The sequence below is a fragment of the Coregonus clupeaformis genome, chromosome 15 (genome assembly GCF_020615455.1).
Source record: "Coregonus clupeaformis isolate EN_2021a chromosome 15, ASM2061545v1, whole genome shotgun sequence".
Lineage (NCBI taxonomy): Eukaryota > Metazoa > Chordata > Actinopteri > Salmoniformes > Salmonidae > Coregonus > Coregonus clupeaformis.
Genome location: NC_059206.1, coordinates 58,331,302 through 58,403,390, shown reverse-complemented (window position 1 = coordinate 58,403,390; position 72,089 = coordinate 58,331,302). Strand labels below are relative to the sequence as shown.

At 43.7% G+C, this 72,089-nt stretch overlaps 2 protein-coding genes across 3 annotated transcripts; one reads left to right on the top strand and one right to left on the bottom strand.

Annotated features, from left to right (window-relative positions):
- The first annotated feature begins 45,729 nt into the window (after positions 1–45,729).
- On the top strand, positions 45,730–48,149 carry LOC121583400 (28S ribosomal protein S36, mitochondrial). Of its 2 annotated transcripts, XM_041899579.2 has the most exons (4): positions 45,730–45,832; positions 46,109–46,172; positions 47,465–47,655; positions 47,811–48,149. In XM_041899579.2, exons 1-4 carry the CDS (start codon positions 45,803–45,805, stop codon positions 47,826–47,828), a joined length of 303 nt encoding a protein of 100 aa, XP_041755513.1. In that variant the 5' UTR covers positions 45,730–45,802; the 3' UTR covers positions 47,829–48,149. The 2 variants fall into 2 exon arrangements, with proteins under 2 accessions (XP_041755513.1, XP_041755512.1); XM_041899578.2 differs by lacking the exon at positions 45,730–45,832 and having other exon boundaries at positions 46,061–46,172.
- Positions 48,150–55,312: 7,163 nt separating this feature from the next.
- LOC121582751 (pyridoxal (pyridoxine, vitamin B6) phosphatase) lies at positions 55,313–61,851 on the bottom strand. Its single transcript, XM_041898831.2, has 2 exons — positions 60,795–61,851; positions 55,313–57,947 (listed from the first exon to the last, which is right to left on the bottom strand). The coding sequence occupies exons 1-2, from the start codon at positions 61,393–61,395 to the stop codon at positions 57,613–57,615; spliced, it is 936 nt and encodes a 311-aa protein (XP_041754765.1). The 5' UTR covers positions 61,396–61,851; the 3' UTR covers positions 55,313–57,612.
- Positions 61,852–72,089: the final 10,238 nt, after the last annotated feature.

Here is a 72,089-nt window from a genome sequence, read left to right as displayed (position 1 = left end):
ACAGCGGAGTCACCTGACCACCTTCCGGAGACACTTGAAACCCTACCTCTTTAAGGAATACCTGGAATAGTATAAAGTAATCCTTCTACTCCCCCATCCCCCCATAAAAAAAAGGTGGTTGTCCCACTGGCTATCATAAGTTGAATGCACCAATTTGTAAGTCGCTCTGGATAAGAGCATCTGCTAAATGATGTAAATGTAATACATGTGGGAGGCACAACCACTATGGTAAAATGTGCAGAGCTGCAAAAAAACTGGAAGATCAGTGCATGAGATACAGCCAGATGTGAATGTTGATCAGTTAGTCACCAGTAGATACACTTCATGGTACTAAGACATTAGTATTGAAAATGTGTCTGAAGTTCAAGTTGGACACAGGTGCTGAGGCCAACGTCCTACCACTGTCCACATACAGAACACTACAAGGTCAAGAGTAGGTGACACCTACAAAGACAATGCCAGTAGCATATGAAGGGATGAGACTGAAGCCAGAGGGTTATCGCCACACTGCAGTGCATCATGCCTAAAGCTAAGGTCAGTCTACCATTCTACATCACCAAGCACTCATCTACACCGATCCTAGGGAGAGAAGCATGTGAGAAAATGCAGCTAGTGAAAAGGGTTGAGTCACTGAGCGTGACGCTCCCAGCCACAAAGGAGGAACTAGTAGCTCAACACCCATCTCTGTTTGAAGGGCAGTTTCCTGGAGAACATCACATCCATGTGAACCCAGACATCCCACCTATCATACATGGCTGCAGAAAGATTCCATTGGCAGTAATGGACAGACTGAATAACTCACTGAATCAGCTACTGGACATGCTGAGTAAGCTGGCTGGAAATATATTCACCATCTTGGATGAAAAGGATGGCTACTGGCTACTGGCAAGTAAAGTTAGACAATGAGTCATCACGGTTGTGTACATTAAACACTCCATGGGGAAGATACAGGTTCAAACGCCTACCCTTCAGGATCAAATCAGCGAAGTGTTCCAGCAACTCAACTGTGACACATTCAGAGACATCAAAGGTGTTCACATCATCATGACTGTAAGTCGCTTTGGATAAAAGCGTCTGCTAAATGGCATATTATTATTATTATTATTATCGCAGATGGCATTATCATCGCTGCCGCCACAGAGCAGGAACACAACGAGATACTACAAAAGGTGATGGAAAGAGCTGAGCAGGTCAACATGAAGTTTAACATGGAGAAGATACAGTACAAGGTGAGCACTGTCAAGTTCATGGGCCACGTAATCACACCAGACAGAATAACTGAAATGCCGCCACATGCTGACAAAGCAGCACTACAACGACTGCTGGGCATGACAAAGTATCTCACACAGTACATCCCTGGTGAAGCATCACTCACAGCACCACTACGACAGCTGCTACACAAAGACATGGCCTGGAAATGGCAGCAAGAGCATGAGGCTGCTTTGAAGAATCTCAAAACCGCTCTGCTCCATGCTCCAACACTCAAGTTATTCGATCCACAGAAACAACTCATCATACAGGCCGACGCTGTCTAAAGACAGACTAGGGGGACGATCGATTGCCTATGTGTCAAGAGCACTGACAGACACAGTACAGACAATACAACTATGCCGAAATAGAGAAGAAGCTGTTAGCCATTGTGTTCTCTGCCAAAAGGTTCCACCGGTATGTGTACGGGGTGAATGTGAACTTCCAGTCTGACCACAAGCCGCTAGAGTCCATTCTCAAGACTCCACTGGGTAAAGCACCATCCAGACTCCAGAGGATGCTCCTACAGCTGCAGAGGTATGACCTGAACGTATCCTACACACCTGGGAAAGACATGCTGATCGCCGCCACACTGTCATGAGCGGTCGTGGAGAGTCAACACACAGAGACTGATGAACTCACAGGTGAGAAAATCATCTACACTCTGAGTGAAGACATGCTGAAACAGCTCAATGAGGCAACACAGAAAGACAACACCCTACAACTGCTACAAGAGGTCCACAGTGAAGGTTGGCCACAACAGCTTGGCCCAAGCAGTGGTGGAAAAAGTACCCAATTGTCATAATTAAGGAAGGAAACCTTAAAAGAAAATGACTCAAGTAAAAGTGAAAGTCACCCAGTAAAATACTACTTTAGTCTAAAAGTATTTGGTTTTAAATATACTTAAGTATCTATATAAATAATTTCAAATGACTTATTAAGCAAACCAGACAGCACAGTTTTCTTGTTTTTTATTTATTTACAGCCAGGGGCACACTCCCAACACTCAGACATCATTTACAGTGGGGGAAAAAAGTATTTAGTCAGCCACCAATTGTGCAAGTTTTCCCACTTAAAAAGATGAGAGAGGCCTGTAATTTTCATCATAGGTACACGTCAACTATGACAGACAAGTTGAGGAAAAAAAATCCAGAAAATCACATTGTAGGATGTTTAATGAATTTATTTGCAAATTATGGTGAAAAATAAGTATTTGGTCACCTACAAACAAGCAAGATTTCTGGCTCTCACAGACCTGTAACTTCTTCTTTAAGAGGCTCCTCTGTCCTCCACTCGTTACCTGTATTAATGGCACCTGTTTGAACTTGTTATCAGTATAAAAGACACCTGTCCACAACCTCAAACAGTCACACTCCAAACTCCACTATGGCCAAGACCAAAGAGCTGTCAAAGGACACCAGAAACAATATTGTAGACCTGCACCAGGCTGGGAAGACTGAATCTGTAATAGGTAAGCAGCTTGGTTTGAAGAAATCAACTGTGGGAGCAATTATTAGGATATGGAAGACATACAAGACCACTGATAATCTCCCTCGACGCAAGATCTCACCCCGTGGGGTCAAAATTATCACAAGAACGGTGAGCAAAAATCCCAGAACCACACGGGGGGACCTAGTGAATGACCTACAGAGAGCTGGGACCAAAGTAACAAAGCCTACCATCAGTAACACACTACGCCGCCAGGGACTCAAATCCTGCAGTGCCAGACGTGTCCTCCTGCTTAAGCCAGTACATGTCCAGGCCCGTCTGAAGTTTGCTAGAGTGCATTTGGATGATCCAGAAGAGGATTGGGAGAATGTCATATGGTCAGATGAAACCAAAATATAACTTTTTGGTAAAAACTCAACTCATCGTGTTTGGAGGACTAAGAATGCTGAGTTGCATCCAAAGAACACCATACCTACTGTGAAGCATGGCGGTGGAAACATCATGCTTTGGGGATGTTTTTCTGCAAAGGGACCAGGACGACTGATCCGTGTAAAGGAAAGAATGAATGGGACCATGTATTGTGAGATTTTGAGTGAAAACCTCCTTCCATCAGCAAGGGCATTGAAGATGAAACGTGGCTGGGTCTTTCAGCATGACAATGATCCCAAACACACCGCCCGGGCAACGAAGGAGTGGCTTCGTAAGAAGCATTTCAAGGTCCTGGAGTGGCCTAGCCAGTCTCCAGATCTCAACCCCATAGAAAATCTTTGGAGGGAGTTGAAAGTCCGTGTTGCCCAGCGACAGCCCCAAAACATCACTGCTATAGAGGAGATCTGCATGGAGGAATGGGCCAAAATACTAGCAACAGTGTGTGAAAACCTTGTGAAGACTTACAGAAAATGTTTGACCTGTGTCATTGCCAACAAAGGGTATATAACAAAGTATTGAGAAACTTTTGTTGTTGACCAAATACTTATTTTCCACCATAATTTGCAAATAAATTCATTAAAAATCCTACAATGTGATTTTCCTGATTTTCTTTTCTCATTTTGTCTGTCATAGTTGACGTGTACCTATGATGAAAATTACAGGCCTCTCTCATCTTTTTAAGTGGGAGAACTTGCACAATTGCTGGCTGACTAAATACTTTTTTTCCCCACTGTACAAATGAAGTATTTGTGTTTAGTGAGTCCGCCAGATCAGAGGCAGTAGAGATGACCAGGGATGTTCTCTTGATAAGTGTGTGAATTGGACCATTTTCCTGTCATGCTAAGCATTCAAAACGTAACGAGTACTTTTGGGTGTCAGGGAACATGTATGGAGTAAAAAGTACATTATTTACATCTTAGTCATTTAGCAGACGCTCTTATCCAGAGCGACTTACAGTTAGTGAATACATTTTTAGTATTTTTTTTATACTGGCCCCCCGTGGGAATCAAACCCACAACCCTGGCGTTGCAAACGCCATGCTCTATCAACTGAGCTACATCCCTGCCGGCCATTCCCTCCCCTACCCTGGACAACGCTGGGCCAATTGTGCACCGCCCATGAGTCTCCCGGTCGCGGCCGGCTGCAACAGAGCCTGGATTCGAACCAGGATCTCTAGTGGCACAGTTAGCACTGCGATGCAGTGCCTTAGACCACTGCGATGCAGTGCCTTAGACCACTGCGCCACTCAGATATTTTAAAGTACTACTTAAGTAGTTTTCTATAGGAAGTAAAAGTTGACCAAATATATATAGTAAAGTACAGATACCCCTAAAAACTACTTAAGTAGTACTTTAAAATATTTTTACTGAAGCACTTTACAGCACTGGTCCCAAGACTGCAACAATACTGGTCAATCAGATACAGTGGCCGTGCAAAATAAAGTTATGCTTGCAGGAGACAATCATCATTCCAAAAACAATGAGAACAGTCATGCTACAGAAGCTACACATCACTCATCAAGGAATGCAGCGCACAAAAGCTCATGCCAGGAAACACCTGTATTCGCCTGGGATGACAAGAGACATTGAACAAATGGTTGAAACGTGTGCCACATGCTAACATTATCAGCCCAGGAATCAGAAAGAGCCCCTACTCTCACATGTCATTCCAGAGCTCCTTTGGCTGATAGTGGCTGCAGACATCTTCAAGATCAGAGGTCAGTCTTACCTGTTGATTGTTGATTAACTGTCCAAGTATCCTGAAGTGATGAACATCAAAGACAAAACAGCACACACAGTCATTCTAGCAGAATGAAAGCAGTGTTCGCTAGAAATGGCATACCAAAAGAACTTGTGTGCGACCACGTTCCATTCAAAAGCGCTGAAATTAGAAGCTTTGCAACAGCCTGGGGTATTAAACTGACTCATTCAAGCCCTGGCTACACACAATCAAATGGGCTGGCTGAAAGAACAGTCCAAACAGTGCTGAAGAAAGCTGAACAATGTCACGATCGTCGGGAACAGAGGACCAAGGCTCAGCGTTGAAGGTGAACATACTTTTTATTAATGCTACACGAACAAAACAACAAACGATACGTGAAGTCCTACGGTACAAACACAAACCAAAAGGAACAAGATCCCACAACCACTGTGGGAAAACAGCCTGTCTAAATATGGTTCCCAATCAGAGACAACCAGCAACAGCTGACACTCGTTGCCTCTGATTGAGAACCACTCTGGCCAACATAGAAATACAACAACTAGAATACACAAAGGAAACTCACACCCTGGCTCAACATACAAGTGTCCCCAGAGCCAGGGCGTGACAGTACCCCCCCTAAAGGCGCGGACTCCGACCGCGCCAACCAAATACCACAGGGGAGGGACCAGGTGGGCACTCCGCCTTGGCGGCGGATCCGGCTCCGGGCATGATCCCCACTCCCTCTCTAACCCCCCAAAGTACCCCTGGTCCGGTCTGGCCCTGCTGACCGGAGCTGGACTGCACACTGGTGGAGCGGATTACTCTAGCTCCGGCGTGAAGCAGCTGACCCGTGCCGAACCAGGCACCGGTGGAACAGGCACGGGCTGTGCCGGACTGACGACGCACACCTGACTTGGTGCGGGGAGCAGGAGCGGGCCGGACCGGGCTGACGAAGCGCACCACTGACTTGGTGCGGGAAGCAGGAGCGGGCCGAGCTGGGCTGACGAAACGCACCACTGACTTGGTGCGGGGAGCAGGAGCGGGCCGGACCGAGCTGACGACGCGCACCATTGGCTTGGTGCGGGGAGCAGGAACAGGCTGGGCCGGGCTGGCGACGCGCACCATTGGCTTGGTGCGGGAAGCAGGAACAGGCCGGGCCGGCGACGTGCACCATTGGCTTGGTGCGGGGAGCAGGAACAGGCCGGGCCGGGCTGGCGACGCGCACCATTGGCTTGGTGCGGGGAGCAGGAACAGGCCGGACCGGGCTGACGACGCGCACCATTGGCTTGGTGCGGGGAGCAGGGACGGGCCGAACCGGGCTGGCGACGCACACCACAGGCTCGGTGCGAGGGACAGGAACAGGCCGGACCGTACTGGGGACACACACCACTGGCCCTACACGGGGATCAGGAACGGGCCGGACCGGACTGGTAACACACCCCAGTACCTCTCACCGTGCCTCTACACTTTCCTTCCCTTTTGTGACCAGTGGCCCCCGTAACCTGGCGGCCTCCTCTACTAACCGCTCCATCGCGGCCTCCTGCTGCCCCGTCGTCCACGGCGTGAGCCCCCCCCTAAAAATGTTCTGGGTGTCTCTCCTCCTCGTGGACCAGGCCTCCATAGTTCTCGCCCAACTCTCGCTCTTCTGCTTCCAACTCCAGCCTCTCTCCTCCTCACACGGCTTGACCCAGTCGAGGTGGCACAGGAGATCCGCTAGAGATTCCCCTGGCGATGGCTCCTGGACACGCTGCTTGGTCCAGTTTTGGTGGGATCTTCCGTCATGATCGTCGGGAACAGAGGACCAAGGCGCAGCGTTGAAGGTGAACATACTTTTTATTAATGCTACACGAACAAAACAACAAACGATACGTGAAGTCCTACGGTACAAACACAAACCAAAAGGAACAAGATCCCACAACCACTGTGGGAAAACAGCCTGTCTAAATATGGTTCCCAATCAGAGACAACCAGCAACAGCTGACACTCGTTGCCTCTGATTGAGAACCACTCTGGCCAACATAGAAATACAACAACTAGAATACACAAAGGAAACTCACACCCTGGCTCAACATACAAGTGTCCCCAGAGCCAGGGCGTGACAAACAAACAGGCACAGATCACCACCTTGCATTACTTGCATTGAGAAACACACCTGTGACAGGTATGGAGTTCTCCCTAGCACAGATACTCATGGGCAGAGTACTTAGGAGCACTCTTCCAAGCTCCAGCACAATACCACAATGTGTTCACACAACGCTGCAGCATCTACAAGAGCGACAAGAGCACCACTACAACAGAGGTGCAAAACCACTCCCAGAGCTGCAACCAGGTGCTACAGTGCACATGGAGACTCCACGAGGATGGCGTCCAGTTGTAGTCGTGGCACAGAGAAGTGAGCTACGATCCTACACCATCGAGTCATCATCAGGTCAGTAGTACAGACGCAACAGAAGACACCTGAGAAAAACACCAAGCAACACAAACATGTACACTGACGTACATGAAGGAGAGCCACACATCACATCCACCACAGTTCCAGAACACAAGTGTGAGAACACAGAACTCTCACCCACCACAAGCACCACACACACCAGAAGTGGCAGAGAAATCAAGCCACCGGTAAAGTATAAAGAGCTTGAACTCCACCAAAGGGTTAAATGCTAGTAACCTCTGACCCTATAGCCTTCAATTACAGTATTTTGAAAATACCAAAAACCAAATAAAATACCCAACGCGTTCCTTCACGGATTATCGGAGGTCCCGCAAACTTTCCCCCCATTTAATCGGCCCTTTCTCCATCTCCAAGATTCTTAGCCCCTCTGCTTGTCTCCACCCCCCTCCAGGTGTCACCCATCTTCCCCATTTTCCCCTGTGTATTTATACCTGTGTTTTCTGTTTGTCTGTTGCCAGTTCGTCTTGTCTTGTCAGGTCTTACCAGCGTGCATTCCCGTCTTCCTGTTTCTCAAGTTCTGTTTCCTAGTTTTCCCGGTTCTGAACATTCTGCCTGCCCTGACCCTGAACCTGCCTGCCGTCCTGTACCTGCCTGACTCTGACCTGATTACGAACCTCTGCCTGCCCTGACCCGAAGCCTGCCTGCCGTCCTGTACTTGCCTGACTCTGACCTGATCACGAACCTCTGCCTGTCCTCGACCTGCCCTTTGTCTGCCCCGTGTTTATAATAAATTATCTGAAAACTGTACTATCCGCCTCCTGTGTCTGCATCTGGGTCATATCCTGAGTCGTGATACCCCCTTTCACCCACAGAGAGGGGGAGGAGTGAACTGGGACGGTTTGACACCTCACGCCCTGTTGTAAATCAATGAGAGAAGGCCCAGGGTCTCCCTCTCCAGTATTAACCAAAGGAATGCTCTTTGTTCCACAGACTTTTCCCGCCGAAACTCTAACAAGTTCTAAAGCGAATACTGGAACAATATTTCTAACAGAGAACGTGGGGAATTGTCAGAGGCGATCTATAGAAAACTAATGTTGTTTGGTTTGTTATTTTGTAACGTCATTAAAAATGTTATAAAGGATATACTGTAACTTGGAAAGTATGTCCACTACATGTACGAAATGTCAATCCTATATGTTGTGCATGAAATATGAAAAATGATGAAAGTATTTTTGTTAAGATAGGAATGTGATTTTAGGAGCCATAAGAGATAAGGGTTTTCCATAAAACTTTGCACAGTAAGTAGCCACGCCCCGAGTGAGGTCAGAGAGCGTGTCAGCCTGACGGAACCGCCCCTTTCGACCAGAGTGCATAAAGGATTGGTAAATAAATTAACATTCAGACCAGAAAAGCGCATAGCTGCAGCTGTGCGTTTAAAGTGGTTTGAACTCTGAATTGCAACACGAGGTGGAGAAAGCTCCCCTGATTAGCTGTCCTAAGTAAAGTATCTTTGAAAGTAAATTTAAGTGGGACCATTTTGTACTATTCTATTCAAACCATCCTACCACGCTACTCTCATCACCCCACTGGGGAACCATCGACACGGCTGGCTAGCTTATCTTCAAATAAGCATCTTCCAGAACGAGTGGAAGGAAAATCCATTCTGTAGTTCTGTTTAGGACTACATGACAAGTCACCGGACAACTACAGAGGAAAACAACAGTAGAAGACTTGTTGTAACTGTCTGGACAATCAGAGCCTTACGAGCGAGCCACGAGAAGGCCCAACCAACTCCCTTTCCAGGGCGGCCCAGTTCCGAGAGAGAGCTACACGGCGGCACCTCACGTTAATACATTCATGATTTGTTACTCCAAGCAGGCGGCGGTTCGTGTGTACAGTATAGGAGAACTATAAGTGAGAGTAGTTTCTAAATGTAGCAACGTTAAGTGGCTCTGTCCCTGTCTCTCTACCTCTCCATGTCTTTTGTGACAAGTAGTCATGTTGTTGTCAGTCCGCTAGGGACTTGTTTGAATGTATTAAGTGTGTATGTTATCCTGTGTTACCATTTAGTTAGCTAGTAAATAAATAATTAAACCAATTTGTGTAGTACTGAATCATGAGTAAGGCTCTGGTTTTTGCAGATGCAAGGAGGTTACGAAGATCAGAATGATGATATGATACGAGGTTATGATTAATAAGTTGACTGTTTATCAATGTGATAGGTATAGACTTTCTAGAGTTTAATGCGGGAGATGGTAACTCTTTAAACAACTGTTCTCGTGGTGCCCCAAATCCAAATGAGTTAACTGTTACATGATTAATTTAATCGGGTAACAATTAAACATAGTTAGTTAATTAGATAAAACAGTCTTCAGATTAATGTTAAAAGTCACGGCACAACATATTGGTGCCCCGTGTGAGGCATCTAAGACAAAATTAGGCCTTACTGTTGAATTCAGTCTACAGGAATTGTGTAACTAATTTTTATTGTATTTCATTTAACCTTTATTTAACCAGGTAAGCCAGTTGAGAACAAGTTCTCATTTACAACTGCAACCTGGCCAAGATAAAGCAAAGCAGTGCGGTAAAAACAACAACAACACAGAGTTACATATGGAATAAACAAAACGTACAGTCAATAACACAATAGAAAATCTATATACAGGTGGAGGTTATTTTGTAAATGACATCGCCGATTCTAGATTTAACTTTGGATTGGAGATGCTTAATGTGAGTCTGGAAGGAGAGTTTACGGTCTAACCAGACACCTAGGTATTTGTAGTTGTCCACATATTCTAAGTCAGACCCGCCGAGAGTAGTGATTCTAGTTGGGCAGGCGGGTGCAAGCAGCGTTCGGTTGAAGAGCATACATTTCGTTTTACTAGCGTTTAAGAGCAGTTGGAGTCCACGGAAGGAGTGTTGTATGGCATTGGGCTCCCGAGTGGTGCAGTGGTCTAAGGCACTGCATCTCAGTGCTTGAGGCGTCACTACAGACCCCCTGGTTCGATTCCAGGCTGTATCACATCCGGCCGTGATTGGGAGTCCCGTAGGGTGGCGCACAATTGGCCCAGCGTTGTCCGGGTTTGGCCGGTGTAGGCCGTCATTGTAAATAAGAATTTGTTCTTAACTGACTTGCCTAGTTAAATAAAGGTACAATAAGTAAAATAAAATAAAAAATTGAAGCTCGTTTGGAGGTTTGTTAACACAGTGTCCAATGAAGGGCCAGATGTATACAAAATGGTGTTGTCTGTGTAGAGGTGGATCTGAGAGTCACCAGCAGCAAGAGCGACATCATTGATATACACAGAGAATAGAGTCGGCCCGAGAATTGAACCCTGTGGCACCCCCATAGAGACTGCCAGAGGTCCAGACAACAGGCCCTCCGATTTGACACATTGAACTCTATCTGAGAAGTAGTTGGTGAACCAGGCGAGGCAGTCATTTGAGAAACCAAGAGTCAAAAGCCTTGGCCAGGTCAATGAAGACGGCTGCACAGTACTGTCTTTTATCGATCACGGTTATTATATCGTTTAGGACCTTGAGTGTGGCTGAGGTACACCAATGACCAGCTTGGAAACCAGATTGCACAGCGGAGAAGGTACGGTGGAATTCGAAATGGTCGGTGATCTGTTTGTTAACTTGACTTTCAAATAATTTCGAAAGGCAGGGCAGGATGAATATAGGTCTGTAACAGTTTGGATCTAGAATGTCACCCCCTTTGAAGAGGGGGATGACCGCGGCAGCTTTCCAATCTCTGGGGATCTCAGACGATACGAAAGAGAGGTTGAACAGGCTGGTAATAGGGGTTGCGACAATTTCGGCGGCTAATTTTAGAAATAAAGGGTCCAGATTGTCTAGCCCAGCTGATTTGTAGGGGTCCAGATTTTGCAGCTCTTTATCGACCAAAGAGCAGTAGGAGGGATACTAGGGAGAGATTGTCTCCGGTGTTGTATACCTGACAAAGGGTCAGAGTATGTAGGGTGAATTATTAAATTTCCAGCTAGGACATAAGGGCCAGCCGATTAAGGAAATTTGACTTGCGATATTTGTGTGGCTGAAGCTAAGTATTATCTCTCTGTCTCTTGCGCTTCAACAGTGTGAGTAGACGCGGCCAGAAGTCATTTTCCAGAGCTAGGACACAAGGGCCAGCCGATTAAGGAAATGTGAGAAGATATATTCGATTGGCCGAATTGGCAAGTTTTCGTGTTCCCGTAATATTGCTAGCAAGAAACGCAGATTGGGTTGAACGTGAGACGTTGTTAGTAAACCTCCGTTCATGAATTGAAGGGGACCTTTTTGTGCTTGATGTGAACATTCTTCTACAAGAACGGCTAGCTTTGCATTAGAAGCTAAGCTAACAAACAGAGAGTAGCCATTCTCCTTTGTTTCCAGTGGAAATCCCGCCTTTGCTGAAATCCTGTGTGACCCCTTGTGGTGAGGAATCGGCAACAAATGTTTTGGAAAAACAAAAAATTCCAATATCGTTGTCTCATTCGATTTAACAAGGAAGTTAAATTGCCAAACAAACCTTTTTACCAGGTTGATCATTTGGACCAAATTAATTCGTTCCAACCAATGAGACATTTCAAACTTGTCAAGCTTAACCTAGATACAGCGACACTTTCAGGTTCATTAAAATTTAATTTCCAGGTAGCCTATACAGGTATGATTAATCATTAACATTGCTTAATCAATTAAATTTGCTCAGCAGCGATATAAACACAAACTATGCCGAAGGGCTGAGAACGTTAGATCACAAAGCCTTAAGCAAAAAACTGCGGCAGACGCCCTCCAAAATAGACCATCAGGCACAGGCCTTGTAAAGGTTCTCTCCAGTTTAGCCCTGAACTATGGCCACCAGCAGAGATTGACATTGGTCCAGTACCGCAGTTCCCAGCAGAAGCACGAGGAAGAAACGGTTGATATGAAGGGACAGCTGGTACTGCTAGCCGAGGAACTGCGTTTAAGAACGGAACAATTAAAAGACCCTGCAAAAGCTTATGACAACGAACTAGCACAAATACTTGAACAAAATTGTCTTCTACAGGAACAACTCGATTTAGCCAAAAATTAATATGACGAAGTCCACACAAAACTAGATAAAGCTGACAAGTTAGCTAAAAACAAGGGCGAGCAACTGGATACCCTGCAAGCAGTTTTGTGTGACACCACTCAAAGGAATAATGTTCTAGTCCAGAAGCTGCAGACCAAAGACGATCAGCACATGAACACAATTACCAAGTTGGATGACAAAACAGCGGAACTCATTGAAGTCGCTGACCAAATGAATGATGAGAGAACCCAGGTGAGGAAAATGAAAAAATGATCTCTAAGCAAGCAGAGGAAATCTCATCACTGAATCTTTCGCTCCGCACTCAAGACCTCTCCCTGCAAATCATGACAGATAAGTATGAGGCCGAACGGAGCAAGTGCGACACTCACGTGTCTAAAATAGTAGAATAGCAGAATACCACCCTTAGGTACCACCTGGAGGAACTCCAGAACAATTACGCGCTACAGCGTGACTACCCAAACAAGCAACCAAGCTCGCAACCAGAGCTCAGTACACAAAGGAGTGGAGACGACAAAATGTTTCAAACTTTACCTCTCTCAGGGGTCCCTCAGTCTTTTCCTCTTGGTCATTCGGCAGAGTAATATGGCGCCTCCTCGCCAACAAAGCCAAAGCTTGGCTTCTCCTCTTGGCCTTTTGGCCCATAATTCCTCACAGGATGAAGCAAAACCTCCCTGCGCACTTGGCATGGAACGTCTTGACAAAACCGTCAAAAACTTCTGCACCTTTGACCACGTTCCAGGGAAGCCAAACGACACTGATACGTTCTTAGCAGACATAGAGGACGCCTTACATGGCTACCTGAACGCTACGGATACTGACAGGCTTTACCTGTTGAAGCGAACATCGAATAGACACGTGACAAGGTTCATCCGTCTACAACAGCAACACATGCAAGACGACTACGCTAAACTTGCCACGGCTTTGAAATACATTATTACATTTCTTTCCCAAATGAGCGGCGTTGTGGCACTAACTGATGGTTGTATGGGGAACTTGTTTATGGCTGTATCACTTCCTAAGTGTCAGCGAAAAAATGAAACAAAATGAATAAAAGTATAAACAAAAGAGATACAAAGTATAGTTACCACACCTTAATCATCTAATTGGACTGTATTCTATATATGTCCACGGTCTTGGCTAAATGACTCTATCATGGCATTGTCTCTAATGTCATGTCTAAGGTTTTCCCACTTAGTGGTGTGTTGCTTAGGCACTAGCCTAAGTTGATAACTACATGATAAGTCTACAGTTTGTAAGGCACTAGCTTCGGACAGTCTACAGGGATGACCTATGGACTTCTGGGGAGAAACTGGTGAGTATGGTAGCTGTAGAATCAAAGGCCTCAGGGTACATTTTCAACTTTACCAAGGCTTGTGTTTTGCTCGGACCCTTAAGTGATCCTAGCATAAATCCTCATTAAATGTTCCATTGTACATGTGCGTTTATGCTTACACAAGCGCACATACCAAGGGAAAGAAAACCAAGTATCCTGGTAGGCTGCAACCTGTTCAGAATGAGTCTGACGTAATCAGATAATTTTCATGTCAATGCCTGGAGGTCAGTAAGAATTGGTGTCGAGGAAACCTGTATTGGTTTTACTACAGGTCACGGTGTCTTACTCCATTGTAGTGGCGATAGGTATGAAGGAGTCTATTTCATAGCTATGTTATCCACGGAGGAGCTAACCTCACAATGGAAGTACTCTATAAGCAATGAACCAGTCGTACGCGGTGTGATCATGGTTCATGACTTCTAATAACTTTCCTCCTGAATGAAGGGTTCTATTTATTGTGTGTTAACCATCAGAAGAGTGTTTTGGGAGATTCCCTTCCACGTGTTGCAATCTGAGTGACTACTAACTCCTCTGTCACTGTTGTCAAGGGCAATTTGACTTGTTAGGTCTCTAATCCTCTTACTGATTGTGGCTGGACTGACTGTTGCTGGCATTGGTACTGGTACTCAAGGGGACCAGCTATCCTACCGATTTATTCTGAAATGTTATCCTACCGGAATACATAATTAGAGCATTTTACTAGTTGCATTGTAGTTGAAACTACAAATGGCAAGGAATGATTATCATTGCCATTTGTTTTGGAGGTGGTCTTTTAAGACCAGTGTGGTACACCTCAGTGATATCTCAGCTGTGTTCTAAGGTTATCCCCGTCGAAGGCTTGTCCGCTCCTCTCTGTTCTCATGGGGAAGTTTACAACTAGATTTGTTTCCTGCTCTGGCGGTCTCGTACAGTGTTGCACGTAGTCTCGACCCCCCCACTGGCCTCGACGAGGCTCATCATGGGTCTGGGCTAGTATTCCCCCCCTTTGTGTCTTGGGACCCCCCACCAGCGGTGGATGTTGATGTCAGAGGCACAAACGAAAAGGTTGGACCTTTCGTACGAGTTGTCAGTAGCCGCATGGTTAGTAGATTGGCTGTAACCATTCAACCAAATCTCCTGGTGTTTGTTCTTGAAAACGCTCAGTGGCTGTCGTGGCCTGTTCCAGTACCTGCGAACTGAGATGAGGATATCTTCCTGCGATATGGCACAGTATTTCACCAGTGGGAATCATCGGGTCAGTTGCGGGACTGACGCCGTTAGTTTTATTGTAAGGGGTTTCAGTCCCCCTCAAAGCGGAAAATGTAACATCGGAAGCAGAGTACACTCTGCACGTCGATGCTTTTATTCCTGAGATGGCCGCAGTGCTTGCGGAAATGTCCGTAGGACAAGAGAAGTTCATCTCAGCTACAGTATCGCATGACTCCAAGGAGGAGTGAAGTGGCTCATTCACAGAGACTGCTAGCTTGAAATCATGAAAGGACTGGTCAATCAGGTTTGCTGATTGAATGTGACGAGATATCGTAATATCTCCTTGGGTCAGATGCTTCACAGAGAAGTTTCGAGACATCTTTTTCGAAAGGGGTTATTTTGATAGATGCTCTTTGTGGATGACTGTGTCACAGTCAGCGGTAGGAGATGACAGTATGGTCAGTGGAGACGACACGGTTGCCTGTGACCATACTTGGTTGGTCTTCCAATCCATCAGTGGGATCAACCGATCCATCAAGTCTACTCCGAGTAGGAGGGGTTCACTTTCGAGGCTGGTAACATAAACCAGGTGAACAAGCGATACGTCTTGGAAGTGTAGTTTTAGCATGAGTCGCATTGTGAGAGGCGAGGTAGTCTGGGTGAAACCTCGAAGTGAAGTATCACATCGTTCCATTTTCAACAAACATTTAGCTGGGTTCAAAGCCCTTTTGAGATCATTGAACAACGTTTGAGAGATGAGCGATATTGTCGAACCTGAATCAATTAGCACATGACAGGTTAAGCAGTCCTCCAGGACTGTTTCCAGGTATGGGCTGTTTGAGTCGCGTTTTGTGGTCATATTCCCCACAAAGTGGAGTGGTTTTTCGGAACGACGTGATGTGTCATTTCTGTTCATGGTGGAAACAGATTGATTTATCGGGTTTCGAGTGGAATTGGCTCTTGCGATGTGTTTGACCTTCTTCTTCGCAAAATTTGTATCAGAGACTATAGACAAAGCTTGTGGGCTTGTGTCTTCATCGAGCGGGCCCTGGATAGGGTCATCGAGTGAGAGCAGGAGTAATTTGATTGTTAATGTCCTTGCTAAGGGTGTTAATTCTGGCGGACCTGTTGTCCGGCAATTCCACGTGTAGTCATAGTGACTTGTATTTTTCGACCGTGGTGGGTATTGGTATCGTGGTTTCGTGGTAAAAGCTGTTGTCACGATCGTTCATCGACGGGACGGACCAAGGCGCAGCGTGATATGCGTACATGTTTATTAAATATCAAATACAACAACAAAATTACAAACAAAACAAAACGTGAAGTCCAAGGCAGCACAACACAACATACCTTAACACGGAACAAGATCCCACAACCCACTAGTGCCAATAGGCTGCCTAAGTATGGTCCCCAATCAGAGACAACGGAGCGACACTGCCTCTGATTGGGAACCACACCGGCCAACATAGATCTAGAAATACTAGATTCACAACATAGAACAAAACACAGCAAGGAAAATACACACCCTGACTCAACATACAAGCGTCCTCTGAGTCAGGGCGTGACAGTACCCCCCCCAAAGGTGCGGACTCCGACCGCACAACATAAACATAACAGGGTAGGGGCCGGGTGGGCATTCCGCCTCGGAGGCGGATCCGGCTCCAGGCGTGACGACCTCTTACTCTCCGCCTCCCTGTTACGCCCCTGGTCTGGTCTGGACCTCGGCGCGCTGCTTCCCCTCTCCTTCCTCCCACGATGTACCAAGCCCTGTCTGGACCCTAGTGTGGGAGACCCCGAACCTGGAGAGGGGCTGACATCTGGGTCTGGACTGGAACCGTTGACTGGAGCTGGACCCGACGACGGTGGAGCGAACTACTCTGGCTCCGGAGTGGAGCCGCTGACCGGAGCTGGATCAGGCACCGGTGGAGCGGACTGCTCTGGCTCCGGAGTGGAGCCGCTGACCGGAGCTGGACTGGACCCCGGTGGAGCGGACTGCTCTGGCTCCGGAGTGGAGCAGCTGACCGGAGCTGAACTGGGCACCGGTGGAGCGGACTGCTCTGGCTCCGGAGTGGATCCGCTGACCGGAGCTGGACTGGACCCCGGTGGAGCGGATTGCTCTGGCTCCAGAGTGGAGCAGCTAACCGGAGCTGAACTGAGCACCGGTGGAGCGGACTGCTCTGGCTCCGGAGTAAAGCGGCTGACCGGTGCCGAACCAGGCACCGGTGGAACAGGCACGGGCCGTGCCGGACTGGACACACGCACCACTGGCTTGGTGCGAGGAGCAGGAACAGGCCGGACCGGGCTGGTAACGCGCACCACTGGCTTGGTGCGAGGTACAGGAACAGGCCGGGCCGGGCTGGCGACGCGCACCACTGGCTTGGTGCAAGGGACAGGAACGGGCCGGACCGGACTGGCGACACGCACCACTTTCTTGGTGCGAGGAGCGGGACTGGGTTCCTTTATTAACCCCCGCTCCTTCTGCTGCCTAACCAGCTCCTCTCGCCGTGCCTCTACACTTTCCTTCTCCCTTATAGCCTCCTGTAGCGCCTCCCTCTGACCGAATAACTCCTGCTCCCTCTGAACCAATAGCCCCCGTAACATGGTGGCCTCCACTCCTAACCTGCAGATCCGCCCTGTCGCGGCCTTTGCTGCCTCGTCGTCCACACCGTGTGTCCCCCCCCAAAATGTTCTTGGGGTTGCCTCTCGGGTCTCCGTCGTCGGCACTCCTCTTCCCGTGAGGACTTAGGGAACGAGTTAGGGAACAGAAACTCGTCGTCGTCGTCATCCTCTGACTCCTCAGTATAATACTGTTCCCACTCCTCTTCCCAAGGTCGTAGGGACCCAAACTGAAAACCAACCGGCTGCAGTTGTCGGGGCTCTTCTCTCACGCTCCTCGACCACCCCTTTAGCCCCCCCAAAAAATGTTATTGGGGCTGCTTCTCGGGCCTCCTCCTCGGCCGGCTTCCGTGTTGCCGTTGCTCCTCTCCTGCCTGGGCATCTACCTTCGCCCATGGCCCTTTCCCCGCAAATATCTCTTCCCATGACCACCATTTGCCCACCTGTGACATCGCTATTCACTCTTCCTGGGCACGCTGCTTGGTCTTCGTTTGGTGGGATCTTCTGTCACGTTCGTTCATCGACGGGACGGACCAAGGCGCAACGTGATATGCGTACATGTTTATTAAATATCAAACACAACAACAAAATAACAAACAAAACGAAAGTCCAAGGCAGCACAACACAACATACCTTAACACGGAACAAGATCCCACAACCCACTAGTGCCAATAGGCTGCCTAAGTATGGTCCCCAATCAGAGACAACGAGCGACAGCTGCCTCTGATTGGGAACCACACCGGCCAACATAGATCTAGAAATACTAGATTCACAACATAGAACAAAACACAGCAAGGAAAATACACACCCTGACTCAACATACAAGCGTCCTCTGAGTCAGGGCGTGACAGCCGTTGTTGTGCGTCAGCTCTTGATGCTTTAATACCTGATAATGCACCCTCTAACTGGAGTGAGTGCTCCTGTTCAAACTCCAAAATCGAGATGTCAGGGCTCTTAGCGCTGCGCACTTTTGATGCCTCAAAAGCTGTGCTCGCAAGCTCTCTGAGTTCTGAGAATGGCAAACCAACATGGGCTGTAGGACCCAAGTAGGAAATGAAGATGGGATACATGTTCAACAGAAACATTTGTTTGAATGGTAATAGCTCTTCCATTCCAGTTTCAGTGAGAAGGCCAAAGTAAGCTGAACGAAGCCTATCATAGTATGCTTGTGGGTGTTCATTCCAAGCTTGTTTGAGAGTGTTAGCCAGCGAGAATTCTATTTTCAAAGCTGTGGCAAATTTAGCGTATTCGTTTTGCACGTGTTGCTGTTGTATACGAATGAACCTTGTCACGTGTCTATTCAACGTTCGTTTCAACAAGTAAAGCCTGTCAGCACCCGTAGCATTTGGGTAGCCATCCAAGGCGTCCTCTATGTCTGCTAGGAACGTCTCAGTGTCGTTTGGCTTACCTGGAACAGGGTCAAAGGTGTGGATGTTTTTGACGAGTTTGTCAAGGCATTCCGTGCCAAGTGCGCGGGGAGGGTTGGCTTCATCCAGTGGGGAATTGTGGGCCGAAAGGCCAAGAGGAGAAGTGAAGCTTTGGCTTTGTTGGCGAGGAGGCGCCATATTACGCTGTGCTGAATGGCCAAGAGGAGAAGACTGAGGGACATCTGCGAGAGGCCAAGTCTTAAACCTTCTGTCGTCTTCACTCCTTTGTGTACCGAGCTCCGGTTGCGAGCTTGGTTGCTTAACTGGGTAGTCACGCTGTTGCGTGTGACTGTTCTGGAATAACTCCAGATGGTACCTAAGGGTGGTATTCTGCTGAATAGCGGAGTCCACTTGGGCGCTTAGAGTACTTATTTCCGACACGTGTGTGTCACACTTGCTCCGTTCGACCTCATACTTATCTGACATGGTTTGCAGGTAGAGGGCTTGAGTACAAAGTGAGAGATTCAGTGATGAGATTTCCTCTGCTTGCTTAGAAATCAATATTTCCATCTTCATCACCTGAATTCTCACATCATTCATTTGGTCAGCGACTTCAATGAGTTTCGCTGATTTGTCATCCAACTTGGTCATTGTGTTCATTAACTGATCGTCTTTGGTGTGCAGCATTTGGACTAGAACATTATTGCTTTGAGTAACGTTCATCAAAACTGCATGCATGTTATCAAATTGCGCTCTCCTGTTTGTAGATAACTCGTCAGATGTATCTAGTTTGGTGTGGACTTCGTCGTATTTAGTTTTGGCTAAATCGATTTGTTCCTGTAGAAGACGATTTTGTTCCTGTAGAAGATGATTTTGTTGAAGAGTTTGTGCTCGTTCGTTGTCATACGTTTTTGCAATTACTTTCAATTGTTCCATTTTCAAACGCAGTTCCTCGGTTAACAGAATGTTCTCCTCATCTGCATTTGTCATTACTTTCCCGGTTCTCTCCACCTGTCCCTTCATATCAACAATTTCTTGCTCGTGCTTCAGATGTGCACTGCGGTATTGGACCGATGCCAATCTCTGATGGCGATACATCAGGGCTAAACTGGAGAGAACCTTTACTAAGCCTTCGCACAATGGTTGATTTTGGAGAGCGTTGTCGCAATTTCTGCTGTTTTTCCACTACTTGCAGAGTTAGGGTTGGTATCGCTGTGGAGATCAATCCTTTTATGGGTGAGGGTTCACTAATTAGTGGGGGAGTGGGGACCACCCCCTCTGATAGCTTGCACTTTTAAAAAAAAGTTTGGGTTTTGAGTTGTTGGAAGTTGCAAAACTGATTTTAATCTATTTATAGACGTTAATGAACCATCAATACTACATCAGTAATGTGGGAGTTGGACGTGAATGAATTTACAAAAGCAAATTGAGGTGATTAATCAATGATAATGATTAATCATACCTGTATATGCTATCTGGGAATTAAACTGTAATTAACCTGAAAGCGTTGCTTTATCTAGGTGTTATGATGAGTTTATCAAGTGTTCAAGTAATCAAGGATGCAAGGATTTACTTAGACACTTTGTAGACAGTTAATGCAAATTTTAATGATCGGTACCGGGTTCGTCACAACAATGACCAGAGCTTTGCCCTTGGTGTTACGAACTCCCTTGAACAAAGAAGACACTCTACCTTATATACCTTATGTTACCCTCTTCTTGGCATACATCTGGTAAGTCTCCATGGGCACTCCCTGTCTTTGATGTTCATCTCCCTTACCCCAAGTCAGTATCCTGTCCATCAATCATGCTATCCTAAACATCAGTAATCTCCTTTGACATAATGGAATGTAGACTTTCTGTCTCCTAACCACTTATCTAGTAACTCTAACCTGTTCCCGACGATACTATGACATGACATCATTACACTGTAAAAACATCATATCAATCCACTTTTTTTTTCTTATCTTGTGGTAAGTAAGATCACTTAACCCCCATAAGTTCATATATAACTTTGTGTAAAATACAATATTCTCCAATCAGTAGTACATACAGTGAGGGAAAAAAGTATTTGATCCCCTGCTGATTTTGTACGTTTGCCCACTGACAAAGAAATGATCAGTCTATAATTTTAATGGTAGGTTTATTTGAACAGTGAGAGACAGAATACCAACAAAAAATCCAGAAAAACGGATGTCAAAAATTTTATAAATTGATTTTCATTTTAATGAGGGAGACAAGTATTTGACCCACTGACAAAGAAATGATCAGTCTATAATTTTAATGGTAGGTTTATTTGAACAGTGAGAGACAGAATAACAACAAAAAAATCCAGAAAAACGCATGTCAAAAATGTTATAAATTGATTTGCATTTTAATGAGGGAAATAAGTATTTGACCCCCTCTCAATCAGAATGATTTCTGGCTCCCATGTGTCTTTTATACAGGTAACGAGCTGAGACTAGGAGCACACTCTTAAATTTGTCATTCACCATATGACAAATTATTATGTTTTAACAAGTATTCCTAATACCAATTTCTAATATACTTCCCAATTTCTATTAGATAAACCCTTTAAATACACGTAACCGAATGGAATGACAGCCAGTTGATTCCTGAAAATGTGGAAAATCTGGAAATTATTTGAGGTCTATAGCTCCGTTCCTCCACTGAGGTAATCAGCCATAACCCACATCTCATCAGTATCATTCCTCAAACATCGTCCTCCATCACCTGATAATTGTCATCAACAGTATCCTCATCTCCCTCATCTCTAGATCGTCAGTTTCCTCGTAGCAATCCGTTGCATTGGTTGACATGATACCTGTTCAATCTCCCCTCTATAGACGGTGTGATAATGCATGAACCTTCTTCCTTCACTAGTTCTATGATCATGCAGAGTCCTTCTCCATTTATCACCATCTCTCTGTGGACTGTGTCCTTCTATCAGCGTACCAATAGTCTCTGCTGCAAAAACACACAGACAAAACAAAACAATGCTCCGCCGAAGCGGTGCCATCTTCCTCCTCTGCGTTAGAAAAGTCCTACAATGGTACATATAGATCTAGGAATCTCTCTCTCTTACTTGCCCCTCCATCAAGGTAGCCATCAACACCTATTACTAACCTTCCCACTTGGGTGTTGTCCATCTCTGACTTCCTTAAACCCTTTCCATATAACGTTACCTCAACAGATGACAAATTAATTTAAAGTTATAGTCAAAACAAATAAAACATCCATTCACCGATATGCAATTTCAATTACTATGTTATCCTATCCGACATGGATTGGTAGGACAACATCTTTCCTATAATGTGATCAATGAAACCAGTAATTCATGTCAATAGCATCAATGTAAAATATTTGCTTTCTGTCCCTTCCTGGGCTCGAACCTGGGACCTTCTACACATATCGACAATATATCGACAATAAATCTGCGTTCCTTTCAAAGCAAGACCCTGTGTAGATCATTTGGTATAGCATTGCGCTTGCAACGCCAGGGCTGTGTGTTCGATTCCCACGGAGGCCATCATGAAAAAAGAATGCATGCACTCATCAACTGCAATTCGCTCTGGACAAGAGTGTCCACCAAATGACATAAATGTAAATAACCACTTCCATGTCGCATAGCAAGTGACGTCATTAGTACGCACCACTAACCAGCTAGCCCTTTCACACCAAACATTCAACCCCCTATGACTTTCTACTCCACAGCAACCACAGATCCCTGTACTCCTAATTTAACCCATAATGTCCCCTACAGCCTTCTCATGTTTCAGCGAGACCCAGTTGCTAACACCCGCAGACAAAAATTGAAATTCTTCAATTTTTACTAGCAGACCTAATAAAACACACTTTCAAACAGCGTTCTGCATTTACCTCTATCATAGGGTTTAAAAACGAACTTAACAACATTAACCATCCTAAATTGCCGTAGTAACGTCATGTTTGGTTCAGTTTATCTATTACTATATAAGACATTCACTTCTCCATGCATCGTAAACTATATCCTATTTCTCTTGTAATCAACTAAAATCATAGCCACTTCTCATCTGAAAACAACACTCCTCCATTATCATAATATAGCAGATGCAGGTAACTATCCTTTCTGCGTAGGCTACAAGTAATACCAAACACTTGCTGTAGTTTACCATCATATATTGAATATATATCCATATAATCAATATCCAATTTATTTATAAACATTACACCACCATTCTCAATCACTTATCTAGCAAACCCATTAGTCAACGCCCAAATAAATTGATACCACTCAATCGGCTCGCTATTTTTGTTAAATAAGTGAGTCTTTCTATTTAAACCACGCACCATGCTACAAATCTTCCATTCAACATCACCAAACCAAATACTTTGTAGTATCCATTCAAGCACACATACCATCATGTGAATTACACTCCAAAACCCAGATTTTAGTCAGTACCCTGGAACCGATGCATTTCGAAAAGACAATAAGTCCCACAAGTAGCCCAACTACAATGGTTTGTAGTCTTAACCTTTGTTACATAAAGACGCCACAATTACAAGAAAATAGCCTTAAAAAGTATTTCAAGTGTTTCTTTGCAAAGCTAACATGTGCTCAAAATGACTAAATTAGCAGTTAACGAGTGAAATCCACATTCATTGATTTGGAAATAGATCTGGCGATTTTAATAAAACGGATTATGTTTCCCTTGCGATGTAATGAAATTCCTTTATTACATCATATTCGCTCCATAATGAGTTTTATTTTGATGGAAACCCTAAATTGGCTTTGTACTATATTATACATTACGTCTATAACCACATTACTTATGGTCCGATTATTCATTAAACCTTATCACATGATCCAACAACGTTACAAACTTAGAAAACCCATATTAATTACTTTTTCACCCACGACGTACGTCTACGTTTGGGTGAGCAAGTTAATATATAATTATTATTCCAATTATTATTTTATGAAATCTCTAATAATAACCTAATCTCCCGAGTGGCGCAGTGGTCTAAGGCACTGCATCGCTGTGCTAGCTGTGCCACTAAAGATCCTGGTTCGAATCCAGGCTCTGTCGTAGCCGGCCGCAACCGGGAGACCAATGGGGCGGCGCACAATTGGCCCAGGGTAGGGGAGGGAATGGCCGGCAGGGAGGTAGCTCAGTTGGTAGAGCATGGTGTTTGCAACGCCAGGGTTGTGGGTTCGATTCCCACGGGGGGCCAGTATAATAAAATAATGTATGCACTAACTGTAAGTCGCTCTGGATAAGAGCGTCTGCTAAATGATGTAAAAAGGATAATATTTTCACATTTGTCACAAACTCCATATAGACCGTTAGAAACGTCTAGATACTCACATCAAATAATCCTTTAGTTAGTTTAACAAGCCTCATTCAACCCAAACTTCAATCTCTCAGCGGAACCAAAAAAACATACTGTAATTTCCAAGGACACTGCCATGCCTGTCCCAGAAAACAGACTTTTCCACTACTTTCTACAATAACATCAATCTCTATTTACCCCTCATAACTACTCTCCTGAGGATATTCATTACCACCTCTATGCTTACCTATCACTATTATTATTTCATGCAATGTTAGTAACATGCAATGTTAGTAATTAAACACTTGCATCAAATATCCACTTCTGATAATGTTTTTAAAATGTAGTTCGCCTTTAAATGTCATTTTGGTGCTATGATTCAATATGTTACATGTCATTGGCTCCATCTCCTGGTCGTTTTGAGTGATTAATGATGTTTTTACCACATCAAAAAGGTCCGTGACCTATTTCTCTCTTTACCTATTTACTCCTATGATGATACAACACATCAGAGCTTCATCTATTTTACTCCTATGATGATACAACACATCAGAGCTTCATCTATTTTACTCCTATGATGATACAACACATCAGAGCTTCATCTATTTTACTCCTATGATGATACAACACATCAGAGCTTCATAACCTAACTTACTCCTATGATGATACAACACATCAGAGCATTATAACCTAATTTACTCCCATGATGATACAACACATCAGAGTCTCTCTTTACCAATTTATGCTAATTACTGTTAACACACCTTGTTTTGAATCATAGCATCACGTCATTGTGCAATTTAATATTCCTCCTTACATCCCTTTACATAATTCAACACCACTCATCGTCCCCCTTCAAAATATTGAATTTTAAAGTTCGTTACAGCTCAGCTTTACCACAGATAAGCAGATTTTAACATAATAATATAATGAAAGTCTGCTTACCTGTTAGGTGAGCTGTAGACTGCATCCTGTTCGTGAAGACGCCAATCTGTTATGATGAGTTTCTCGGGTGTTCAAGTAATCAAGGATGCAAGGATTTACTTAGACACTTTGTAGACAGTTAATGCAAATTTTAATGATCGGAGCTTTGCCCTTGGTGTTACGAACTCCCTTGAACAAAGAAGACACTCGACCTTATATACCTTCTGTTACCCTCTTCTTGGCATACATCTGGTAAGTCTCCATGGGCACACCCTGTCTTTGATGTTCATCACCCTTACCCCAAGTCAGTATCCTGTCCATCAACCATGCTATCCTAAACATCAGTAATCTCCTTTGACATAATGGAATGTAGACTTTTCTGTCTCCACCACTTATCTAGTAACTCTAACCTGTTCCCCACGATACTATGACATGACATCATTACACTATAAAACATCATATCACTAGGTTAATATGGAAATGTTTAAAATTGCCAAATCAAATTGGATCTTATCCAAATGATCAACCTGAAAAGGTATGTTCGGCAATTTAACTTATTCAATTGAATGAGACAATGATATCCAGTCAGTTGAGATTGGCTGGATTATCATAAGTGTATCCTGTAGTTCAAATGCAAGGGTACATTTACCACCAGGGTCAGTTATCTCTAAGGCTGAAGCCACGTGGGATTCCCGTGAAGGCGGGACTTCCGTCAATACTGGTTCAGTACTGTGGGGGTTGGCTCCAATGAGATGCAAATAGTCCGGGTAGCCATGATTAGCTGTTCAGGAGTCTTATGGCTTGGGGGTAGAAGATGTTAAGAAGCCTTTTGGACCTAGATTTGGCACTACGGTACCACTTGCCGTGCGGTAGTAGAGAGAACAGTCTATGACTAGGGTGGCTAGAGTCTTTGACAATTTCTAGGGCCTTCCTCTGACACTGCCTGGTATAGAGGTCCTGGATGGCAGGAAGCTTGGCCCCAGTGATGTACTGGGCCGTACGCACTACACTCTGTAGTGCCTTGCGGTCGGAGGCCGAGCAGTTGCCATACCAGGCAGTGATGCAACCAGTCAGGATGCTCTTGATGGTGGAGCTGTAGAATTATTTGAGGATCTGAGGACCCATGCCAAATCTTTTCAATCTCCTGAGGGCTTTGACGTGCCCTCTTCACGACTGTCTTGGTGTGTTTGGACCATGATAGTTTGTTGGTGATGTGGACACCAAGGAACTTCAAGCTCTCAACCTGTTCCACTACAGCCCCGTCGATGAGAATGGGGGCGTGCTCAGTCTTCTTTTTTTTCCTTTAGTCCACAATCATCTCTTTTGTCTTGATCACGTTGTGGGAGAGGTTGTTATCCTGGCACCACACGGCCAGGTCTCTGACCTCCTCCCTATAGGCTGTCTCATTGTTGTCGGTGATCAGGTCTACCACTGTTGTGTCGTTGGCAAACTTAATGATGGTGTTGGAGTCGTGCCTGGCTATGCAGTCATGGGTGAACAGGGAGTACAGGAGGGGACTGAGCATGCACCCCTGAGGGGCCCCCGTGTTGAGGATCAGCGTGGCAGATGTGTTGTTACCTACCATTACCACCTGGGGGTGGCCCGTCAGGAAGTCCAGGATCCAGTTGCAGAGGGAGGTGTTTAGTCCCAGGGTCCTTAGCTTAGTGATGAGCTTTGAGGGCACTATGGTGTTGAACGGTGAGCTGTAGTCAATTAATAGCATTCTCACGTAGGTGTTCCTCTTGTCCAGGTGGGAAAGGGCAGTGTGGAGTGCAACAGAGATTGCATCATCTGTGGATCTGTTTGGGCAGTTGGCAAATTGGAGTGGTTTCTGGGATGATGGTGTTGATGTGAGCCATGACCAGCCTTTCAAAGCGTTTCATGGCAACAGATGTGAGTGCTATGGGGCGATAGTCATTTAGACAAGTTACCATGGCGTTCTTGGGCACAGGGACTATGGTGGGCTGCTTGAAATATGTAGGTATTACAGACTGGGTCAGGGAGAGGTTGAAAATGATACTAGCCAGCTGGCCAGCACATGCTCTGAGGACACTTCCTGGTAATCCGTCTGGTCCTGTGGCCTTGAGAATGTTAATCTGTTTAAAGGTCTTACTCACATCGGCTACGGAGAGCGAGATCACACAGTCATCCGGAACAGCTGGTGCTCTCATGCATGATTCAGTGTTGCTTGCCTCGAAGCAAGCATAGAAGGAATTTAGCTCGTCTGGTAGGCTAACATCACTGGGCAGCTCACGGCTGGCTCGCAGCAATAATATTATTTTCTGATAAGTCATACAAAATACAACATTTCATGTTGTTGTGAATGAATTCATTGATGTTATTTTGAAATAAGACTGCTTTGGTGAACAAACACACATAGGGACCACAACTGCTTCCATCTAAGTTTGGCTTTATATACATAGCTTGTCGAGTAAGGCTTAAAGTATGTATTTAGATTGTAGTTAGGTATTGTAGGTAGGTATCGTGGGTTGTTGTAGGTAGTTGTTGTATGTAATTATTGTAGGTTAGTATTGTATTCGGCGGTGCCGGATGTAGCACGAAGCTAGCTAACTCACCACCTGGACTAGCTGGCGAGTAGCTATTAGCAACGGTATAGTTGTTTCACGCCTGAGAGTGCCTGTAATTACGCCAGCTGGCTGCCTACAATGGTTACATACAATAACTGCCTACCTTTCAGCTGTTTTCTAACCTCATTGTCTGAACCGTTAACGTTAGGTAGCAAGTGGCTACTGTGCTTGAAAATTAGCAAGCTTGTTGCAACCTGGATAGCTACTTGTAAACAATAGCTGGAACGACCGAGCGAACAGACGCGAACTGGCTGAGTCAATTCAGTGGCTAGCTTTGCACTTGGCTAGCTAACAGTAGCTGCTAGGGGTAAGTCATAACCTACACTTGTGTTTTGTTTTTTACATATTGATAGCCCGAGTCGCTCAAGGAATTCGGGACATGGGTGACTAGTTAACGTTAGTTTGGCTCTCTCTGTGTGTTCGTGCCGTGAAAGGAGGGGTTCTTCTTTGTCTGAAAGCAATGGCTAGCTAGTTTGCTAACTATTCTAGCTAACTAACTGGCTGAATAAGTTGACGACGGACTCGCTCAAGCTGTCGGGACTAACCCACAACGTTAGACACGGACACGAACGATCTGCTTGTGTGTTGATACACTGGTGGTTGTTGTGGCTGAGTATTGGCGCTAAACCCTGCTGCTGGAGACCGGCATGCTAGCTGGCTGTGGCGTCTTATGACGAGGTGCCCGGACGTTTTTCACGGAATAATACTGCACCTAGTTAGCTAGCTGAATAAACTAGGTTAGTCTATTCCTAGAAAACATTGAACCGCTGTAGTTTACAACAATTATAGTTTCTGAGGTGGAAGTTGGGAGAGTTATATTTGGGAGTTGTGGTGAGGGGAGGCCCCGCTCTCTCCTTTCCCAGATGTTTAGTTCATTTTATTCCGATCTCCTCTGCATTATTGTAGCCATCTGCTGCAGCCTGTCAACTATGCCGCTGCCTATCCCTGTTCTCTCCTCTCCGCACAGGCTACACAAACGCCTCACACCGCGTGGCTGCTGCCTCTCTAACCTGGTGGTCCCTGCACGCACGACCCACGTGGAGTTCCAGGTCTCAGGCAGCCTCTGGAACTGCCGTTCTGCTGCCAACAAGGCAGACTTCATCCCAGCCTATGCTACCCTCCAGTCCCTCGACTTCTTGGCGCTGACGGAAACATGGATTACCACTGAAAACACTGCTACTCCTGCTGCTCTCTCCTCGTCTGACCATGTGTTCTCGCATACCCCGAGAGCATCTGGTCAGCGGGGTGGTGGCACAGGAATCCTCATCTCTCCCAAGTGGACATTCTCAATTTTTCCCCTGACCCATCTGTCTATCTCCTCATTTGAGTTCCATGCTGTCACAGTCACTAGCCCATTTAAGCTTAATATCCTTGTCATCTATCGCCCTCCAGGTTCCCTTGGAGAGTTCATCAATGAGCTTGACGCCTTGATAAGTTCCTTTCCTGAGGATGGCTCACCCCTCACAGTTCTGGGGATTTCAACCTCCCTACTTCTACATTTGACTCATTTCTCTCTGCCTCCTTCTTTCCACTCCTCTCCTCTTTTGACCTCACCTCTCACCGTCCCCCCTACTCACAAGGCAGGCAATACGCTTGACCTCATCTTTACTAGATGATGTTCTTCTACTAATCTCACTGCAACTCCCCTCCAAGTCTCCGACCACTACTTTGTATCCTTTTCTCTCTCCCTCTCCTCCAACACTACTCACTCTGCCCCTACACAGATGGTAATGCGCCGCCGCAACCTTCGCTCTCTCTCTCCCGCTACTCTCTCCTCTTCCATCCTATCATCTCTTCCCTCTGCTCAATCCTTCTCCCTCCAATCTCCTGATTCTGCCTCCTCAACCCTCCTCTCCTCCCTTTCTGCATCCTTTGACTCTCTATGTCCCCTATCCTCCCGGCCGGCTCGGTCCTCCCCTCCAGCTCCGTGGCTTGATGACTCATTGCGAGCTCACAGAACAGAGCTCCGGGCAGCTGAGCGGAAATGGAAGAAAACTAGACTCCCTGCAGACCTGGCATCTTTTCACTCCCTCCTCTCTACATTTTCTTCATCTGTTTCTGCTGCTAAGGCCACTTTCTACCACTCTCAAATTCCAAGCATCCGCCTCTAACCCTAGGAAGCTCTTTGCCACATTCTCCTCCCTGCTGAATCCCCCCCTCCTCCCTCTCTGTGGATGAATTCGTCAACCATTTTGAAAAGAAGGTTGACGACATCCGATCCTCGTTTGTTAAGTCAAATGACACTGCTGGTCCTGCTCACACTGCCCTACCCTATGCTTTGACTTCTTTCTCCCTCTCTCTCCAGATAAAATATCGCGACTTTGTGACGGCAGGCCGCCCAACAACCTGCCCGCTTTACCCTATCCCCTCCTCTCTTCTCCAGTCCATCTCCGGTGACCTTCTCCCTTACCTCACCTCGCTGATCAACTCATCCTTGACCGCTGGCTATGTCCCTTCCGTCTTCAAGAGAGCGAGAGTTGCACCCCCTTCTCAAAAACCCAACACTCAATCCCTCCGATGTCAACAACTACAGACCAGTATCCCTTCTTTCTTTTCTCTCCAAAACTATTGAGCGTGCCGTCTTTAGCCAACTCTCTTGCTATCTCTCTCAGAATGACCTTCTTGATCCAAACCAGTCAGGTTTCAAGACTGGTCATTCAACTGAGACTGCTCTTCTCTGTGTCACAGAGGCTCTCCTCACTGCTAAAGCTAACTCGCTCTCCTCTGCTCTTGTCCTTCTAGACCTGTCTGCTGCCTTTGATACTGTGAACCATCAGATCCTCCTCTCCACCCTCTCCGAGCTGGGCATCTCCGCGCGGCTCACTCTTGGATTGCGTCCCTACCTGACCGGTCGCTCCTACCAAGTGGCGTGGCGTGAAGCTGTCTCCCGCACCACGTGCTCTCACCACTGGTGTCCCCAGGGCTCAGTTCTAGGCCCTCTCCTATTCTCGCTATACCACCAAGTCACTTGGCTCTGTCATATCCTCACATGGCCTCTCCTATCATTGCTACGCTGACGACACACAACTAATCTTCTCCTTTCCCCCTTCTAATAACCAGGTGGCGAATCGCATCTCTGCATGTCTGGCAGACATATCAGTATGGATGACGGATCACCACCTCAAGCTGAACCTCGGCAAGACGGAGCTGCTCTTCCTCCCGGGGAAGGACTGCCCGTTCCATGATCTCGCCATCACGGTTGACAACTCCGTTGTGTCCTCCTCCCAGAGTGCGAAGAGCCTTGGCGTGACCCTGGACAACACCCTGTCGTTTCTCCGCTAACATCAAGGCGGTGACCCGATCCTGTAGGTTCATGCTCTACAACATTCGGAGAGTACGACCCTGCCTTACACAGGAAGCGGCACAGGTCCTAATCCAGGCACTTGTCATCTCCCGTCTGGATTACTGCAACTCGCTGTTGGCCGGGCTCCCTGCCTGTGCCATTAAACCCCTACAACTCATCCAGAATGCCGCAGCCCGTCTGGTGTTCAACCTTCCCAAGTTATCTCACGTCACCCCGCTCCTCCGCACACTCCACTGGCTTCCAGTTGAAGCTCGCATCTGCTACAAGACCATGGTGCTTGCCTACGGAGCTGTGAGGGGAACGGCACATCCGTACCTTCAGGCTCTGATCAGTCCCTACACCCAAACGAGGGCACTGCGTTCATCCACCTCTGGCCTGCTGGCTCCCCTACCTCTGCGGAAGCATAGTTCCCGCTCAGCTCAGTCAAAACTGTTCGCTGCTCTGGCACCCCAATGGTGGAACAAGCTCCCTCACGACGCCAGGACAGCGGAGTCACTCACCACCTTCCGGAGACATTTGAAACCCCACCTCTTTAAGGAATACCTGGGATAGGATAAAGTAATCCTTCTACCCCCCCCAAAAAAAATAAAATAAAAAAAAACATTGTAAAGTGGTTATCCCACTGGCTATAAGGTGTCGCCTATTTGTAAGTCGCTCTGGATAAGAGCGTCTGCTAAATGACGTAAATGTAAATGTAAATGTAATCTACCTGAGCTTTGAAATTCCCACAACATTGAGAGAATTCATATTTCAGAACACAATGTCCACAACCTTTCCATGTAATACTTTAACGCCAGATATTTCTGTAGTGTGTGAAGAATTCCCTCCAGTTCTTTCTCATAGTGCTTTAAGGAGTCAATTATTTTAACACTCAATGTTATACTATTGCGAGCACATACTTTGTTTTCATTGTTGTGAGGGAAATGTTATCGTGTGAAGAGACAGCCTTGAAAGTAAATAATAGTTGGTTCCTGCCTGTGCTGGGTAAAGATATGAGGGGGAATGTCATGACCCCCTCCTTAGGACCATCTGGCAGAACGCCCAGAATATGTTCTATAAGTTAAGATAGGAGACAGTGCCAGACACATGCAGGAACCAACCTATGTAACTTGTCTGTGTAAGCAGTATATAAGAGATCTAACGGGACTGCCCCGACAGAGCTCACTTCAGACCGGTACTTTATGCATCTAAGTTTGACTGTGACCTCTCCAGCTTGCTGTTTAAAAATAATTATTCATTTAAGATTGACTTCAGGTGTCCCTGGTGGTAATTTCCACGTAAATGTTTATAGCTATGGCCACCAGGAATGTCTTTATGTTGAGAGGAATCACATTCCTTGCAGTTGACATTGCATAAGGGAATTACTTATTTCAGACCAAAGTGTAGAATCTCTACACTACTTATCCGGTCATATGCAATGACAGAAAGTCTGTCTTTGTGCAGCAATTTGTTGAGTAATTCGAAACTATAGCCCACTGACGACTTTAATGTCTTTGTGCAGTTTACGTGCCAAAGTTGTTCATGACATGTACAGTGCCTTCAGAAAGTATTCATACCACTTGACTTATTCCACATTTTGTTATGTTACAGGCTGAATTCAAAATGGATTAAATTGATTTTTTTCCTCACCCATCTACCCACAATACCCCATAGTGACAAAGTGAAAACATGTTTTTAGACATTTTTGAAAATGTATTGAAAATGAAATACAGAAATAAGTTATTTACATAAGTATTTACACCCCTGAGTCAATACTTTATAGAAGCACCTTTGGCAGTGATTACAGCTGTGAGTCTTTCTGGGTAAGTCTCTAAGAGCTTTCCACACTTGGATTGTGCAACATTTGCCCATTATTCTTTTCAAAATTCTTCAAGCTCTGTCAAATTGGTTGTTGATCATTGCTAGACAACCATTTTCAGGTCTTGCCATACATTTTCAAGTAGATTAAAGTCAAACTGTAACTCGGCCACTCAGGAACATTCACTGTCTTCTTGGTAAGCAACTCCAGTGTAGATTTGGCCTTGTGTTTTAGGTTATTGTCTTGCTGAAAGGTGAATTCATCTCCCAGTGTCTGGTGGAAAGCAGACTGAACCAGGTTTCCTCTAGGATCTTGCCTGTGCTTAGTTCCATTCAGTTTCTTTTCTATCCTGAAAACTCCCCAGTCCTTAACGATTACAAGCATACCCATAACATGATGCAGCCACATGCTAGCATTGCTTGTTTACTGTTATTTGGTGATTTACAGAAACAAAACAGTGTTTTGGGTTGATTGTGCTGTGTGACCATTTCCACACCATATTTATGTTTTACTGCATTTCTCCTCCCCACTGTGGGATTTATTGGTGTTTTTGTCTCAATACATTTATTGTCTTTGACTGTGTTGCACTGACTTAAGTTTGTGTTGTCGTCCTCATCTCCTATCTCATTACATATGGGTGACGGGCTCAAAGACTTGGTCAACTCAACCTGTTCCTCAATCTGATTAACAATACCTCTGTTCTTGTCCCACATATTCCTAAGATTTTTTACACTACGTTTAGTGACAATGAGTTTTCCAATTGGCCATTCCAAAGTTTGGGCAACTTCCTCCCAAAATTGGAAATCAAATGTTTAATTATGCTGCATAATGGAATATATTGCCATTTCTTAACTTTCTGATCCTCCCCAATATCCCTGCCACCCCCATACAATTTATGTTTCAGATTTGGTGGTTCAACAGCATTATTTTCATTTATCTGTTGTGTCAAATTATTCTTATCTATGTAAGATCAGTACCTAGAATAGTTTTCTCTATAAACTAGTATGTAATTTTAGGCCTATAATGTATTGCATTGGGAGCTATGGAGTGGGTGGAGTAGAAAGTGTTGCTGGGCATATAGACTTCAGTCCCCCATGAAATAACACCATATATAGATTCTACAGACCCTAGTGAGTAATCCCAACCCCACTTTTACTTCAGCACCTACAGTAGAATAGTTTTCTCTCTATAAGCCAATATGTAATTTATTAGCCTATAGTGTATTGCATTAGGGGTATGGAGTGGGTGGAATAGAAAGGCATATAGACCTCAGTCCCACATGAAATAACACCATATATACAGTGCATAAGGAAAGTATTCAGACCCCTTCCCTTTTTCCACATTTTGTTACGTTACAGCCTTATTCTAAAATTGATTAAATACATTTTTCCCCTCATCAATCTACACACATTACCCCATAATCCTCAAGAACACAGTGGCCTCCATCATTCTTAAATGGAAGAAGTTTGGAACCACCAAGACTCTTCTTAGAGCTGGCCGCCTGGCCAAACTGAGCAATCGGGGGAGAAGGGCCTTGGTCAGGGAGGTGACCAAGAACCCGATGGTTACTCTTACAAAGCTCCAGAGTTCCTCTGTGGAGATGGAAGAACCTTCCAGAAGGACAACCATTATGGGATCCATAATAAATACAAATACAAATACAGCCTAAAGGACTCTCAGACCATGAGAAACAAGATTCTCTGGTCTGATGAAACCAAGATTGAACCCTTTGGCCTAAATGCCAAGCGTCACGTCTGGAGGAAACCTGGCACCATTCCTACGGTGAAGCATGGTGGTGGCAGCATCATACTGTGGGGATGTTTTTCAGTGGCAGGGAGACTAGTCAGGATCGAGGGAAAGATGAACGGAGCAAAGTACAGAGAGATCCTTGATGAAAACCTGCTCCAGAGCACTCAGGAACTCAGACTGGGGCGAAGGTTCACCTTCCAACAGGACAACGACCCTAAGCACACAGCCAAGACAATGCAGGAGTGGCTTTGGGACAAGTCTCTGAATGTCCTTGAGTGGCCCAGCCAGATCTTGGACTTGAACCTGATCAAACATCTCTGGAGAGACCTGAAAATAGCTGTGCAGCAAAGCTCCCCATCCAACCTGACAGAGCTTGAGAGGATCTGCAGAGAAGAATGGGAGAAACTCGCCAAATACAGGTGTGCCAAGCTTGTAGCGTCATACCCAAGAAGACTCGAGGCTGTAATCACTACCAAAGGGGCTTCAACACAGTACTGAGTAAAGTGTCTGAATACTTATGTAAATGTGATATTTCTTTATATATATATATATATATACATTTGCAAACATATCTAAAAACCTGTTTTGCTTTGTCATTGAACGGTATTGTGTCTACATTGATGAGGGAAAAAAACGATTTAATCAATTTTAGAATAAGGTTGTAACGTAACAAAATGTGGAAAAAGTAAAGGGGTCTGAATACTTTCCGAATGCACTGTAGATTTTACAGACTATTGAGTAATCCCAACCCCACTTTTACTTCGGCACCTAGAATAGTTTTCTCTCTATTTTTTGTATTTCATATACAGTGTATTGCATTGGGGGCATTTATTTGACCTTGGAACATGTTTTAAAACCCAGATTTAATGCAAATATCCTTTAAATATGGATCATTGTTCATGTTTAGACAATAATTTAGACAATAATTTTTCATATATCATGAATAAATACAGGTTAATGACCAGTGGTGTGTATTCATGGATGCCAACGGAAGCCAGGCTTCCACAAAAAAATTACCAAGAAAAACAGAAGAAAACATAGAATAATTTATCTTTCATTTCTGTTTCATAATTTTCCTTCAATTCACAAGAGGCTGAATGTATCTCACTGGAGAAGGCATCCGAGCGAGTGAAACAGCGCCCCTCTGTCTCTGTATGTGTAGCCCATTTATCTGATGCTGTCTGCTCAAAAGGAGTGTGACATTGTTGCCGCCCGTAGCATTGAATGCAAGGGAAGCCAGCGAGCATTTGGCCTCCCTTGATAATTTCTTTGATAAAATAATAGCCAATCAGCAATGAGCTAAACTGAGCAAGCTCAACTGTGAATGGTCCTGGCGCACCAAAAAAAAATGTCAAGGGAAGCCAGTTTGGATTTGGCTTTACACCAATCACATCACATCAGGCATTTCAGCCTAGCTCAGTGCTTCTGTGGTGGAGGGGCAGCTAGCGAAAGCACAGAGCGTAGGCGTTGGTAATTTTCTGTACTTGCGCCGTGATTGGCTCAGTGTTCTGTGACTCATGGGACATACGTCACTGCAGAATCTTCAGGGAGAGCTAGGCAGTTCAAGCCCCCTTGGGTGCTGCCGTAGAAGTGCCCGTCCAAAAAGGCTCAAGTTCATTGGCCACAGATAAAATGACGTCAAATCACATTATATCTACCGTAGCTTTGATTGGACTGATCATGTCAACATCATACTTTCAAAATCTTAGCTAGCTAGACAAGCAGTCATCATCATGAATCACGCTGACAATCTACTGGCAAATCCTTTTCAATCCTTGTCATATGAAGATAAATTATAGATAAAACGGTGCTCATCGGCCATTGGACATAAACATTAAACAATACGTCGGAAATCGCAAGTTCACCAATGAGTGGTTTGGAAGGAATCAGTGGATAACTGCGATGCAAAGCAATCACTATTTTGCTTCCTCTGCCTGCTATTTGGTGGAGAGGGTGTGTGGTCCAAGTCTGGGTTTAAGGATTTAAAACATCTGTCTGAAAGGGTCTCTTTTCCAAGCTTAAAAGGATAAACATTCACACGCAACACCATGGGCCAGAAAAGGTTGAATACATTGGCCATTCTGTCAATCCAGCATGACTGCTGCCAGGTTCAAAACAACTGGGAACTCAGAACTAGGAACTTGGAAATCTCTGACTTCGTTGCGTTCAAGAGAACTGGGAACTCTGAAAAAAACGAGCTCCGACTGGGAACATACGTTTTGAACGGACAGCCAACTCGGGTCTCTTTCTAGAGCTCCAACTTTCCGACCTGAAGATCCCTGACGTTACGATTCAACCTCATTTTTTTCAGAGTTCCCAGTTGTCTTGAAAGCACCATAAATCCAGAGAATGCCAGACTTTGATGACAAAGTTTGATGACAAGGTTTGCCCACAAGAAGGACCGCCGCGCCACCTTCCTGTTCAAGTGAGCACAGCACAACAACGGTGAGTCCAGGAATAGGCCTATGCTGCTTCATAAATTATGTAATATGCCAGGTATATATGTATACTGTAGCTAAGAAAGTAATACTAAGTGTATATTGTGTAGTAAGCTGTTAGTTGCCCATGTGTCTCACCCTAAGAATATGGTCCCTCTCCCCCGCAGAACTTAGCCTATACTGTTCTGACTTGGTGGTGCACATGTACCCTATAGACAGTTTTAGAGAAATGTCATCATCGAATATTGTAAAAGCTTTCATTGTCTGCTTATATGCCCCCATTAGTTATTCTACGTTTCTGACTTGGTGTACAGGGAGAATACTGTAAGAACGGCCCATGTTCTGAATTCTGTCGCTGTCCATCTCAAAAGTGCTAAACAAAATAGGCATATTATCCATCTGAGCTTGCTCATTAATGTTTTAATCAAAATTACGGCTTGCCTCTTATCTGCTCATCGTTCCCTTATGCCATATTTTGTACATCTCAATTGTTATATTGCTTATATAGGTATATCTCATTAGTATCTTATTGATCATTTTAGGCAATGTTGGAATCATGCATTTCTTTGTTTTCCTTACTTTGTGTATTATAATTAGCTCATGTGCTTTTCTCCACAAGGAGGGGATACTATAATGTTGTTGGGTCTGTAACCATGTTTGCCAGTGAAAGTTCAGTAATAGACCCATGTAATTCCAGTTGATATAGCGAGGGTTGTTTTGTTTGCGCAATTCGCTGTCTGTGCGTCGGTATAGGCCTATTGTCTATAGAAGTGGATCCTCATGATTTTATTTTCCTTCGTTTTTAGACCACCTAGGCCTAATACAATACTTCAAATTGAGGCTAACAGCGTCTCTCTCTCTCTCTCTCTCTCTCTCTCTCTGTGGTGACTTAAAGAAGAGTAAAGTTAACGCCTCAACATCTTGCTGAATTTATCTGAACTAATACCTATCTGAATTTCTGTCGGTGTCCATTTTGAAAGTGCTGAACAATGCCTACCTCGTCGCAGCTCATTTGCTTGTACTTGCTTATACTTAGAGATTATTGTTAATGATATAAGAACAAACATTATGAATCTACTGAACATAAATGTAATAATGTTTGTGTATGGTTCAAAGGTCATTTCGGCATTCGTTATTATTGAAGGAGAATACGTTTTTTTATCACGTTACACAAATCCACAAGGAGTCAGTAGAAACCATATTTATTTAAGCAAGTCAGCCATATCAACTATGGTTTTTTTAAACGCAGTAAAGGAGGCTGAATTAACTTTTTCGCTGCCAGATGAGGCTCCGCTGATAGCCAGGTGTTGTGGTGGTAAGGATTCACTCCATGGTGCTGAAAAGAGAGCTCCGCTGTTTGAACAGCTAAGGCCCTAGCAGTTTGTGGGCACCATTTGTCACCGTTATAGTGCAAGTAATGTATTGTTTAGTATTGTATTTGTATTTGCATTCATTAAGGATCCCCATCTCCATGTGTACGTGTGTGTAGAGTGCGTGTCTTATGTGTATGTGTGTCTGTGCCTGTCTGTGTCTCTTCACAGTCCCCACTAATCCATAAGGTGTATTTTTTATCAGGTTTTGAAATCTGATTCTACTGCTTGCATCAGTTACCTGATGTGGAATATAGTTCCATGTAGCCATGGCTCTATGTAGGACTGTGCGCCTCCCATAGTCTGTTCTTGACTTGGGGATTGTGAAGAGACCTTTGGTGGCATGTCTTGTGGGGTATGCATAGGTGTCCGAGCTGTGTGCTAGTAGTTTAAACAGACACCTCGGTGCATTCAGCATGTCAACACTTCTTACAAAAACAAGTAGTGATGGAAGTCAATCTCTCCTCCACTTTGAGCCATGAGAGATTTACATGCATATTATTAATGTTAGCTCTCAGTGTACATTTAAGGGCCAACCGTGCTGCCCTGTTCTGAGCCAATTGTAACTCTTTGTGGCACCTGACCACACAACTGAACAGTAGTCCAGGTGTGACAAAACTAGGGCCTTGTTGATAGTGTTGTTAAAAAGGCAGAGCAGCGCTTTATTATGGACAGACTTCTCCCCATTTTAGCTACTGTTGTATCAATTTGTTTTTACCATGACAGTTTACAATCCAGGGTTACTCCAAGCAGTTTAGTCACTTCAACTTGCTCAATTTCCACATTATTTATTACAAGATTTAGTTGAGGTTTAGGGTTTAGTGAATGATTTGTCCCAAATATAATGCTTTTAGTTTTTGAAACATTTAGGACTAACTTATTCCTTGCCACCCATTCATTAACTAACTGCAGCTCTTTGTTAAGTGTTGCAGTGATTTCACTCACTGTAGTAGCTTACTTGTATAGCTTACTCAAAGCCAGTGGCATGTCATTAGTAAAGATTGAAAAAAGTAAGGGGCCTAGACAGCTGCCCTGGGGAATTCCTGATTCTACCTGTATTACGTTGGAGAGGCTTTCATTAAACAGCCTCTGTGTTCTGTTAGACAGGTAACTCTTTATCCACAATATATCAGGGCGTGTAAAGCCATAACACATATGTTTTTCCATCAGCAGACTATGATCGATAATGTCAAAAGCTGCACTGAAGTCTAACAAAACAGCCCCAACAATCTTTTTATCATCAATTTCTCTCAGCCAATCATCAGTCATTTGTGTAAGTGCCATGCTTGTTAAAAGTTCTTCCCTATAAGTGTGCTGAAAGTCTGTTGTCAATTTGTTTACAGTAAAATAGCATTGTCAAACACAATTTCTCCAAAAGTTTACTAAGGGTTTGTAGCAGGCTGATTGGTTGGCTATTTGAGACAGTAAAGGGGGCTTTACTATTCTTGGGTAGTTACTTTTGCGTTCCTCCAGGCCTGAGGGCACACAGTTTCTAGTAGGCTTAGATTGAAGATATGGCAAATAGGAGTGGCAATATCATCCCCTATTATTGTGAAGAGGTGTGAATAAAGGAGTCAGGCACAGGAGGTAAAACACCGAAGTCCAGAGTTTATTCTGTTTACATAAATCAAACGCTCCCAGCGTGAAAACGAAACGTATCTATCTTCTTATTGTCTCTGCATTAGGCCTATATATCACGGTGGCAAGGCATATGAACTAGCAGGTTATAGAGCAAACAACGCAATTATCACTACACATAGATTGTAAATGGCTTTTTTTCCCTGGCTTGGGTTCCCCAGTGATTTTACCCATGCACCGCTACTCTTAATTACACTTTTCTACTATTACGTGGGGGAATCTCTGGTGTTGTCACGACTTCCTCTGAAGCTGCATCCCCTCCTTGTTCAGGCAGGCTTCGGCGTTCGTCGTCACCGGCCTTCTAGCCACTGCCGCTCCATATCTCATCATTCCATTTGTCTTGTCTTGTCAATTACACACACCTGGTTGTTATGTGTTTAAGTGTTCCCTCTGCCCCCTTGTCCTTGTGGGTGATTGTTTCATATGAGATGATTGTAGCTCGGTGGAGCTACCTGTACTTTGTATTTCCGGGGTATATTTTCCCCGTGTGCCTGTATTTGTTCCAGTGCGCAAAACAGGCGCACTGTTGACGCTATCCAGCGTAACTGTGTACTACGGAATAAACTATGTATTCTGTGATTTACCCTCCTGCGCCTGACTCCTTCAAATCACACTATCACAGGTGTTTCATTGGACATAAAGGCTGTGTGATTTAGGGATAACATTCCAGGAGTGGTAGACGCACGTCGATTGAATCAAATGCTTGACGGAAGAAAGGAGCAAAGCATATCGGTTTTACTGTCGTTTGGTGAAGTGGTTCTCCCAATTTATGTAAAACGTGGGTATGTGAGATATGCGGTGAGACCGATGTACAGAAGCCATTGCAGTGTTACAATCAGTGGCGGCTCCTGAAAAAATTCTCAGGGGGGGCAATTTTTCTGATGATTTAGGTGACCTACACACATTTTCAAAAAGATATGTCCAGCAACAACATGAAGACAGGGGCAGCATATAAGTCAATGCCAGAAGCATTTATTGACTGATCTCAAAAGTGTTGGCTTACAAAAGCAAAATAAGTTATCACAGTAAAAATAATCAAGGGTGTTCTTTCACATTCCTCAACACTGCATAAACAATATGCATTTCCATAAACAAATGAAATATCAGCTGAAAATACAGCATCTTGGTATTTGTTCAGATTGCAGGCTCAACAAGAGCTTTTACCACATTTTTTGCCTCATGGTTGAATTGGAAATATGTGCACCTGAGCATAATTCACAACAAGCAAGCAGGAGCTTTTGATAGAGGCTACTGAAAACATTGATGCAAGTTATTGGTAATAAGAAATTTTTATAGACTTCCATATTCTGCCCTCTTGTATATTTGTGAAATTTAACAGTGATAGACATTTTGCCTGAAAACAGAATTTGAAAATAATTTATAGAAAAGGGTAAACACAGCTATCTGTATGGCTTTGTAAAAATGAACAACCATATTCTGGCCAATTGTATAGATTTGTAAATATGAACAACCATATTCTGGGCCAATTGTATAGATTTGTAAAATGAACATGAACAGATTATTTTATTTTTTTAAAAAATTTTAATGAAAAATAACTATTTTTAAACAACATCAACTGTGAACTGATTTGGGCGTGGTGTGTGTTAAAGAGACAGACAGGGAGGGACAAAGAGAGAGAGAGGCTACATTACTTGTACTGAAACTGTTCTCTTCTCTCTCTTTCAATGCAGCAAAGCGGTCAATGACTTTCTCATTGAAATCAGGCATGCTGAGGACTAGTTCCCTCTCCATGGAAAGCATGGCCAGTGCATTCAGACGTTCCTGGCCCATTGAATTTCGCAGGAATGTCTTAACTCGTGTCAAAGTTGAGAAACATCTCTCAGCTTCAGCTGTTGTCATTGGAGTAGTTATGAGGATGTTCAACAGAGTCACAGTCTCAGAGAACGTCTCCTGGAGGTTGTAGCTCATGAGAACCTGGTACAGTGCCAGTGCACCACAGTTTGACTTTCTCCGTCCGGCAAAAATACCGTTCAGTCTCTCCAAAAGCACACTGGCGATTGAGACTGAGGTTGATTCCGAGATGGGAAGGAACTCAAAAAGCGCTCCTGCACTTTGTGGTTGCTATCTATGTACTCTCAGCACAAGCACCAGCTGTGTCTGTGTAGAAACGTCCGTGGTCTCGTCAGCTTGGATAGCTATGAAGTTCGCCGACTTCACCTCCTCCACAATATGTTCCCTCATGACCGCTAGCATACACTCCAGTAGCTCGTTTTGAATGGTCTTTGATGTGAACTTCTTTCAAAGAGACAATCGAGTTGCACTGAACGTTAGCCATCTTGATAGTAGTACGTGAATTGATTGACGCTGCTACCGCTCTTTTCTTAGTTACGTTCATGGTTATATTCACGTATGACGAAAGCGCGTGAAAGTGCAAGCCCTCAGAAACCCATAGAGATTGTATTGAAAGCTCTGATATTTGAAAAAAAAAGTTTTTACATGAGAGTCTATGAGAGACTTCTGGGGCGATTTTCAACCTGACTGAAATCGCCCCAAAAGGGGGGAATAATAATAATAATAATAATATGCCATTTAGCACGACTTTAGCCTGATTGGACATTTAGTGGCAGATCAGACGTCTAGGTTAGAACACTGATAACTACTGTTGCCGTGATATAATTGATTAGAAAAAAATCCCTTCCTTTTCCCGTTTGGCAGTGCGTCGCCCATATCGCCCTAATGAACACACCGCCCCTGGTTACAATTATAAAAAGTTTGGTCACATGGCAATTGTTTGTCGAAGGAATAAATATGTAGTAGTTGAAGAGTCAGATGAAGCATGTTGTAATTGTGATGTGAATCACGTTCCCGACATACTAATCGTGAAGAAGGTGGACTTTGTTGCGTTTATAGCGCAAGTGATAAATTGCATGAGTCAAACTAATAAAAAATTAAAGAAGCCAGACATCATTGTGAAGGCGGCAAATAGATTTCTGGATCTCCAGGACTTTACTGCCGAAATGTTACAGGGAGTACTAAATGAAGAGGTTCCCCCTCCCAGGTTCCTGAGCCTGTGTAGTGATCTGAATAGTACCGTTTTTGTTTGAAATTCAAGGTAGTAGCGTGAATTTGGTTCGTGTTTATTTTTTATATATACAAAATATATATATAGTATGAATTGTTCATCCAAACACAGGGGCGGCCTGTTCAATAGGGCGATATGGGCGACGCACTGCCAAACGGGAAAAGGAAGGGATTTTTTTTCTAATCAATTATATCACGGCAACAGTAGTTATCAGTGTTGTAATCTATACGTCTGATCTGCCACAGTGCCACACTGCCACTAAATGTCGAATCAGGCTAAAGTCGTGCTTCAAATGGCTCCCCCCTTTTGGGCGATTTCAGTCAGGTTGAAAATCGCCCAGAAGTCTCTCATAGCCTCCTAATGTAAAATCTATTTTTTTCAAATTTCCAGAGCCTTCAATACAATCTCTATGGGTGTCTGAGGGTTGCACTACGCGCTTTTCCGTCATGTAACGTAACGTAACCATGAACGTAACTGAGAAAAGAGCGGATTGTGTCTTTGAAAGAAGTTCCTTTTTGTCGCGAACAAATGAAGATAAATTGTAGCGAAACAATTAGGACCTCCCAGACCAAATTTTATAATTCAACAGGTTTCTACTTTAAAGGCGGAAAGTCCTACACCGAGATTTTCCAAAAATTGGTACGAAACGGAAAAATAACATTGCCACTCAACTTGATGAGGGATTCAGGCTAGCTGTCCGCCGCCACAACGATGAGGTTAGTGTTGATAATCACAAGTTTGACTGGAGAACTGAGACCAAGTAGAGACTTTGGACAGGGGTGGATATGGTATAATAAGGCAGTTTATTCAGAGGTAAAGATATCTGGAATCGCGTGCACGGACCCGTTCGGCTCAAACTCTTAGGGAGCTATAAATTAAGCCCCATTACTTACCATATCAGATAAGAGAAATTGCTGCAGCTACATATATTTTACATCCTGGCCCTACATAGTTCACTATTTGCATCACTTACCAAAATATTACATGTGGTCATATATGCTTGGAAAGTGGAGATGCCATAGAACGTCAAAAAAGTAAACATTGCTGGAGACACATTGCCGTTTTGGAGAAGACATCGCGTTTGCTAAGGCGAAGAGATTTGTTGTGGCAAATGAACTTGGGCTGGGAATTGCCAGGAACCTCACGATAAGATATATGCATCCAGCATTAGAGTCTCATGATTCTATACGTATTGCGATTCGATACTGTGATTTTATTGCAAGCACCATATGTCTGTTGCAGAGGATCAGAAAGCCATGAGAAACGAAGTTTTGATCAGTCATGGAAATAAAAGTGCTGAAAACAAATTGGCTCCCAATGTGAAAAGATTGAGAACAAGCTATGAAGCGAACAATAATGTGTTTGGTGCAGGTACAGCCAACTAGCGCTAAAATATTGCGATATTGTCAATACAGTATATCGTAAAGTATCACTATGTAACTCGATTTCTTTCACCCCAATCCCTCAAATTAACGGTAAATAACTGAATTGTTTGCCCCACATTTTAGCTAAGATGATTAGCTAGCCAGCTAAAATGTTTTATTTAGTTAGCAGTCGCATCTACAATAGTTTACTGTCAATAACATGTCTCCAAAAATGACGTGGTGTCTCCAATTGTGTTGACATTTTACAATTGCGAAGCGCATCCATGAAGTATCCACTTTCTGTAGCTCAGCTGGTAGAGCATGGCGCTTGTAACGCCAAGGTAGTGGGTTCGATCCCCGGGACCACCCATACACAAAAATGTATGCACGCATGACTGTAAGTCGCTTTGGATAAAAGCGTCTGCTAAAATGGCATATTATTATTATTATTATTATTATTATCTGAAGAGAGCCGCGAAACATTGTGTGCAGACATTTTATGCAATAAATGAAGTAGGTTGAATCTAGTAGTTCTGATCTTCTGATTGGTCCTGATGAGTTGGGCGAGGTCCCTCCAGGCTACTGTCACTGTTGCATTGGCTCTGAGTCGGGTTCTCTGTCTTCAAATGTTCAGCCTAAGAGAGGGATTTTTGTGTGTGTGTGTGTGTGTGTGTGTGTGTTTAACAGTGATGATGTGTGTGTGTGTGTGTGTGTGTGTGTTTTAACAGTGAGGATGTGTGTGTGTGTGTGTTTGTGTGTGTGTGTGTGTGTGTCCTCAGAGCAAGAACTTGTGAGTTGGAAGAACTGAGAGGCCTATGGCGTGGGTGTTGTCCTTGGCCACCTGCTGACAAGGCTGACAAGATAGGACCCTTTTGTCCATTGTTATTGGATAGGAACAGAACTTATAACCAGCTCCTGACCTAAATAGATCTTAGCACAACATTTTACTCAACATATCATATTCCATATTCACTATAACAAATATATTTACTACGACATTAGCAAGAACCGCCACATCCTCAGCCGGCTAATCCAGTGTGTGAAGTTTTGCGGAGTGTTTGAGTTAGCTTTGCGAGGCAAAGATGAAACTGAGGGCTCCACCAACCCTGGTAAGCCAACACTTTTGAGATCAGTCAATAAATGCTTCTGGTATTGACTTATATGCTGCCCCTGTCTTCATGTTGTTGCTGGACATATCTTTTTTTAAATGTGTGTAGGTCACCTAAATCATCAGAAAAATTGCCCCCCCTGAGAATTTTTTCAGGAGCCGCCACTGTCCAAACATTTTTTTGTTTTGGGGGTATTTTTTACCACCACGTACAGTAGGTGGCGGCAATACAATTTATGAGTGTAGTCTGCCAATAAACCTCAGAGAAAAAGAAGAAGATTTACATGGGGGACTTATTTTTGAAAATGTCGGAAATTCCGTGACCCGGAAGTACTGTTTCAGTGTCGCTGATAACACTGGTGAAGAAAGATGGCAGCAGCTGGAAGAGCAATTGCGCAGGTAAATAATATTTAAGAATAGGAAAACGTGTAGATTTCTTGCTTCATTTAGGGTGTAGCTTGTGTATCCCACATTCAGTAGCCTATCCATATTGCCAACGCGTTATTTTACGCCTAAATGTTCGTTCTAGTTCAGTGCATGCCGGTAGACTGTTTGAAAGGGTTGCTAGTTTCATTCACTAATTTCTTACTCGCTCATCATTAATTCATAGCATATAATTTCAAGAAAATATGAAAGCAATTTATGAGTAGCCTAACAATGATTTTAATCCACCAGGTTGTGCGCCTTCACGCGCCACTTATAAAGTTTCCTAATCGCCTTAGTGACCCAACACCCTATGGTAAGTTTAAATTCTCAATGAAGTGTGTGTTTTATCTTCAACTTAAACTTTATATGAGAATGACATGTGCCAGGCATCTAGCCTATACTGATGTGTCTTGTCGCCACCTTGTTCCAACTTCACCACACTACCATTATAGCATTCTATTAGTTGAACCATATTATTGGAACACCTCCCACACACGGGAGACGACAAAAGTTTGTCCTCTCCTCGACTCCTCTCTCCTCTGTGACTTGGAGAGTGTCAGTCAATAGGCGAACGGAGGACTGTCCCCACCTCCTCCCGCTGAGGAAGCACAAAAGTACCCTAGCTGAGTCCTTTACAGAAGAGTTTTGAAATCCTCCACACCCTCTTTGAATCAGCTGTTGTATACTCAAAGGAGAAAAGCATGCACATATTTTTAAATGATATGCTACTTTACACATATTTTGGGATTTCATCACTGTACACATCATTTGCATGATGACACGTGAGTTAAGGAGAGTCTCATTTAATACAAGAGCATTTGTTTCCACATTCTCTCCTCCCCTCCTCAGTTACTTTTGACGTTTTTCAAAAGGAGGAGAGGACGGAAGAGTAGAGCAAACCAATTGAGAATGTCCCATAGCCAACCTCTCTGGGACCAGGGTTGTGACCACCTATACCTATTTAGCTTAGTGGTTCTAGACGGAGATTGGGTCTCCGTCTAGCAGTATAACACTAGCCCACCGTGTGACTTATTTACCAACGTGTGTCTATGCCTGTTTGGCGATGCTTTTCCCACTTGGGAAGGCATATCTGTGGTCGGTGGACCGTTCTGATAAAGAATGCGTCGTTTGCATCGCCGAGCGGTGCCCAGGAAACATTTAAATCCAATTGTTAGATGCTACCACCCTCTCTCCTAATCAAAATCAAACATGGATGTCAATGTTTGCGTGCACACGCTTCATTCGACTTCTTGTCTACTTCCTGTCTGCAGTAGCATGGTGCTCATATTGCAAGGCTGATTAGCTAGGACAAACAGGTGTGAAATACAGACAGGTGTGAAATACAAACAGGTGTGCACGCGAAGTGAAAACACAACATGGAATCCATGTTTGGTTTTGATTTGGAGGCAGGGTGCTAGCATCTAACAATTGGATGTAATTATTTCCTGGGCACCGCTGGGCGACCTAATCAGAACCGATTACCCATATTCCTTTAGAAGTGGGAAAAGTGTCGCTGCACAGGCAAGGGTCGGCAAATAACTGGCAATATGTTCTAAGACTAGAACTGGGGTCTAAACTGGGCTATACCTATTGTAACCTATTCAGTCCAAGAGGTGCTGAAAATGGGAGTTGCCGCAGCACAGCAGTCCAGTGGTACACATAGTTCACCTATGACCTCTGCACTAGTGCCCCTGACTCGCCTCCCGGGAACCCCAGATACTGCTGCAACTATCAGAGATCTTCCCCAGAGGTATCGAAGAAGGATAGTTGCTCCAGAGGAGATGGAGTACATCCAGGTAAGATATGTACAGTCAACCACAATGGGTATCAACCCCAGATTCAGAATTCAACAATACCACTACAGGTACATGTCATCATAGAATGTATAAATGAAAGTATTTTTGTGCTGTAACAGTCAACAATGTATTCATCTCTTTAAATTTTTTTACAGCGTGGTGGACCAGAGTAACAGACATTTTCACTGATAACCTGCCAAACCATTATCTGGACATTTACTCAGCACTGTATAGCTTTTCAGGAGCCTAACTGCTAGAGATTTGAATAAAAAACACACAAATAAACATTTACAACGCACAAAGAAACATTTATCTCTAGATCCTGTTAGGTCAGAGTGCTGAAATTTTTAAGTTCAAGCAGTGCTGCTAACCTCCTCAAATGTTTTTTTGAATGTATTGTGATATGCGATGGGACGTATGCAGATTCAAGCATTGTCTAGTTTTCTTCTAATAGCCTATGTATTATGCTAAGTAAAGCTAAAAACTGTAAACAAGCCATTGTCATGTCTATCACTTATCTACCTGATAACAGCTACAGTGCCTTCAGAAAGTATTCACACCCCTTGACTTTTTCCACATTTTGTTGTGTTACAGCCTGAATTTAAAATTGATTAAATGGAGATGTTGTCACTCACTCATATACACACAATACCCCATAATGTGAAAGTGGAATTATGTTTTTAGAAATGTTAACAAATTAGTTACAAATGAAAAGCTTAATTGTCTTCAGTCAATACGTTTTTCAACCCTTTTTGTTATGGTAAGCCTAAATAAATTCAGGAGTAAAAGTGTGCTTAACAATCCACATAATAAGTTGCATGGACTCAACTTGTGTGCAGTAATAGTGTTTAACATGATTTTTAAATGACTACCCCATCTCTGTACCCCACACATACAATTATCTGTAAGGTCCCTAAGTCGAGCAGTGAATTTCAAGCACAGATTCCATTTTGCGACCCACTGGTTTTCCTATGGTTCGCAAAGAAGAGCACCTATTGGTAGATGGTGCAGTTATTCATTTTACACTTTGGATGGTGTATCAATACACCCAGTCACTACAATGATACAGTCTCCCTTCCTAACTCAGTTGCCGCAGAGGAAGGAAACCGCTCAGGGATTTCACCATGAGGCCAATGGTAATTTTAAAACGGTTACAGAGTTTAATGGCTGTGATGGGAGATTAACTAAGGATGGCTCAACAATATTTGTAGTTACTCCACAATACTAACATAAATGACAGTGAAAAGAAGGAAGCCTGTACAGAATAAAAATAGTCCAAAATATGCATCCTGTTTGCAATAAGGCACTAAAGTAATTTAGTGGGACTTTTTGTCCTGAATATATGTTTTAATGTCACGTGCACATGTACAGTGAAATGCCTTTCTTGCAAGCTCCAAACCCAACAATGCAGTAATCAACAAAGCATAATGTTTGGGACAAATCCAACACATCGCTGAATACCTCTCTTCATATTTTCAAGAATGGTGGTGGTTGCATTATGTTATGGGTATGCTTGTCATCGGCAAGGACTAGAGTTTTTTTTATATATAAAAGAAACAGAATAGAGCTAAGCACAGGCAAAATCCTAGAGGAAAACCTGGTTCAGTCTGCTTTCCACCAGACACTGGGAGATTAATTCACCTTTCAGCAGACAATAACCTAAAACACATTTATTTTTTGTCTGTTGGTGTCTTTCCTATATATAGCTTTTATTTGGAATTTAATGTCATATCTTATATTGTTCTTGTCTATTACTGTTCTGTACTTTGTCATGTATTTGTATGTTTTATGTGGACCCCAGGAAGAGTAGCTGCTGCATTTGCAGTAGCTAATGGGGATCCTAATAAACTAAACCAAGAAGAGTGTGAATGTTCCTGAGTGGCCAAGTTACAGTTTTGACTTAAATCGACTTGAAAATCTATGACAAAACCTGAAAATGGTTGTCTAGCAATGATCAACAACCGAGCTTGTACAAAGTATTGACTCGGCGTGTGAATACTTATGTAAATGAGATATTTATGTACACTGCTCAAAAAAATAAAGGGAACACTTAAACAACACAATGTAACTCCAAGTCAATCACACTTCTGTGAAATCAAACTGTCCACTTAGGAAGCAACACTGATTGACAATACATTTCACATGCTGTTGTGCAAATTGAATAGACAACAGGTGGAAATTATAGGCAATTAGCAAGACAACCCCAATAAAGGACTGGTTTTGCAGGTGGTGACCACAGACCACTTCTCAGTTCCTATGCTTCCTGGCTGATGTTTTGGTCACTTTTGAATGCTGGCGGTGCTTTCACTCTAGTGGTAGCATGAGACGGAGTCTACAACCCACACAAGTGGCTCAGGTAGTGCAGCTCATCCAGGATGGCACATCAATGCAAGCTGTGGCAAGAAGGTTTGCTGTGTCTGTCAGCGTAGTGTCCAGAGCATGGAGGCGCTACCAGAAGACAGGCCAGTACATCAGGAGACGTGGAGGAGGCCATAGGAGGGCAACAACCCAGCAGCAGGACCGCTACCTCCGCCTTTGTGCAAGGAGGAGCAGGAGGAGCACTGCCAGAGCCCTGCAAAATGACGTCCAGCAGGCCACAAATGTGCATGTGTCTGCTCAAACGGTCAGAAACAGACTCCATGAGGGTGGTATGAGGGCCTGACGTCCGCAGGTGGGGGTTGTGCTTACAGCCCAACACCGTGCAGGACGTTTGGCATTTGCCAGAGAACACCAAGATTGGCAAATTCGCCACTGGCGCCCTGTGCTCTTCACAGATGAAAGCAGGTTCACACTGAGCACATGTGACAGACGTGACAGAGTCTGGAGACGCTGTGGAGAACGTTCTGCTGCCTGCAACATCCTCCAGCATGACCAGTTTGGCGGTGGGTCAGTCATGGTGTGGGGTGGCATTTCTTTGGGGGGCCGCACAGCCCTCCATGTGCTCGCCAGAGGTAGCCTGACTGCCATTAGGTACCGAGATGAGATCCTCAGACCCCTTGTGAGACCATATGCTGGTGCGGTTGGCCCTGGGTTCCTCCTAATGCAAGACAATGCTATACCTCATGTGGCTGGAGTGTGTCAGCAGTTCCTGCAAGAGGAAGGCATTGATGCTATGGACTGGCCCGCCCGTTCCCCAGACCTGAATCCAATTGAGCACATCTGGGACATCATATCTCGCTCCATCCACGCACCACAGACTGTCTAGGAGTTGTGTGATTTTGTTGTCAGCACATTCAACTATGTAAAGAAAAAAGTATTTAATAAGATTATTTCATTCATTCAGATCTAGGATGTGTTATTTTAGTGTTCCCTTAATTTTTTTGAGCAGTGTATTTAATTCTCCAAAAAATAGCAAAAATTTCTAAAAACAAGTTTTCACTTTGTCATTATGGGGTATTGCGTGTAGATGGGTTAATAAAAAAATTATATTTAATCAATTTTGATTTCAGGCTGTAACACAACAAAATGTGGAATAAGTCAAGGGGTATGAATACTTTCTGAAGGCACTGGAGTTGCTTACCAGTGAATGTTCCTAAGTGGCCTAGTTACAATTTAGACTTAAATCGGTTTGAAAATCTATGGCAAGACTTGAAAATGGCTTTCTAGCAATGATCAACAACCAACTAGACAGCTTGACACAATTTCTTCAGAATAATGGGCAAATATTGTACAATCCAGGTGTGCAAAGCTCTTAGAGACTTACCCAGAAAGACATGTATTGACTCAGGGGGTTGAATACTTATCTAATCAAGATACAGGTATATTAGTGTAATATTTTTTGGGGGTAATTTTTCTTCCACTTTGACAGAGTATTTTGTGTAGATTGTTGGCAAAAAATGACATCCATTTTAATCCCAATTTGTAATACAACAAAATGTAGAAAAAGAGGTGTGAATACTTTCTGAAGGCACTGTATATATACACTCCCCTCCATATGTGTTTGGATAGTGAAGATAAATTGTTTTATTTGGCTCTATACTCCAGCATTTTGGATTTGAGATCAAATGTTTCATATGAGGCAACAGTACAGAAGGTCACCTTTTTATTTGAGGGTATTTTCATACATATCTGTTTTACCATTTAGAAATGAAAGCACTCTATGTATCTAGTCCCCCCATGTGAATAAGTTGTGTATTTGGACAAATTCGGTTATAGGGCATTAAAGTAGTCAAAAGTTTAGTATTTAGTCCCATATTCGTTGCACACAATGACTTCATCAAGCTTGTGACTCTAAAAACTTGTTGGATGCAGTTTGTTTTGGTTATGTTTAGCCTAATCTCGTTCCCAGACACTTCCGCCCAAATGCACAAAGAGTGTTGTGGACCAACACTCAAACTTGGCCTTTGTTAGCAAATACAGGGAGGCTTAATCTACCAACCAATCAATCATCTCCTACAACACCTTCCCCCTAACGCTCCCCTGTACGTGTCTTGTGCACCTTTGTTTACGGAGCCACGCATCAGTCGTGTGATTCGCTAAAATTAAATTATGACTAATACTTTACTCAGTAAGGTCACTCCCATAGAATTCTATGGTCACTCCCACTAGGGCCAACTTTGAATCATTGATGTCACAGGCTTATATGCGCTGTGTGCAATAGCCTGGAGACGAGGTTATGTTTTGCCCAATAGTAACTGAATGGTGTATGCTGACTGGAGTAATTTCCTTTTAAGTGAGTAGATAAGAGGTTTCTGAACACTTCTAAATTAATCTTGATGCTGCCATGATTAAGATAAATCATGAATTAATCATGAATAATGATGAGTGAGAAAGTAACTGAGTCTACAACAAAACATGCATTCAGGTTAGGATTTTTTTTTTGGGAGGTGGGGGGGTGAAATGGGGGTGATTATTGTGCCTCTTTAACCTTCTCACTCATCATTATTCATAATCCATTCATGATTATCCATAATCACGGTAGCATCCACATATGGATGTAGGAGTGTTCAGAAACAGCTTATTTTTCTTACAATAAAAATGACAAGACATTATTCACCACTCAGTTCCTATTGGGAAACACCGCAAATGCATCCAACATGTTTTTAGTCACAAGCTTGATGTAGGCATTGTGTGCAAGGAATATGGGGCCAAATACTAAAGTTTTGAATACTTTAACCCTTTATGCTCGTACCCGTATAAGGGTTGAAAATGGCAGATTTGGGCACTGATAAGCACCTTAATTGGAACGTAGTGGCTGTACAGTAACATGCTATACTTAAGCAATAAGGCCCGAGGGGGTGTGGTATATGGCCAATATACCACGGCCAAGGGCTGTTTTTATGCACGACGCAACGCGGAGTGCCTGGATACAGCCCTTAGCTGTGGTATATTGGTCATACACCACAAACGTTGGGGATTGTCATAAATACCGCTTTGATGTCATACAAGCAAGCCAAACACCTGTGAGTTCAAATGTACACTTCACATTTCCATATCATAAAAATCATGACATATACATTGTCAACGTTTATGATCACTATGTTTCATGTACAGTTACAAGATGACATGGCGTCATACCCTGGGTTGTTCTAAACAGAACACGCACCTGAATGCACTCATGACTCATTTCTGTGTGCACCAAAATTACGATCGGTTTCCCTGAATTGCATTGTGAAAGCTTAATACTGTAAGATCGTATTTTATAACTTGTCATACGGTCTGATATACCACGGCTGTCAGCCAATCAGCATTCAGAGCTTGAACCACCCAGTTTATAAATGACAGAGCTCAGGCTCTGCACTTCACAGCGCTGTATGGGTTTTGACTGACAGCCGTTCTGAACTTGAGCACGCAACAAGAAGTTGCCCCATCCCTCCCGGGAATTGAGCAACTTTTTTGTTGTCTGAGTGAAGGAATTGCTTTATTTTGGAAGAATAGACGTTGGGGATTGTAATAAATACCGCTTACAAGCAAGCCAAACACCTGTGAGTTCAAATGTACACTTCACATTTCCATATCATAAAAATCATGACATATACATTGTCAACGTTTATGATCACTATGTTTCATGTACAGTTACAAGATGACATGGCGTCATACCCTGGGTTGTTCTAAACAGAATGAGCCTATCTTTGTTTAGAACACGCACCTGAATGCACTCATGACTCATTTCTGTGTGCACCAAAATTACGATCGGTTTCCCTGAATTGCATTGTGAAAGCTTAATACTGTAAGATCGTATTTTATAACTAAGCTAGTCATGTTGGCAATAGAACAAGCTTTCAAATTATGCCCACCTGACCCAGATTGCGATTTCAAATGGGCAATTTTTGGATTGCGTAAACAACAACAGTAATTGTGTGATGGTGGGGATGCAGGGTTGTTCCAAACAAATAAATCGGTTTGCTTGCTAGTTCCTCAACAGCACAGCTAGGAGAGCTCAAAGCACCTTATAGTTTGATTCTGAGTCATAAAAGTGCATTGAAATTACTTAGGAACTGTGCACACTTTGGAGAGGTGAGTGGCTACTTGGAGACACCAGATAGTCCTCACTCAAACCCTTGTGATTTTTTTGTCTTATGTTGCACCTACCCCACATTTTCAAGGAATATTCTTATGTTGCTGAATGTACTGAGAGTATTTTCAGATTTCATTATCAAATGCGGCGAAAAGTACAATACATGTAACATGCACATCAAATCAATAGTACAGTGGGGGAAAAAAGTATTTAGTCAGCCACCAATTGTGCAAGTTCTCCCACTTAAAAAGATGAGAGAGGCCTGTAATTTTCATCATAGGTACACGTCAACTATGACAGACAAATTGAGAAGAAAAAAAATCCAGAAAATATTTTTGGTAAAAACTCAACTCGTCGTGTTTGGAGGACAAAGAATGCTGAGTTGCATCCAAAGAACACCATACCTACTGTGAAGCATGGGGGTGGAAACATCATGCTTTGGGGCTGTTTTTCTGCAAAGGGACCAGGACGACTGATCCGTGTAAAGGAAAGAATGAATGGGGCCATGTATCGTGAGATTTTCAGTGAAAACCTCCTTCCATCAGCAAGGGCATTGAAGATGAAACGTGGCTGGGTCTTTCCGCATGACAATGATCCCAAACACACCGCCCGGGCAACGAAGGAGTGGCTTCGTAAGAAGCATTTCAAGGTCCTGGAGTGGCCTAGCCAGTCTCCAGATCTCAACCCCATAGAAAATCTTTGGAGGGAGTTGAAAGTCCGTGTTGCCCAGCGACAGCCCCAAAACATCACTGCTCTAGAGGAGATCTGCATGGAGGAATGGGCCAAAATACCAGCAACAGTGTGTGAAAACCTTGTGAAGACTTACAGAAAACGTTTGACCTGTGTCATTGCCAACAAAGGGTATATAACAAAGTATTGAGAAACCTTTGTTATTGACCAAATACTTATTTTCCACCATCATTTGCAAATAAATTCATAAAAAAATCCTACAATGTGATTTTCTGGAGAAAAAAAATCTAATTTTGTCTGTCATAGTTGACGTGTACCTATGATGAAAATTACAGGCCTCTCATCTTTTTAAGTGGGAGAACTTGCACAATTGGTGGCTGACTAAATACTTTTTTCCCCCACTGTATGTTTCGATTCAGCCTTGTGTGGGTTGAACTGTTGTCCACCAACTTTTGTCTAATAATTTTGCCATAATCTCCAAACTGTTCCATTTCAATTACTTATGCATAATATGCTTTATATATTTATTCTGTAAGAAAGTTCAATTTAGCCCTATCCATATAGGCCAATTCCCACGAGTGTAAAGGGTTAATACACTAAGTGAATTTGTCCAAATATTTATGACTTCTTCAAATTGGGGAACTAGATACATAAGCTGCTTTAAGTTCTAAATGGTAAAACAGATACAGTATGTATGAAAATACCCTCATAAAAGCTGACATTCTGTAATGTCACCTAATATGATACATTCTATCTCAAATCTAAAATGCTGGAGTATAGAGCCAAATGTAATATTTTTGCTTCACTGTCCAAATACATATGGAGGAGAGTGTATTAGTAATTTCCAGTTTGTGTGTTATTACACAGTCTAGCCTTGACCGGCTTCAACTTCAGCCTAAACTTAATTTGCTGACTTGATGTATTAAGAAAATATTGAGGAACATTTTGACCTCAAGGGCTTTCTCCATCATAACATATTTGGAGACAACCTGGTAGAGAACAAGTTTGACAGAAATGATACAAAGCAAGAGTTTAAATTAAAAAACGAAATGCAAATGAGCACTACATTAAGTAATGTACAAACCTAATTCACGATATGCAGAATGTCTATGAAGTTCACACAAAACAGCTTGGCATTCCATTGAAATAGGTACTTTATCTACAGTATGAAAATGTGTCTTTAAAGTTTTTAAATTAAATTCCAGCACAATCTCTAGCTAAGTAAAAAGACACAAAAAATGGTGATACCCTCAATTAAAATAATTGTTATTACCCTTACTGAAATCCACACAACCTTCTTCAGATTAATAACAATCTGTCGATAAAAAACACAACCAAGAAAACATTGAAGATCCAGTTCCCAAATATACCTAATAGCTAACATTTGAGCAACTTTTAACATTCTATAGTGTTATGGTTAAGGAACATACTAGTTCCTTTTTGATTTTCAAATACCAAACTACTGTACAATATTTTCCACTGCAAATTCACATTTCAGTTAATTGAACATTAGTATCACTTCTATTCAAATATTATTACTTGTAGAATTGATCAGTTGAAGGTAATTAGATCCAAGTACAGTCCTACACATTTCATTGTTGGAAATGATCAATTCAGGATCACTCGTATGCTCTGTTCTTTAGAAAGGTGAGAAGTGAGAACTTTTATTAATTTCCATGTCATGTTTCGTTACAGTCAAGGATTCATTAACCAAATGATCCAAAACTACAGCGAGGTTGCTGACACACATATTAGCAAAGGTTTGACAACATCAAACCAAGTCTTTATCCCTATTTCCATCAAACCAATTATCTAGCCCGATTTCAATATATCCAGAGCTAAATGTTGGACAGTTGGCTCCAAAAATAACATTTGGTTTGGTATACTAAAGATGAAGGTGCTGCAAGGGAAGCATTCAGCTTACATTATCTTATGCTTTGACTGTGGAACAGCACAGTTGGTTCTGCGGGTTTATACAACTTCAGTCCATTGACATTGGATGTTATGATTCACTTTGATTGATACCGATCCATTTCAACACTGGATGGTCTCAAGGAACAAGTTGTCTATTGGGCTTATATGGTGACGTCTATGACATACTACAGTACAACCAAAGACATTCCTACTACACCAATAAATCTCCCAAAGAATGAACACTAGGAACTACAACCAGATGGGGTGTCTCACACTGTATTATTTGTGTCAGTATATCATTTTCCAGGTGGTCTCATGTCACCATTCATAAAGCTTTCCAAAATACTACACAATGACCGGGATTCAATCAAAGACGTGTTGTAAACAAGCCCACAGCGCTTGACATTTTTAATATAATTTCCACTTGAGTCGACATCTTCAGCGTTTATCGTGAATGCGATCTCCATTGTCTGTAGTGAAATGGGCTTGTCTACAACGCACCTCTGATTGAATCCTGGCCAATGTCATTATCACTTGCCATAAGCATGTAAACTGCAAAAACATTTCCAAAATGTTATGCCACACAACATCTTTACTTGCATCATGACAAAGATTCTCGGCATTAAAAGCAGAGCATGCCTGTGGCAAGTGCTATAACACATCACACTGACTTCATAAAGGCTTTACAAATGACTGTGCATAACACCACCAAACTAATCCCTTTTCTGATATATCCAGGGTCATGTTCATTAGGCACCAAATTAAACAGGGAGGGAATTTTCACTTTCTGTTGCAAAACAGTTTAAAACGCTTTCGGTTGCGTGCTCTAATGAACATGACCCAGGTCTCTTAAGCACTGGCACAGCTTCAGGGGTCTGCTCTTTCTAGAGTCCTCCTCAGCCTTCCTCCTCTTCATACGCTAAAATGAAATCGGCAATGGTCTCCACCACGTAATCTGGCACAAAGTCCTTCCGCTCAGGGTCATCACTGTCCTTGTAGCCCTGCGCCTCCTCCAGAGTGGACACTCCGGTGAGGGTGAGCATGGTGTCCAGGCCACAGTTAGCCCCAAACAGGATGTCAGTCTCCAGACGGTCACCCACCATGAGGGACTGGCCGGGGTCCAGGTTGAACTGGCTGGCAATGCACTCGAACATGAAGCAGCTGGGCTTCCCGATCACCATGGCTTTCCTGCTGCTGGCCGTCTCCACAGCGGCCGTGAGGCTTCCCGAACCTGAGGGAGAGGAGGAAGCGGCGCCAGAGAGTCAGGGAAGATTACCAGCTACTACCTTTTCAATGTTTAACTTGTAAACGGCATACTGACGTACAGCAGTGGTCAGCAACCCTCATTCTTAAGGTGTCCAAGCTTTTGTTCCAGCCCAGCACGAATATTCTTGATTCAGCAATACAACGGCTTGGGGCTGTTTTGAAGCCACACTAAAAATAATCCAAAACTAAAAATTATGTATTTGTAATGCCTGTTGTCAACTGGAGCTGATTTGATATTTTTTATTGTCAAGTAAAATAAAACCAATTGGTGAACTGCACTGCTCTTCAACAGAGCTTACACTTATTTGATGTGCACTTATTAGTAGTTGACTGTACCTTGATAGGATGTTTGTGTGTGTGTGTGTGTGTGTGTGTGTGTGTTGTGCTGGAAAAAATGCCTGCCTTCAAAACCTAATATCCAAATAGACACCAGTAGTGCTCCAGGACCAGTACAGGTGACCACTTAGCCAAACAGTGAGGAATGCCCAAAACAACCTTTGTCAGGGTTCAATCTGTAAACAACATTATGTGCAGTATCCTTAATTTCATGAACAGAGCAGCACACAATAGAAGACATCATGTGTGTGTTGCTGGGAGTAAAAACGGATTGAGTTGCACTTCACACAGCATTCAAAGCCATTCTACACAACTGCCCATGTCTACCAAATACTGACGACACATTTCTCTGATACAAACTAACTGTTTAACCAACAGGTGTGCTCAACCAACCTAGTGCGCTGTGAAAAGTTTACATGACAGGTCTCAATGAATATGTGGATACTGTATGTCCAGGCACCACAGGGCTAAAATGTAGTAAACCCTTTCTACATGGTGTCCCTATTCACCCTGTTACATTGAGGTGAAATTGAAGTAGATAATGGTCCCCTGGTGAACTACAGGATGTGCAAACTTTCGTTCCAGCCCAGCACTAACACATCTGATTCAACTAATCATGATTAGTAGGTGTCCAAATCATTAAGGACTTAAAATGGTCTGCACACACGTGCACAGTCCCCCTCAGGAGGTTGAAAAGGTTTGGCATGGGCCCTCAAATCCTCAAAAAGTTATACAGCTGTACCATTGAGAGCATCTTGACTGTCTGCATCACCGCTTGGTATGGCAATAGCACCGCCCTTGATCGCATGGCACTACAGAGGGTGGTGCGGACAGCTCAGTACATCACTGGGTCCAAGCTCCCTGCCATCCAGGACCTCCAAAGGAAGGGCCGGAAAATGGGTATCCAGCCACCCAAGCCATAGACTGTTCTCTCTGCTTCCGCACGGCAAGCGGTACCGGTGCATCAAGTCTGACTCCTGAACAGCTTCTATCCCCAAGCCATAAAACTGCTAAATAGCTAACAAAATGGCTACATGGACTATCTGAGATGAACCTGAGTTGCACCATCTATGCACACTCACAGGGCCCTACACGCTCACTGACACTCACTCCATCATTTGCTCACACACATATGCATATAATATAAAGTTTATACTGACTCTACACACCCACTCACACATAATCATCATATACGCTGCTGCTACTCTGTTTATCATATATCCTGATGCGTAGTCACCTTACCCCTACACATATCTACCTCTATCACTCCAGTATTTTTTAAACCAACCGCTTTGTGTCAATGTGTAGTTCATACTAGTGATATTATGTTTGATACCGGAGCTCCGAGGCATGCATAGAAATCGTTAAGCAGCTAACTTCAAATCAGTGTGCCGATGAGTGCATCGCTTTATCAGTAGTACGTCATCAATGACGTCCGAAGCTTAGTTTGATCACATGCTTTTTCAAACAGTTTGTTGCAAAATGCGAGATCACACTGAGTTTGCCGTGGTTCCGGTGCTTTCCTCGATTTCAAGCTGCTTTTAAACACGGACTTCTACTGGACACCGTACTTACAAATATAGTTAGGATTTTGTAAAAAAACTTTAACCTTACTGGTAGCTTAGCTGGTAGAGTAGGGAACTATGGGACATTCAGGGATGTGAGGGTATGAGGTCAAATCCCGTTAAAGACACACTATTTTGAAAATTGTTATGTGAAACCAGACTTCCTGCACTGTTATTCAAATAATTGGTTTAATTTAATATAGTATAAGCTTTGTCTTAAGCATCCTAAATAATGCCATAGATTCTGGGTTTTTTAAATGGTAAACTAGAAGGCAAAAAAAGGGAATTCCAACTGATTATAAGCTACTAAAGCCAACAATTTACCACTGCACCAGAGTTTTGATGATAATGGGAGAAAAAACCTCTCTGATGATCAAACGTAGCTATTCATTGCTGACCAGCAGATGTCTGGATAAGAGCGTCTGCTAAATGACGTAAATGTAAATGTAAATGTAATGTCACTAATGGGCACTGTGAAGAGAAAATGAAGCTCTGAGTAATGAACTGATTTTGGCACAATTTGGTGAAAGCGCCAAAGCCTTCTGAAAGCCTCTGTTTCCCATCACTAGTTCATACATGCATAATCTATGAGCAGAATTACTGTTTTACCTCAATTAGCCACGAAATCCCTAGTTTGAAAGCAACTGTTTTCTGGAAGCTGTGCAGAGCCATATTCCCTACATTTCCCCCCACATGGGCCAGTCCCCTAGCAATTAGAGTTCTAGTCAATGAGCTTCAGCCCCCTCGCACATTGTACACAATTTTCGGGGACCACTTTTGGCTGGTGAGTGCTACTTTCAGAACTACTGGCTAAAAAGTATAAAACAGTCCCGGAGAATCTCTTTACATCAGCTGTGCTAGTGCTGGACTGGAACAAAAGCCAGCAGGACCCTCACCAGTGAAACACCTACCTGGTGTTATTCTGCCTCCTCGCAGTGGGTGCCAAGGGTCAGGGTCAGTGGCCAGAAACAGGCACTCAGTATTCTGTAAGTAGCAGCAGGCTTTGGCCAGTTTTATGAAATCAAATTTCTCGTCATATCCCACCAGCACTGCCTTCACGTCTGGGTCCAACGGGTAGTCGTAAATGGTCCCAGTAGGTGCGTCAGTGTCCTCCTCCACTATGGGAACCCCAGCATCCCGTAGCTCCTTCACAACGCCCTGGCACCCTATGACATACACCTTGCCCTGCAACTTCGCCACGTCTCGCAGGTAAGCCGCAGAGCAGTACGCCGAGCTGAAGATCTCCTCCTCTGCGACATCAGTGAAGCCCAACCGGATAAACTTCGTCACGTAGCTCGCTCTGGGCCTAGTACAGTTGTTGGTGATGAAAAATACCTTTTTGCCTTGTTGTTTCAGTAGTGTCACCACTTCTGGCGCGCCTGCCACTACCGTTTCGCCATTCCAGATGACTCCGTCGCAATCAAAAAGGACGTTGAGCTTGGAATCGAGAAGCTCTCTTATTTGGGAACTCCTGATTTTGTGACACCCTCTGCTACTCACCAGCCCAGCCATTCTGAACGATGTGTTGAGGAACAACCTCGCGTGTGGTTGTCTACAGCAAGATATGATTACGCCAGTCAAATAGAACGAACAAGGACAGTTAGTTCCCTCTAGTTCCACCTCCCTTGCGCACAACAGTGATAAATGGATATTATATATAAAAAATAAATAATGAAACGTCCCCGTCTGTTATACAGCACTCATTCTATTCGTTTCATTGGCGCTGGCATTTAAGACCCACCCACCAAGCATATTTTGCAATAACACGGCGCTTCGTCTTTAACCATTAGGCCTATTGACCGGCGATTACTGTTTACAACATTGAGTTACATGTAACACTCCTGACAACTTGCGCAGACAGTAAAAACAGTGAAACTTGCCCGTTACAGTTTTTGTGCGGCTAAGCCATATTGGTATGGGTTCCAGGGATGTCTCCGGATAGAAATCCAATAGAGCTGCCAACGCAATGCCATATATGGACATGTGTATGTGACGTCCAAACTCAGTAGCTCTACTCTCATTGGTCCTAAGGATTTGTTTAAGTAACGGCTGACGCAATAAGCGTCGTGTTCCCAACAGGAAAGTGTGATTACTGTCAGGAAACAGAGACCGTGGAGCATGTATTGCTACAGTGTGGGCAGTATCAGAGGGAAAGAGAGAGGATGAGATCTAGTATGAGGGAGAAGGGGATACAGGAAATTAGTTCAAAGAGTATATTGAGTAGAACGTCATTAGATATAGTGTCAAATATGTTGTTATCTTTTTTTAAGAGCAACGGGGTTGGCAGGTAGGATTTAGTTTATCCCAGTCTCTGGCCCACACACACTCCAGTACGATAGGTGGCGGTAATGCACCATAACGTTGGATGCCAACCGCCGATAAACCCCACTGAAGGGGTGGGCAATATCTGCACTTGCAACGTCATCGTAAATAAAGACTAATTCTTCAGTGTGTGTTAGCATTAATAACTATTAAAACCCGAAATATTTTTTTGTAAATATGCCGCATGATGTATCTGATCAATTACTTATGTATCTAATAATATTTCTCTCTCTATGTTCTCTTGCGCTAGTTCAGGAGCCAAGGAGAGAGGATGCACATGGAGAGGAGGGCCGTGGAGAGGAGGGCCATGGAGAGAAAGTTGTATGTTAAGTTAATGTCACCAATCTGAAATGGTGGCAGCATCTCACACTATGCAATTAGATCTCCACTTCAAATTCAAAGCACACTGCATAACATGGCCTGATGATCTAGAAGTGTTGGAGAGACTACAGAAAGATAGGGAGGGGGTTGATCCAGCTGATTTCTTCAAGAGACATCTGGAAAATGTGTATCAGGATTTTGTGGCCATTTACACAGATGGTTCAAAAGATCCAAGGACAGGACGTACTGGGTCAGCATTTGTAGTGCAGGAATGTAGGGTGGAAGTCAGAAACGTATTACAGATAATCTGGCTGTATATACGGCTGAGCTGATGGCCATACTGTTGGCCTTGCAGTGGGTGGAGGAAGTTAAACCAGACAGAATAGTTATTTGCTCTGATTCATGTGCAGTGTTAATGAGTCTCCAGTCCTTTAGCTCACGTAGCAGACAATACCTGCTTTATGAGGTGCTACAAAACCATGGCAGGATTAAACAGATGGGTATTCAGATAAGATTTACTTGGGTCCCAGCCCATGTGGGGGTGGAGGGGAACGAGGCAGTAGATGAACAGGCTAAACAAGCACGTAGTAGTGGGGATGTTGATGTGGAAGTGTCAATGAGCAAGGCAGAGGCAAAATGACTGATATATACAGTGATGGTGCAGAGATGGCAGGAGCAGTGGAATAGAAATAATAAGGGAAGGCATTTATTTCAAGTACAGGAAAGTCGGGGAGGGGAGGACGGCAGGAAGGGACAGAAGAGAGGAGGCTATTTTTACAAGATTAAGGGTGGGACACAGCCAGTTGAATAAGACATTAAACGTGATAGGAAAGCATCCATCAGGAAAGTGTGATTATTGGTTGGCAGGTAGGATTTAGTTTCTCCCTGTCTCTGGCCCACATTCCAGTACGGTAGGTGGCGGTAATGCACCATAACGTTGGATGCCAACCGCCGATAAACCCTACTGAAGAAGAAGAAGAAGAAGAAGAACATGGCCTGAAAGTAGCCTTCACACTGGCCGATTTCACAAGCCGATTGTTTACACTTGAGCCTCTTCCTTCCTTCTATCCCTTCCTTCTGTGTGTACGATAGCTGTAAATATATTGGGAGAAGATAAATGCCATTCTCCTAACGTTGTTGACCCTGTGATAACAAGGGAGCCTTGTCCGCCACATACGGTGTGCGGATGACAAGCAATCTAGAAAACTTATCAGGAGGCTGTGGGTCGTGGCAAATTCATGGCTAAAATTACACAGTCTATTAGACATGACTAGTGCTTTGTCCTTATTATTCATTAGATATTACAAATTCCAATTCATTTAATTCATTCACATGGCAGAATACAATTGAACTCTGAATTGCATGATACAAATAAAATAAAATGAACATACATGCAACATACGTTTAGGGAACTATTGTTAGGGATGTTGTTATGAGTAGCCATTCAATAATTGAGTCATGTACAGTGAGGGAAAAAAGTATTTGATCCCCTGCTGAAATTGTACGTTTGCCCACTGACAAATAAATAATCAGTCTATAATTTTAATGGTAGGTTTATTTGAACAGTGAGAGACAGAATAACAACAAAAAAATCCAGAAAAACGCATGTAAAAAATGTTACAAATTGATTTGCATTTTAATGAGGGAAATAAGTATTTGACCCCCTCTCAATCAGAAAGATTTCTGGCTCCCAGGTGTCTTTTATACAGGTAACGAGCTGAGATTAGGAGCACACTCTTAAAGGGAGTGCTCCTAATCTCATCTTGTTACCTGTATAAAAGACACCTGTCCACAGAAGCAATCAATCAATCAGATTCCAAACTCTCCACCATGGCCAAGACCAAAGAGCTCTCCAAGGATGTCAGGGACAAGATTGTAGACCTACACAAGGCTGGAATGGACTACAAGACCATCGCCAAGCAGCTTGGTGAGAAGGTGACAACAGTGATTATTCGCAAATGGAAGAAACACAAAATAACTGTCAATCTCCCTTGGCCTGGGGCTCCATGCAAGATCTCACCTCGTGGAGTTGCAATGATCATGAGAACGGTGAGGAATCAGCCCAGAACTACACGGGAGGATCTTGTCAATGATCTCAAGGCAGCTGGGACCATAGTCACCAAGAAAACAATTGGTAACACACTATGCCGTGAAGGACTGAAATCCTGCAGTGCCCGCAAGGTCCCCCTGCTCAAGAAAGCACATATACAGGCCCGTCTGAAGTTTGCTAACGAACATCTGAATGATTCAGAGGAGAACTGGGTGAATGTGTTGTGGTCAGATGAGACCAAAATGGAGCTCTTTAGCATCAACTCAACTCGTCGTGTTTGGAGGAGGAGGAATGCTGCCTATGACCCCAAGAACACCATCCCCACGTCAAACATGGAGGTGGAAACATTATGCTTTGGGGGTGTTTTTCTGCTAAGGGGACAGGACAACTTCACCGCATCAAAGGGACGATGGACGGGGCCATGTACCGTCAAATCTTGGGTGAGAACCTCCTTCCCTCAGCCAGGGCATTGAAAATGGGTCGTGGATTGGTATTCCAGCATGACAATGACCCAAAACTTAAGGCCAAGGCAACAAAGGATTGGCTCAAGAAGAAGCACATTAGGGTCCTGGAGTGGCCTAGCCAGTCTCCAGACCTTAATCCCATAGAAAATCTGTGGAGGGAGCTGAAGGTTCGAGTTGCCAAACGTCAGGCTCGAAACCTTAATGACTTGGAGAAGATCTGCAAAGAGGAGTGGGACAAAATCCCTCCTGAGATGTGTGCAAACCTGGTGGCCAACTACAAGAAACGTCTGACCTCTGTGATTGCCAACAAGGGTTTTGCCTAAGTACTAAGTCATGTTTTGCAGAGGGGTCAAATACTTATTTCCCTCATTAAAATGCAAATCAATTTATAACCTTTTTGACATTCGTTTTTTCTGGATCTGTTCAAATAAACCTACCATTAAAATGATAGACTGATCATGTCTTTGTCAGTGGTCATAATGATTCTGTTATTTCATCTCAACATTTCATCATATATGTACTGGAAAATTACCCATACTTTCTGAACTAGGTCCTTAAAATACCTGTACACTGGCTGCACATGTTGGTCATCCTCAAAGTAGGTGTCCACAACTAGGTTATTCAGTTTGTGGTACGCTTTCAACCACTTTGAGGATGTTTTGCCACTGAGTATAGCCTGTGGTATGAACATAAAATATGCTTTACTCTGTATTCACACTTCTTATGCAATTTTTCATTGTACTCGAACTGCGAAAAATGATTACTCTCCCACCTGCAAATGCATCTCTACCCCTCTTTTTTCGACAATACATTTAACCAGTTTATCATTGGCCTGGTCACGTTCCGCAAGTGGTCAGATAATCATTAGTTTCCCCTTTTTCATCCTATTTATTGAATATTGATATGTTGGCTGATTAATATTGCTGAAACAAAATATTGGTTAGTGTCTAGTTATCTTATGTCAGCCCTACCCTTTTGGAATAATCATAAATAGAACCATGTACATAATTAATAAACAAAGACAATCAGTTGGTGTGGGAATTAGTTAATGTAGTTATGTCACATCTTATCTACATTTCTTCCCCTGCCTAGCAGCATATGGAGCCTCCAAGACAGCTCTGAACTGGAGCCATGGGGGGTCAAAGTGTCAACCAACCTGCCATCTTCATACAAGACAGGTGAGAAGTGGGAGGGTTTGGATGTAACACACAGAGGACATGAATTCAGATTGGAGGGATGGTTTTGGTGTAACAAGCAGAAGACATGATTGCTCTTTGACCATCATATACTCATACGTTCTTACTGATTTCAATATAGCACTCTAGAGTTTAGAGTGAATATTGATATGCCTTGAGGAATGATATTGGACAGTCAGCAAAAATATATAACAAGTTATGTGGTCCTATAGTAGTAGATTCCTCACATTGGGTAAACAGAGGATACTAGTTGAAGGGGTCTGGACTGTAGTAAGGATCAGTGGATGCTGCTGAGGGGAGGACAGCTCATAATAATGGCTGGAACGGAATGTTGGAATGGCATTGATGTATTTGAAACCATTCCACCCATTCCGCTCCAGCCATTACCACGAGCCTGTCCTCCCTAATTAAGGTGCCACCAACCTCCTGTGGTAAGGATAAACATTAAGAGATTAAATAGCATGTTTAAATCTTAACAGCCCAAATATGTGACTGACTGACTGACTGACAGGCAGGCAAGCAGAGACAAACACACTCCCATTTCACATTACCTTATTTGACAGCCCTCTACTTATATATACACACTACTGGTCAAAAGTTTTAGAACACCTACTCATTCAAGGGTTTTTCTTTATTTGTACTATTTTCTACATTGTAGAATAATAGTGAAGACATCAAAACGATGAAATAACACATGGAATCCAAAAAACTGTTAAACAAATCAAAATATATTTGAGATTTGAGATTTTTCAAATAGCCACCCTTTGCCTTGATGACAGCTTTGCCCACTCTTGGCATTCTCTCAACTAGCTTCATGAGGTAGTCACCTGGAAAATTCATTTCAATTAACAGGTGTGCCTTGTTAAAACTTAATGCGTTTGAGCCAATCAGTTGTGTTGTGACAAGGTAGGGGGGGTATACAGAAGATAGCCCTATTTGGTAAAAGACCAAGTCCATATTATGGCAAGAACAGCTCAAAAAAGCAAAGAGAAATGACAGTCCATCATTACTGTAAGACAAGAAGGTCAGTCAATACGGAACATTTCAAGAACTTTGAAAGTTTCTTCAAGTGCAGTCGCAAAAACCATCAAGCACTATGATGAAACTGTATCTCATTAGGACCGCCACAGGAATGGAAGGCCCAGAGTTACCTCTGCTGCAGAGGATAAGTTCATTAGAGTTACCAGGCTCAGAAATTGCAGCCCAAATAAATGCTTCACAGAGTTCAAGTAACAGACACATCTCAACATCAACTGTTCAGAGGAGACTGTGTGAATCAAGCCTTCATGGTCGAATTGCTGCGAAGAAACCACTACTAAAGGACATCAATAATAAGAAGAGACTTGCTTGGGCCAAGAAACACGAGCAATGGACATTAAACCGGTGGAAATTTGTCCTTTGGTCTGGAGTCCAAATTTGAGATTTTTTGTTCCAACCGCCGTGTCTTTGTGAGACGCGGTGTGGGTGAAAGGATGATCTCCGCATGTGTAGTTCCCACCGTAAATCAAGGAGGAGGAGGTGTTATGGTGTGGGGGTGCTTTGCTGGTGACACTGTCTGTCATTTATTTAGAATTCAAGGCACACTTAACCTGCATGGCTACCACAGCATTATGCAGCGATACGCCATCGCATCTGGTTTGGGCTTAGTGGGACTATCATTTGTTTTACAACAGGACAATGAACCAACACACCTCCAGCCTGTGTAAGGGCTATTTGACCAAGAAGGAGAGTGATGGAGTGTTGCATCAGATGACCTGGCATCCACAATCCCCCTACCTCAACCAAATTGAGATGGTTTGGGATGAATCGGACAGCAGAGTGAAGGAAAAGCAGCCAACAAGTGCTCAGCATATGTGGGAACGCCTTCAAGACTGTTGGAAAAGCATTCCAGGTGAAGCTGGTTGAGAGAATGCCAAGAGTGTGCAAAGCTGTCATCAAGGCAAAGGGTGGCTATTTGAAGAATCTCAAATATAAAATATATTTTGATTTGTTTAACACTTTTTTGGTTACTACATGATTCCATATGTGTTATTTCATAGATTTGATGTCTTCACTATTATTCTACAATGTAGAAAATAGTAAAAATGAAGAAAAACCCTTGAATGAGTAGGTTTTCTAAAACTTTTGACAGGTAGTGTGTGTATACGTGTGTATATATATATATATATATATATATATATAGTTTGGGTGTAATGTGTATCTATATGTTGTATATACAGGATTCATTTTTAAAAGAGACCTACAGTTGCTTGCGAAAGTATTCACCCCCCTTGGCATTTTTCCTATTTTGTTGCCTTACAACCTGGAATTAAAAAGGATTTTTGGGGGGTTTGTATAATTTGATTTACATAACATGCCTACACCTTTGAAAATGCAAAATATTTTTTATTGTGAAACAAACAAGAAATAAGACAAAAAAGAAACAGAAAACTTGAGCGTGCATAACTATTCACCCCCCAAAATGCAATACTTTGTAGAGCCACCTTTTGCAGCAATTACAGCTGCAAGTCTCTTGTGGTATGTCTCTATAAGCTTGGCATATCTAGCCACTGGGATTTTTGCCCATTCTTCTAGGCAAAACTGCTCCAGCTCCTTCAAGTTCGATGGGTTCCGCTGGTGTACAGCAATCTTTAAGTCATACCACAGATTCTCAATTGGATTGAGGTCTGGGCTTTAACTAGGCCATTCCAAGACATTTAAATGTTTCCCCTTAAACCACTCAAGTGTTGGTTTAGCAGTATGCTTAGGGTCATTGTCCTGCTGGAAGGTGAACCTCCGTCCCAGTCTCAAATCTCTGGAAGACTGAAACAGGTTTCTCTCAAGAATTTCCCTGTATTTAGCGCCATCCATCATTCCTTCAATTCTGACCAGTTTCCCAGTCCCTGCCGATGAAAAACATCCCCACAGCATGATGCTGCCACCACCATGCTTCACTGTAGGGATGGTGTTCTCGGGGTGATGAGAGGTGTTGGGTTTGCACCAGACATAGCGTTGTCCATGATGGCCAAAAGCTCAATTTTAGTCTCATCTTACCAGAGTACCTACTTCCAAATGTTTGGGGAGTCTCCCACATGCCTTTTGGCGAACACCAAACGTGTTTGCTTATTTTTTTCTTAAAGCAATGGCTTTTTTTCTGGCCACTCTTCCGTAAAGCCCAGCTCTGTGGAGTGTACGGCTTAAAGTGGTCCTATGGACAGATACTCAAATCTCCGATGTGGAGCTTTGCAGCTCCTTCAGGGTTATCTTTGGTCTCTTTGTTGCCTCTCTGATTAATGCCCTCCTTGCCTGGTCCATGAGTTTTGGAGGGCGGCCCTCTCTTGGCACGTTTGTTGTGGTGCCATATTCTTTCCATTTTTTAATAATGGATTTAATGGTGCTCTGTGGGATGTTCAAAGTTTCAGATATTTTTTTATAACCCAACCCTGATCTGTACTTCTCCACAACTTTGTCCCTGTGTCACGCCCTGACTCAGGGGACGGTTATTTGTTGAGTCAGGGTGTGTATATTTCGTGTTGTGTTTATTTCTATGTTTAGTTTCTAGATCGTTTAGATCTATGTTGGCCAGGGTGGTTCCCAATCAGAGGCAGCTGTAGCTCGTTGTCTCTGATTGGGGACCATACTTAGGCAGCCGTTTGGCACCAGTCTGTGTGGGATCTTGTTCCGTGTAAGGTATGTTGTTTGTGTGCTACCTTGGACTTCACATTTCGTTTGTTGTTTTGTCGTGTGTTCAGTACGTGAATAAATATGAATACATATCACGCTGCGCCTTGGTCCTTCTCGTTAATGAACGATCGTGACAGAAGATCCCACCAATCCTGGATCAAGCAGCATGATGAGGAGAGAGGATGGACTTGGGAGGAGATGAGCGAGTGTCTGGCAAGAGGGATGGAGGCCATGAGCACGGGGGAGAGACAAGCCCAAAAAAAATGTTGGTGGGGGCTCACGCCGTGGAAGACGAGGCAGCAGGAGGCCGCCAGATTAAGGGGGTCATTGGTGCAGAGGGAGCAGAAGGAGGAGCTGGTTAGGCAGCAGAAGGAGCGGGGGTTAATGAAGGAACCCAGTCCCGCTCCTCGCACCAATCGAGTGGTGCGTGTCGCCAGTCCGGTCCGGCCCGTTCCTGATTCCCGCACTAAGCCAGTGGTGGGTGTTCCCAGTATGGATCGGCCCGTTCCTGCTCCTCGCATCAAGCCAGTGGTGCGCATCGCCAGCCCGGTCCGACCTGTTCCTGTCCCTCGCACCAAGCCAGTGGTGCGCGTCGTCAGCCCAGTCCGGCCCGTTCCTGCTCCCCGCACCAGGCCAGTGGTGCGCGTCGCCAGTCCGGTACGGCCCGTTTCTGCTCCCCGCACCAAGCCAGTGGTGCGCGTCGTCAGCCCAGTACGGCCCGTTCCTGCTCCCCGCACCAAGCCAGGGGTGCGCGTCGTCAGCCCAGTCCGGCCCGTTCCTGCTCCCCGCACCAAGCCAGTGGTGCGTGTGTCCAGTCCGGCACGGCCCGTGCCTGTTCCACCGGTGCCTGGTCCAGCTCCGGTCAGCGGCTCCACTCCGTGGTGGTTACACCCGGAGCCGGATCCGCCTCCGAGGCGGAATGCCCACCCGGCCCCTACCCTATTAGGTTTATGTGGCGAAGTCGGAGTCCGCACCTTTGGGGGGGGTACTGTCACGCCCTGACTCAGGGGAAGGTTATTTGTTGAGTCAGGGTGTGTATATTTCGTGTTGTGTTTATTTCTATGTTTAGTTTCTAGATTGTTTAGATCTATGTTGGCCAGAGAGGCCAGAGAGGCAGCTGTAGCTCGTTGTCTCTGATTGGGGACCATACTTAGGCAGCCGTTTGGCACCAGTCTGTGTGGGATCTTGTTCCGTGTAAGGTATGTTGTTTGTGTGCTACCTTGGACTTCACGTTTCGTTTGTTGTTTTGTCGTGTGTTCAGTACGTGAATATGAATACATATCACGCTGCGCCTTGGTCCTTCTCGTTAATGAACGATCGTGACACCCTGACCTGTTTGGAGAGCTCCTTGGTCTTCATGGTGCCGCTTGCTTGGTGGTGCTCCTTGCTTAGTGGTGTTGCAGACCCTGGGGCCTTTCAGAACAGGTGTATATATATTGAGATCATGTGACAGATCATGTGACACTTAGATTGCACACAATTTGACTTTATTTAACTAATTATGTGACTTCTGAAGGTAATTGGTTGCACCAGATCTTATTTAGGTGCTTCATAGCAAAGGGGGTGAATACATATGCAAGCACCACTTTTCCGTTATTTATGTTTTAGAATTTCATGAAACAAGTTATTTTTTTCATTTCACTTCACCAATTTGGGCTATTTTGTGTATGTCCATTACATGAAATCCAAATAGAAATCCATTTAAATTACAGGTTGTAATGCAACAAAACTATCAAACCTAGAATATAAATAGTTCAGACTCTCTGCAAATACAATGCAATTGTAGTGGGTGATTTGGACGGAGTCAGGCGCAGGAGGGTAAATCACAGAATAAATGGTTTATTCGGTAGTACACTGGAGAAAACAAGGCACACGGGTGAATATCCCGGCGATACAAAATACAATATACTGTAGCTACACCGAGCTACAGTGGGGAAAAAAAGTATTTAGTCAGCCACCAATTGTGCAAGTTCTCCCACTTAAAAAGATGAGAGAGGCCTGTAATTTTCATCATAGGTACACGTCAACTATGACAGACAAATTAAGAAAAGAAAATCCAGAAAATCACATTGTAGGATCTTTAATGAATTTATTTGCAAATTATGGTGGAAAATAAGTATTTGGTCACCTACAAACAAGCAAGATTTCTGGCTCTCACAGACCAGAAACTTATTTAAGAGGCTCCTCTGT

Excerpts from the sequence above, each read along its gene's own strand:
- LOC121583400 (XM_041899578.2), top strand. The coding sequence starts at position 46,076 with ATGAGTAGCCTAACAATGATTTTAATCCACCAGGTTGTGCGCCTTCAC. Across the intron at positions 46,173-47,464 it reads TAGTGACCCAACACCCTATG|TCCAAGAGGTGCTGAAAATG; the intron begins GTAAGTTTAAAT and ends TAACCTATTCAG.
- LOC121582751 (XM_041898831.2), bottom strand. The coding sequence starts at position 61,395 with ATGGCTGGGCTGGTGAGTAGCAGAGGGTGTCACAAAATCAGGAGTTCC. Across the intron at positions 57,948-60,794 it reads AGGAGGCAGAATAACACCAG|GTTCGGGAAGCCTCACGGCC; the intron begins GTAGGTGTTTCA and ends CCTCTCCCTCAG.